Source organism: Triticum aestivum, chromosome 1B, assembly GCF_018294505.1.
Source record: "Triticum aestivum cultivar Chinese Spring chromosome 1B, IWGSC CS RefSeq v2.1, whole genome shotgun sequence".
In the NCBI taxonomy this organism is placed as follows: domain Eukaryota; kingdom Viridiplantae; phylum Streptophyta; class Magnoliopsida; order Poales; family Poaceae; genus Triticum; species Triticum aestivum.
Window position 1 is genome coordinate 22,149,017 of NC_057795.1, and position 72,089 is coordinate 22,221,105.

The 72,089-nt window shown below is 45.5% G+C and overlaps 2 protein-coding genes, 1 long non-coding RNA gene and 2 pseudogenes across 3 annotated transcripts; all 5 read right to left on the reverse strand.

Moving 5' to 3' along the window:
* Window positions 1–11,952: 11,952 nt before the first annotated feature.
* On the reverse strand, window positions 11,953–13,134 carry LOC123085104 (uncharacterized). The gene is made up of 3 exons (XR_006439585.1): window positions 12,688–13,134; window positions 12,464–12,572; window positions 11,953–12,335 (listed from the first exon to the last, which is right to left on the reverse strand). It is a non-coding gene; the product is annotated as an uncharacterized lncRNA (long non-coding RNA).
* A 14,555-nt stretch (window positions 13,135–27,689) lies between these two features.
* On the reverse strand, window positions 27,690–38,525 carry LOC123076105 (flowering-promoting factor 1-like protein 1; annotated as a pseudogene).
* Window positions 38,526–41,115: 2,590 nt separating this feature from the next.
* Window positions 41,116–41,916, reverse strand: LOC123085106 (flowering-promoting factor 1-like protein 1). Its single transcript, XM_044506697.1, has one exon. It carries the CDS (start codon window positions 41,795–41,797, stop codon window positions 41,447–41,449), a length of 351 nt encoding a protein of 116 aa, XP_044362632.1. The 5' UTR covers window positions 41,798–41,916; the 3' UTR covers window positions 41,116–41,446.
* A 9,630-nt stretch (window positions 41,917–51,546) lies between these two features.
* Window positions 51,547–56,312, reverse strand: LOC123076114 (flowering-promoting factor 1-like protein 1; annotated as a pseudogene).
* Window positions 56,313–58,900: 2,588 nt separating this feature from the next.
* Window positions 58,901–59,636, reverse strand: LOC123085114 (flowering-promoting factor 1-like protein 1). The gene has a single exon (XM_044506709.1). It carries the CDS (start codon window positions 59,580–59,582, stop codon window positions 59,232–59,234), a length of 351 nt encoding a protein of 116 aa, XP_044362644.1. The 5' UTR covers window positions 59,583–59,636; the 3' UTR covers window positions 58,901–59,231.
* Between the last annotated feature and the right edge of the window lie 12,453 nt (window positions 59,637–72,089).

Genomic DNA, 72,089 nt, shown 5'->3' on the forward strand with positions numbered 1-72,089 from the left:
ACGGCGGCGGAAGGCATGTGCGCGGGAGGGGCGAATCTGGAAGCGCGAGATGCTTTTTCGCCTGACAGTGCTGGCCCAGGCTCGGTTTTCCCTTCCGCCATAGCCCCCAAGCGCCCCTCAGTGCTCTGGGTTCGGCCTGGGATCATACGGACAAAATATGGGCCGAGCCGGTGGATTTCGGCATCCTGGGCGCGCGACTGGTTTTTTTTTGGCGCCTACGCGAAAAAAATCACGTTGGGGGGCCTGTTGGGGCGCGAGTGGAGATGCTCTAAACATGAGGAACCGAGAGGAAACTTTCAAAAAATTATTGAATTTCAGGGCACCAATTCCCTGTGAATACGGTGCAAAAGGCGGACACCTGCCGTTGATACTGCTGGTTGCATCCTAGGCCCGAAAGCCGGCAATCCCACGACCGTGGCTGACGCCTCAATCAGAACCCAAGGGCCCCATGGGTGGTATCAGTGTTGTTAAGCCGATCTGCTAGAGCAAGACGACGTATTGTATATCAGCAGGCAAATGCCTGATGCAAAGCTCTGGTCCTCCATATGTAGACGTAATAAAACATCTCAGAGGATATAATAACCAATTAACACTCAGAAGCATACAACTACCATATCGCAATATGAAATCAGGCCAATCAGAAAGCAAAATGAGGGAGATGCAGAATAAGAAGAGATGCTTACTCTCTTGTTCTGGTCGGGCTTGCCGGTGTTGATGGCGGCAGCGAGGAGGTGGTCGGACTCGGCGCTCCTCAGGGCCCTTCCAAAGATCCCCCCATCGGAAGCCGAACTTCCTGTCCGGATCGAGTCCGCGTCCGGCGTGTCCGAAGCCGCCGACTCGGGGAGGGCTCGAAGGAGAGAAACACCGTGCGCATAGGCTAATAACTTCTGCTTGGTTAGTCCCCCGTAAACACATTAACGGTTGAGATTATAATGTGCTTAACTGGGCTGGCCCATCAGGCGCGAGGGCGCTTGCTATTTGAGCGTGCGCCAGGTAAAAAAATCCTGGGAAAATCATAACCTCGTACTCTGAACAAGCGGAGCTAGCCACTCGACTAAGCCACCACTACTGACAATATAAATCACGAATTTGCTATTAGTTGTTCCCTGTAGATCTGTAATTTGTACTTTGTATTGTACTATTGAAGTTTTTATTTTTGTTGAGAAACTTTGTGCTACTCAAGTTCTTCAACGGTTCTGTGTGTGTATATTTGTTTTGTGTGAAGGAACGTAGTAAGTACCCATGTTGATGCATGTGCAAATCTTAAATCGATTTGTGCAAGCTATGCTTGTACCACTACTAGGAAAAGGCTTACTAACGGCGCACCGGTTTTGCCTACTAATGACGCACTACCGGTGCGCCATTAGTATCATGTCACTAGCATTTTTACTAATGACGCATCACTGGTGCGCCATTAGTATCTGGTGTACTAATGGCGCACCACGCAGTGCGCCATTAGTTTCGCCCATAGTGCGTCACTAGTGTCTGCTATACTAAGGGCGCACCACACGGTAGTGCGCCATTAGTAACAATTTTTTTAATTTTTCTTCTTCTTAATGTCAGGTCACTATTTCACATATGAGAAATCTAACACATATATATACATCAAGCATCCATATAACAATCATAGCCAACACTCAAGTTCCATCATATATACATACATAGCCAACACATAGTTCCATCGTTACATATTACAAAAGTTACACATTGTTCATCCAACACCGTTATCCATCAATTCACAAAAGTTTCACATTGATACAAAATAAAAACACAAATGGAAAAGAAGCACTCCATCCATGCAAGCTTCCGTGAATTAAATCAAATCTGCAAAATGATAAACAACTTAGAAGAAGAAGAAAAAGAAGACTAGAAGAATACTAGAAGAAGAAGAACACTAGAAGAAGAATAAGAAGAATTTTGGAAAAGAAGAAGAATAAGAAGAAGACTATAAGCTTATTATGTAAACTTGATCATTTTGTGCTAACATAAGTTATTTTGGAGCTAACCTATAGGAAACTAAGCATATAATTAAGCTCTAAGTTAGCATATTAGAGCCAACTTAGATGAAGCTAACCTATAGGAAACTAAGCATATTAGAGATAACATAGGTAACTAAGTATATATATATCATTTTGGAGATCTGACATACCTGACAAAGTTCAGTTCTCATGCATTGTTCTTCTCCTTCTCCTTCTCCTTCCTCATCCTGAAGCGCCAAGAGCGGCGAGGCGGTGGAGGCAGTGAAGGCAGTGGGATGTAGTCTTCTACCACAATTGGCGTGGTCATGTGCCCAGCTGTGGGATCGCCGGCGCCACCACCGGTGCGTGGTCATTGTCAGGCACCACCACCATCGCGAGGCCACCTTCAGGCACGACCATTGCTAGGTCATCCTCAGCCACCTCCATCTCTTGCCCATGGTCAGTCACCACCATCTCTTGCCCATGGTCAGCCACCACCATCTCTTGCCCTTGGTCAGCCACCACCAGCGCTAGGTCATCCTCAGCCTGATGCCCATCATCATCCTGCAGCTCCTCATCCCCACTCTGCTCCTCTTCTCCCGCACTCCAGTCCGGATCATCCTTCTTGTTGTCTATGCTGCTGCCAGAATCGCTGCTGCTTTCGCTACAGCCAGAATCGCTGCTGCTTTCGCTACAGCCAGAATCGCTGCTGCCAGAATAGCTGCTGCCAGAATCGCTGCTGCCAGTGTCGCTGCTGCTGCTCCCATTACCTGTCCAGAATGCAACAATGACCGTTAACAATCGATGTGAGACAAAGCCAAATGTAGAGGAATAAGAAGAGGCAGAACGTACCGGCATCATCATCGTCAGCGTAGCGCATGCGACACATAGTCGTGTTGAACACCTTCACGATGAGCATGGTGGCATCGTCGTCGTACCTAAAGAGAAGGAAGTACCCCAGCCGCAGGTCGTAGGCACGGTATAACTTCTCCCACCCATGATACAAGTACATGTGGCCCTCCTTGATCACCAACTCCACATCCCACTGCCTGTGAAACCTGCTGCCGGCCTGTCGCAGCTTCACATTATTTGGCGGATCTTCACCCATCAGCATGTTCATAAAACTGTCAGGCAGCCTCTGCAATTTGGGACAATGAGTGATGTAGCAAACAACAGATATCATAATGAGATGGGTGTAGCCTGCGTCATGGATGATACCTGGTATGACGCAAACAACAGATACATGATGTAGCAAACAACAGATTAACTCCTCGCTTCGGAAGTTATCCGGGGATCCGAAGACCACTTCCAGTGTAACTGAGCCTGTACAATTGGCTTCTACACCTGGTATGACGCCTTTAAAGGTTGTCTTGGTTGGTTTAATCCTTAAGGGGTCTATGCCCATTTTGCACACTGTATCCTGATACAGCAGGTTCAGGCTACTGCCGCCGTCCAGCAGGACTCTGGTGAGGTGAAATCCATCGACGATTGGGTCTAAAACCAATGCGGCGAATCCGCCGTGGCGGATGCTGGTGGGGTGGTCCCTTCGGTCAAAGGTGATCGGGCAGGAGGACCATGGATTGAACTTCGGGGCAACTGGCTCCATCGCGTATACATCCCTGAGTGCACGCTTCCGCTCCCTTTTGGGTATGTGTGTTGCGTATATCATGTTCACCGTCCGCACTTGTGGGGGGAAACCCTTCTGTCCTCTATTGTTTGGCGGTCGGGTCTCTTCCTCGTCATCGCTATGCAGCCCCTTGTCATTGTTTTCGACAATTAACTTGCCTGCCTGCTTGAATACCCAACAGTCCCTGTTGGTGTGGTTGACTGGCTTTTCGGGGGTGCCGTGTATCTGGCACGAGCGGTCGAGTATTCGGTCCAAATTGGACGGACCCGGAGTAGTTCTTTTGAATGACTTTTTCCGCTGACCGGGTTTAGAGCCTCTGAATCCGGCATTGACTGTCGTATCTTCACTATTATCGTCGTTAATGCGGCGTTTGTTTTTGTTGCGACGCGACTTGCCATTACGGTCCTTGATATCCGGACTGCCAGAATTTTTCCTGAGGTTGTTGCTGCGTGCTAGCCAGTTGTCCTCACCCGCGCAGAAGTGGGTCATGAGTGATGTGAGGGCTGCCATGGATTTCGGCTTTTCCTGCCCCAGGTGCCGGGCAAGCCACTCGTCGCGGATGTTATGCTTGAAGGCCGCGAGGGCCTCCGCATCCGGACAGTCGACGATTTGATTTTTCTTGGTTAAGAACCGTGTCCAGAATTGTCTGGCCGATTCGTCTGGCTGCTGAATTATGTGGCTTAGGTCATCAGCGTCTGGTGGTCGCACATACGTGCCTTGGAAGTTATCGAGGAATGCGGCTTCCAGGTCTTCCCAACTCCCAATTGACTCTGCTGGCAAGCTGTTAAGCCAATGCCGGGCTGGTCCTTTAAGCTTGAGTGGGAGATATTTGATGGCGTGAAGATCATCACCGCGGGCCATGTGGATGTGAAGGAGATAGTCTTCGATCCAAACCGCGGGGTCTGTTGTGCCATCGTAAGATTCAATATTCACGGGTTTAAACCCTTCGGGGATTAGATGATCCATTACTTCATCTGTGAAGCATAGTGGGTGTGCGGCGCCTCTGTACTGGGCGATATCACGACGGAGCTCAAAAGAGCTTTGTCTATTTTGTTCGGCCCGGCCGGACTTACTGTGTCCGGCGCGACGGTTGTCGTCACGTATCATGGGGCGCCCACGCGATCCATAGATCGATCTTGATCGTCTTGCCTTATCCTCCAATATATCTCGCAAGTCCGGAGCGTTCCCCTGTGGCCTTGTGCTTTTCGAGCTATGCCGGGGTACGGTTCTAGTGAAGGGCCTAGAGGCCTCTCTGTCGCGACCACGGGGTGGTCGGTCAGCCGTATTGTCTGCTGGTGATGCAGGTTCATATGCCTCCTCCTCTAATCGGGGGAGCAGCTTGCGTTTAGGGTAGCTTTCGGAGGGGCGTTCGAGCTCATGCTCTTCGGCCTTGAGGACTTCAGTCCATCTGTCGGCTAGCAGATCTTGATCAACTCTAAGCTGTTGCTGCTTTTTCTTGAGGCTGTTTGCCATGGCCATAAGCCTGCGTTTAAAACGCTCTTGTTCGACGGGATCCTCAGGCACGACGAATTCGTCGTCGTCGAGGCTTGCCTCGTCTCCGGAGGGAGGCATATAATCCTCTACCTCTTCTTCTGCCGCTCTCTCATGAGGGTTGGAGTCTCAGTCCTCCTGTGTTGAATCTTGCTGGAGTGGGTTATCTTCGGCACTGTCTGGGGTATTATTATCTCTGGTGCCGGAATCTTCATTCTTGCTGTGGCGGGATTTAGAGCGGCGCCGCTGACGCCGGCGCTTGGGCTGTTTCTTGGAGGGGTCTTCCTCCGCTGTTTCTTCGCCATATCCACCATGTATATGTCATATGATGAGGTGGCTTTCTAGTGCCCCGTAGGCGCTGGTTCTTGGTTGTCTCCGGCATCGTCGTCCATACCGTCGATGTCTTCGGAGTCGTAGTCTAGTATGTCGGTTAGATCGTCGACAGTGGCTACTAAGTGGGTGATGGGTGGACTTTGAATTTCTTCGTCGTCCGCATCCCAACCATCCTGACCGCAGTCCGGCCAAGGCTCTCCTGATAACGAGAGATACTTTAGCGAACTCAAGATGTCGCCAAAAGGTGAGTGCTGAAAGATGTCCGCCGCGGTGAACTCCATGATCGGTGCCCAATCGGATTCGATCGGAGGAGGCGCGGGAGATTCGGAGTCCGGCGTGGAGTCCGGTACCTCGGAGTCACGAGCTTCATGAGGGACAAGGTCAGTGTTCGGCTCTATCGTCATAGAGGTTGCAGCCCCCGAGGCGGTGTCTAGCCATCCGTCCTCGATCTGCGCAGCCGGCTCCGAATTGAAGATCGGAGCGGACTCGAGTGCGGCCTCCAGGATACTGTCCGGCTGCAGAGCTAAATCATGCTCGTCGTGACAGTGCGGCACGCTCGAATGTGGCTCGAATCCATCGAGGATCAAGTTCCCGCGGATGTCAGCCGTGAAATTCAAACTTCCAAATCTGACCTGACGGCAAGGGGCGTAGTTTTCAATCTGCTCCAGATGGCCAAGCGAATTGGCCCGCAGTGCAAAGCCGCCGAATACGAAGATCTGTCTGGGAGGAAGGTCTCACCCTGGACTGCGTCGTTGTTCACGATCGAAGAAGCCATCGAGCCTATCGGTGACGACACAGAGGAACTCTCAATGAAAGCACCAATGTCGGTGTCAAAACGAGCGGATCTCGGGTAGGGGGTCCCGAACTGTGCGTCTAGGCGGCTGGTAACAGGAGACAAGGGACACGATGTTTTACCCAGGTTCGGGCCCTCTTGATGGAGGTAAAACCCTACGTCCTGCTTGATTAATATTGATGATGTGTGTTACAAGAGTAGATCTACCACGAGGTCAAGGAGGCTAAACCCTAGAAGCTAGCCTATGGTATGATTGTCGTTCGTCCTACGGACTAAAGCCATCCGGTTTATATAGACACCGGAGAGGGCTAGGGTTACACAGAGTCGGTTACAATGGTAGGAGATCTACATATCCGTATCGCCAAGCTTGCCTTCCACGCCAAGGAAAGTCCCATCCGGACACGGGACGAAGTCTTCAATCTTGTATCTTCATAGTCTTGGAGTCCGGCCGATGATGATAGTTCGGCTATCCGGACACCCCCTTACAATTTGATTTCAGTTTCTCGTTTAGATGATGATATGTATGAGTGCCGTTTTGGCAACAAACAATTTGCGTTGAACAAATGTAATAAGAATGTAGGTCTCGGTGTTAGACGAGGCAAACTATACATGTTATCTCTTAATAATTATTCAATTAGTCATGTGAGTGATGAAATTGATGTTGAGAAGAAATGGGAAGGAGTTAGTAATTCTTCGAAATTGTGGCATTATCGTTTGGGCCATATTTCGAGGGGGGGTGGGGAGGGGATGGAAAAATTAGTTAAAAATTAAATACTCCTCCCATTATACTTACCAGATGCGGTCGAATGTTTCGTCTGCATTAAAGGAAAATACACAAAAACAATTAAGAGCTCCACAAGGGTTTTAGAATTAATTCACACTGACATATGTGGACCCTTTAATGTTATGTCTGTAGATTACAATCAGCTACCCTGTTTTGATTACAATCAGCTATTCATTCCCTTGGATTTCTAACACCTTATTAGCACGCTCTTGCAAAGAAAGAGCAATGGCTATCCACCGACCCACTGCATCAACGGAGAGGACAAGAAATGGACGGCAAACAGGAAAAGGCTATGTGATGGGATCATTTCGATTCTCACCGCTACCTTTTCCGCCATGCGGGACCCCGTCCCCTCGGCTCCTGACGGCGATGCAGCTGTGGCGATCCACCGACCCTCGGTGGCGCGCAGAGGCCGTCCAGCGTGACTGTCGTCTTCGGACGGCGGTAGATGTGGAGTTCACGAAAGATAATCTCGATCTGAAACCGTGAGAGCTGAGCTAAGGAACATATTTGCGGCTACGTGGGCTGGCAGCCCAGCCCAGAGGTTTAGCCTCGTAGGTACAGAAATAAGCGAAAAGGTCCTGTAGCTTGTATTTCAAATGATGTAAAATTATTATGAACCGCTCAATACAATTGTAAAGTTATTACGAGGCGTTCGGGTCTTCACATATTTCATAAGTACACATACTTTTGAATTATGGGTACTTTTTTTTAGAGTACGCAAATTGCATATACCATAGCTTTATGGAAGAGAGAATTTGCAGGATCAACTCCCCGAGCTGAGGAATAGATAAATCCAGGCATGCTCAGGTTGCAAGTTCGACTCTAAATGCCTCAAATACTAGATAACAAGCCGTTTTAGAAAATGCATGTACAATTAGGCCTCCAATAAACCAACGTGTTATAGCGCATGTTTCAATATTTGCTTTCTCTTTAATCTTTATTCTCCTCTGTGTACTGACGGCTCGACCCGAGTGGCCTATGCATCAATATCACATGTGTTGGGGGTGTCTCTGATCTCTACTGCTAGCTAGGTGGTCGCGTATGATCATAGTTTTAAATAGACGGCTATAGTCCCGCTATAGCCCTCTATAGCTTTTTCAGCAGGGTGCCGCTAAATGGTCTCATATACAAATAGGCCGCTATAGCAGATTTGGAAGTCCGCCGCTATTTAACATAGCCCGCTATTTAGAACACTGCGTATGATTGGCTACGGGTTTTTTTTCACACGAGCATCGGGTTTATCGACCTCCAGTACTACTGCGCTTTGTTGTGTCACATCAATCGGGCCGGCATCATCTACAATATTCGGTTTGCAACTCTGACGGTGTCGCCCTCCGTGAGGCAACTGTCTAGCACTGAATCCCTAGTACACTAGGTTCTAAGAAGGTCTAAGGCATTAGATACCAAAACACATACATGCAACCAAAAAAAGGGGAAAAAATGGGGAGGCGTGCTCACCTTGTAGTGGTTAGTCGGAGAGGACAGCCATGGTTAGGTTGCAAGTTCCATTTCCCGCACGGAAGAATAGATAAGTCCAGTCATGTTCAGGTTCAAAGTTGGACTAATAAGAATGCCTTAAATGCTGCAATGTTTTAGGGCAATTCACAAGAACACCTCCATAACAACAGATAACAAGACGTTTTAGAAAACACCTGTACAATTACCCCCAAATTAACCAACGTGTTATAGCGCGCATTGCAATTATTACACTTTGTTTAGTCATTTTTTTCATCTGTGTACTGAGCTGGACCCGAGCTACCTATGCATCAATGTCACACATGTCAGGGGTGCCTCTGCAAAATCAGCAGTGCCATGTGGCTGCATATGATTGGCATCGGCTTTTCTTTTTGCCATGCGAGCTGCAAGTTTATCGATGTCCGGTGCTACGACCTCAAATCTTGGAGGGAGTACTTAGCGCAGCGCATTGTCGTGTCACATCAATCATTGGGGCATCATCTACAATGTCCGGTCTGCGGTTTTGATGAAACCGCCCTTCGTGAGGCAATTGCTAGCACGGCATCCCTAGTACACTAGGTACTCAAAAAGTCTAGTGCACTAGTACCAAAATACATATATGGAACAAAGAAAGGAAAAAAGAAAAGGGAGGCGGGCTCAGGTTGTAGCGGTTAGTCGGAGAGGACAACAATGCTCAAAATGTAAGTTTGACTCCCTGCGTGGAAGAATAGATAACTCCAGGCATGCTCAGGTTGCAAGTTCGACTCCAAATGCCTAAAATACTCCAGTGTTTTAAGGTAGTTCACATGAACGCCTCCAAACAAGAGATAACAAGGCATTTTAGAAAAATGCATCTTTAATCTTTATTCTCCTCTGTGTACCGACAGTTGGACCCGAGCGGCCTATGCATCAATATTAGACATGTCGGGGGTGTCTCTGTAAAATCTCCAGTGCTAGGTGATCGCGTATGATTTGCTACGGGTTCTTTTTTTCACGCGAGCCGGAAGTTTATCGATCTACGGTGCCAATACCTCAAATCTTGTTGGGGCATCATCCGGGGTGTTCGATCTACTACTCCGATAGCACTGCCCTCCCGAGGCAACTACCTAGCATTACATCCCTACCTAGTACACTAGGTACTGAAAAAGTCTAATGCACTCAGATAGTACCCCCCCCCCCCCCCCCCCCCCCCCCCCCCCGAATTGCAAATGAAGCGTGTACCGATGGTCTGGATAAGGTGTGCGGGTGAGCTAGAGGGTTGCGGCACCATCCCGTACCAATTTGATGTCTTCTCACTCTAGTGATATGTAATACGACACCTTCATGGCAGGTACCTAGGCGCAATTATATGAAATGGCTCCTCCAGAAGTCTTTCTGATTCAGTCAGTATATGAACGCTAAAACTCCATCCAAATGGTGCTAGAGATAACCATTCCTGATGTATCCCATGCCTATTAGAAGATGGAATTTTTTGGAAGAACGAGGTACTGAGATTAGCATTTCCTCTGACTACACGATGTAGACATATATTGGCAACATTTATTTGTAGTAGTTGATCTCTCCACATGCTAGTCACCTTTATGCTATAAGCTGGGAAGCGGACATATGCGAGATGAACTCGTGGATCATGCCATAAGCTGGGCGTGTCTTCACCTTGTCATTGCTGCCTACTACATCCATGGGCTCGCTCGATGAATGCTCTGATTGTACGAATCCCTCGGCCTCATCAGTCTCTTTCTCCTAACAGGACGATCACTTGGAAACACACCAAAATACAGCAAGCAATCCTTGGGAGCATGGCCTGTCAGACTCGCATAGCTATGGGTAAGCACCTGTCGCATTCTATCAAAGACGTCGGTTGTCCTTCTCGAGACGATAGCCTAGCTTCCTGCACATATCATGGCAGCCGGATCTTGTGAGCCATGCTAACAAGAACAAGTGGTTGGCATCATATTTCTTCAAAATCTCTGCTGCAGCTGGCTACATGCCAACTGAAGCTTTCTTGAAGAACAATTGTTTTGAGTGCTTCTCAATTACCATGTCTTCTTACTTTCTGCACATACCCCTTCTCAGAGCTGCAAGCGTTAACTACTGACTGTACTCTGCTACTTGCACCCTTATCTGTTGGGAAGGGAGGCACATACCATGGTACTCCAGTGATCTCTTTGCATATGGTTGTCAATTCCAATGAAATACCTGAATCACATATCGGAAAATGATTATTTAAGCTGAGATCATGAGTTCAACGAGCAGTCAAAATTCAGCATGTTGTATGTAGCAGAATTAGTGAGCAGATGAGCATGAATATAGTTAGGCTGGTGAGCACAGAGTTGAAAAGGACCAAATGTCCTCCATAGGACATAACTTTTGATTTTCCAAAAACTGAGCTATTTTTCAAACCTGTCCTACTTTTTACTAGCAGGGCAAAAGCGCGGCGCGACGCCGCGCCCGTGCAAGTGCCTGTTGTTGGTATTATTTCAACCACTTAATACTGGTACATGTCATGAATCACAACCACATAAGTTTTTATGGATCTGGAGATGAAGTCAAACCCATGACCAAAATATCTGGTAAGAAAAGGGAACACCAAAAGCCTAAAAAAGCAAGATCTTTGTCAAAAACCATTATGAAAGCTCGTCGGTGCTTTGGGTTCTTCCAGATTCTGCATGCAAATCTTGAACAGTTTGATATTGGATTATCTATTTGACAGTACAAACTATTAACCAGATGGAGCAAACAACTTAATCTCTAGGAATTATTTATGACAAAAATATAAAAGGTCCACTGATTTATAGTGCTTTAGTAATATCAACAAAGCAACCGCATAAGGAGAGTTACATTCTCAACCACCATACCTGTACAGAATACCAAAATTACACGGTGAAAGAACGTGCATGTGGCACCCCCTACAACCTTCATACCCAATGTTGGCCACAACAGTGCATAATTGACCCCCAAATCAGAACTACCTCATGAATGTTTGCTATGCCCAGCTGAGTCTGAATTACACAAATCAAATGCTAATTCTTCAGAAAACAAAGGATGCCCACAGACCAAAGATCTGATCTTCTAATACGTAATTTAAATACCGCCAAAGTTATAACTTAAGTTTGTAACCCATTGATATGACCTGACCCAAGTGATGGAATTTAAAATAACCATAAAACTCTTAGCTTTTATTCCAAATACATCTTGGGATTTACTAAAGCACTATAAATCAATGGTTAAGTCATATGCTATAGCAAACAAAAAAACGGATTCTTCTTCTCTTTACATGAGGGGTGACAGGGATAAAGAGTTTAGCCGATACTTTCCAGCATTTCAAGCTTCTATGGATTTGACACGAAGAAAATTGGGCGGCGCACCTATGTGCATGAGAAGCTCTTAGAATTTCTTCATTTACTTGCTTTGGTGTAATTCCTGGATTCCTGACTAGGGTTATCCAGTCAGATTGTAATCTCTTATCAGTTTAATAAAGCGAGGGATTAATGTAAAAAAACTAACAAGGTTCAGGGTAATGTGGCAGGGTTTAAAATTCAAATGCAACAGAAATACAACACAAACATGATACAAACCCATCTAGGGTCCAAGGCTCAAGAGCCGACGCACGTGCGCGCGCACAAACACAAACACGATGCAAACCCATTAGGGTCCAGGTGGGCTCAAGAGCCGACACACACACACGCGCGATACAAACCCGAAGGGGGTCCTTGGCTAACAAGCCGAAACACACACATAAACACTAAGCTGAGGAAGACCACGATAGTGACGGACATCAGCCACCATCAGCCTCCCTGTGTCACAGCATGAAGGCGAAGTTGTGGAATGAAAGCATCAAGGATCTGACGATGAAGATCCCTGGGTCGGAGGCCTTGTGTTCGATGAAGATCCCTACAATAAGAGCTTTGTTACAAATTTCCAAATAATCCGACCCAAGCGAGAGCCTAAAGTTTGGCAAGTTCGGTCCTCAGAATTATGGTCGCGGAGTGCATCTATTAGAGCTACTTATCAGTACATACCTTGATGTGCGCCCGCCGGGTCTGGAACCAGTATACGATCTGCTGGGGCTCCATGCCGGTTTCGCGGCTGAGATTAGCGACGTCGGGGTGGGCCCATTTCTTGAACGCCCTGCGATGGAAACACACAAACGACGCCGTTATTTTCCTATCGATCACCGGCGGTAAGCAGAAAATTACGGCAGGAGGAAATGGAGTGTATGATTAGATTAGAGGTGCATGCGTACGCCTCGAGCGCCAGAATCTTGCGCGGCCCGTGGCGGTGGCCGTCCATGGCTACCTGCAGGTACCAACCTCTCTCAAGCTCGCTCGCTCGCGCTGGCCGGAGAGGGGGATTGGAGGAGGAGGAGGAGGAAGGAAGAGAGATCTTGGTGCTCGGCTGTGTGACCTCCGGCTCGCCGTCGCTCCTACTTATACGGGCCGGACTGGTAACGCCAACGCCACTCAGTCGTACGCCAGCCCTTCCAATCTTGTCTCCATATGCAGCTTTTCGCACCCCGCTCCTCCGCCGCTCTCTCTCCTCCTCGCGGCTGTCTTCTGTTCGTCCCTATGCTTCCTTGCTCGCGCAAACAGCTGGAGCCATTTAAGGCCAAAGCTCCTCCTCTCTGTCTTCCTGCTGTAGCGCAGACTACCCCAAAGCTCGACTGTACATACATGCCACTCGTTTGGCATTTGGACTTGATGTTTTATGGGATATGTAAATTGAGAAACAATCATGCATGATACTATACTCATAACCTGGTAGTGTATGATATATGTTGATCTAATGACCGTGTTTCTGTTGAGTCAACCATGGTCCTCGGTGAAATGCACGCTGCACCAGCAGCAGTAGCTTCCTTGGCTTGTAAGGAAGCAGCAGGTTCCTAGTAATTACCTAGTAGTTTACTTAGCTAGCTAGTAGTTTCCAGGAATGTGATGTGCATGTACGTAGTAGTTTGCTAGCAGTTTTTTCTAGGGTTTACTTGACTTGACCCGGGCTGACCTGTGGCCTATAAAAGGAGATGAATCCCATCGGTTGTAAGTAGGCCATTTCACTCCAATACAAGGCATTTCCTCCTTCTAGTACCACCGTGTGTGCTCCAAGCTTCAAGTGCTGTGTACTAGTACTACTACTCATGGTTTTCACTTTCAGTGAGATTTCACTGTAATTCACTGAATTTCATTAATTTCAGTAGACACTGAAATATTACGTTTCGGTCAAAATATTTCAGCAAATTCAGTAATACACAGGAAATCAAATATTTTTCAAAATACTTTTTAAAAATTTCAAATATCTAATTAAATTCAAATGAATATTTCGGCCTTTTGGCTGAAATGCAAACTGAAATAACTGAATTTCACTGAATTTCAGTGATTTCAGTTGGTGCTGAAATTTTGTTGAAACTGAAATTGAAAACCATGCTACTAATACTACGTGTGTGTGTGTGATACACTAGTGAGTGTGTGAGTAGTACGTGTGTGTGCTTCCCGGTCGTCGTTGCCGGCACCTCGTCCGGCTCCACCCTGGGTGCGGCCGCCGCCTCTGCCGGTGCCGCCTCCACCACTCGGGGCACCGGCACCACGTCCTGGACGCTTCCTCGCCTCCCAGTTCTTCGAGAATAGGAGTTGTCCACCGCCGAAGCTCTCGCGAACGTCGTCAAGGCGGTCCTCAACCACCCGCAACCGGCCCGTGAGCTACAGCAACCTGGATGGCTGACGAGGATGCCGCAGCCGCGGAAAATCTCGTGCAGGCTCAAGAGGACGGTGGGCCAGCAATGATGATGGCTTGCATCGAGACCATGCAGGAGGGCGCAGCGCCTCCGGCAACCATGGTCCCGACAAGCATCAAAGCCGTGCAGGAGGGTGCACCACCTCTGGCGACCACGGTGCCGGCAACTGTCAAGTCCGTGCGGGAGGCACGAAGCTCTTCAACTGATCCCCTCCCAACATCGGTAGTGCTTTCCCTGACAACAGCGTTCTCGGGGGCCTATGACTGGGAGGAGATGAAGACCCAGGTGTGGGGGAGCCACACCCCGGTAACCACGTCCCCTGCGATGTTGGTCAAGCCCGTGCAAGTTGGCACGGCAATCGCGGCCCCGACATCCTCGGGACCCGATAAGACCGTGCAAGTTGGCACGGCAATCGCGGCCCAGACATCCTCGGGACCCGACAAGCCCGTGCAAGTTGGCATGGCAAAGGCGTCGCCGACATCCTCGGTACCCAACAAGCCCGTGTCAGGAGGCACGGCAACGACGCATATGGTGTGCCACGTCCCAACCATGATGCTGGCGACCAGTGAGCCCATGCAAGAGGCACGGTACTCTCAGGTCGGCCACACCCCGACAACCAGGTTCTTGGGGTTCTGCAAGCCCGTGTGGGCGACACGGCACTCTTCTACATGCCTCAACTGGGGGGCGATGAAGAGACGGTCATGGGGCGGCCAGGCCTCGACCGAGACTCTGGCGACCATCGAGGCCGTGCAAGAGGCGCGGAGCTCTCTGGTCGGCCACGCCACAACCCCGACACATTTGGGGTCCACTGAGTTCGCGCGGGAGGCACGAAACTCTCTGGCCGGGCATGCCTCGACCACGCTGGTGGCGACTGTCGAGACCGTGCAGGGGGCACAGTGCTCTATGGTCGGCCATGCCGAAGCCCCGACGCGCTCGGGGTCCATCGAGTCCGTGCGGGAGGCATGACTCACAACTGTCGGGGGAGACCCGACAAGCAAGATTGTTGGGAAGAGCGACAAGGCTACCTTGGGAGAAGCAACTCCGGGTAGTGCGGTGTCCGACAAGTCATCCCCGGGAAGGGAGTTCCCGGGTAGCATGACGTCTGACACGACGACCCCGGGAAGGGAGTTCCCGGGCAGTGTGACGTCGGGAACTACGACCCCAGCAACTCTGACGCTCAAGAGCGAGGTGGTTCTTGGGCAGTTTCTGTCCCCGCCTACAGCACAGTCGGACCTGTTCGACACCAACAACATTGGCGATCCACACAAGTTGCGACGCCTAGGGGGAACTTCTCGGCGAGCCTACTGGACAGCCGCAGCACCCCGAGATCAAGAAGGACGAGCACGGCACCATCATCAAGCACAAGGCACGGCTCGTCGCGAAATGTTACGTACAACGCATTGGGGAGGGCATGCAGGAGGTCCTCACTCTGGTGGCAAAGCACGAGCAGGGCGTACGGGCTACGCAAAGCCCCAGAAGACGGATATCCCGACGAAGGCAGCATCCGGTTTCACGAGCTGCACGATAAGGTCGGGATCGTCAACATCAAACTCCTTCGACAAGGTTGAGGGGGAGATTGTTGAGTCAACCATGGTCTTCGGTGAAATGCATGCTGCACTAGCAGCAGTAGCTTCCTTGGCTTGTAAGGAAGCAGTAGGTTCCTAGTAATTACCTAGTAGTTTACTTAGCTAGCTAGTAGTTTCCAGGAATGTGATGTGCATGTACGTAGTAGTTTGCTAGCAGTTTTTTCTAGGGTTTACTTGACTTGACCCGGGCTGACCTGTGGCCTATAAAAGAAGATGAATCCCATCGGTTGTAAGTAGGCCATTTCACTTCAATACAAGGCATTTCCTCCTTCTAGTACCACCGTGTGTGCTCCAAGCTTCAAGTGTTGTGTAGTAGTAGTCTAGTACTACTACTACGTGTGTGTGTGTGATACACTAGTGAGTGTGTGAGTAGTACGTGTGTGTGCTCATCCACCGGTCGTTCATCAGTGTACTCGAGTGCTAGCAAGTAGTTCCGGGCTAACAGTTTCTTGGTGGATAGTATTAACTTTGGAAACTTTCCAACAATTGGTAATATATATATGGTGCGCGGGTTAATAGATACTCCTATATATAAACGGCGGCGTTTCCCAGTAATATTATTATTGGAAGCATATTTCAGAAATTACAATCCTTATAAATTGGTTTACAGAGTATTAAGACTACGTTGTTATATTTATTTAATTTCCTTTGCCTACCTACTTACTCCCATGCCTGCGGGTTAGTAAGCTCAATACATATTGGTTTACACTCGTGTTTTGTATAGCCTAATTGACATGATGATTCTTACATGTTCATAGAGCCATGCTAAGATGCATAACCGGTAAATATTTGCATGGGTCATTATACTTTTGTGTTCCCTTTATGTCGCCGTACGTACTTTCTCTCATGCTGTCATGCATGATGACCGTTTCTTGTAACGCAATGCGTCTATTTACAGACATTCTATCATGCATGGTGACCGTTTCATGCAACGTAATGCAAGGTCGTACGTCTCTCTAGGTACTTTCTTTCACGTAGGATGGCCATCTCTTGTAACGTAATGCAATGTTATGTGAATCATGCTTACTCTAGTTTATGTTAATACCTGATACATAAGAATAAGTTTTTGTGCTTTCAGTTAGTTGGGTGACACTAATTAATATTTATTTGGTTTATTTTGCACGACTAATAATTTTACACAGGAGCCACCCTCGACCCCTGCATCGCCTCCCTGGCAGCTCGGGGGTGAAAACCCTAAAGGTCGCAACTCCTCCCCTTCCCCATCCTAGTCTCGACGTTTGGAGGGGAGGGTGCTCCTTGGCATAGTTTGGGTTGGCCCTATGGAATGTCGTAGCGGGGCCCTTGTTTCGTCAGTCGTGATGTGACGAATGGTGGCCCTTGCACTACACTAGTGCAGAACCGGGCTATAGCCCCGGTTTGTAAGGGGCTTTAGTGCCGGTTCTGCAACCGTCAGTAAAGGGTGCGGACTAAAGGTCCCCCCTAGTACCGGTTTTGCACGAACCGCCACGAAAGTGCCACCGCGTGGCACGAGCCGGGGCCGGTGGCTGGAGACCTTTAGTACCGGTTGGTAACACCAACCAGTACTAAATGTTTGGGCTATTTTGGTTTTATTTTTTATTTTTTTTTCATTTTTTCAATTTAATTTAGAGATTATTTTTACATTATAATGAGTTGTTAAATCATTAGGTGAAAGTACTGCAGATTAGTTTCAATTGGGATGCATGAATGGATCGTAGCTAAGTGATCAAATTATATATGCCATATCCATATTACTTGATCACTTATATTAGGTGAGAAAGTAATATGGTATGGCATATATACTTGATCACTTAGCTAGCTAGGATCCATCCAGTTGAAACTAATCTGCGGTTTCTTTCATAAATGATATAATAACTCATCATAGTCGTCATTAGCACTATTTAATCATCATAGTCATTACCACTATCTAATCACCACCAATATATATATACTAGCTTAAAGAAGAAACATTCACCTGTACCAGAAGGAAAGATATCATTGAGTTCAATATGGTCATGATTATAAGCGTTCATATATAAGACCACAAAAGAAAATCACTCTTTGAGATTAAGTTCAGGACGAAGAACACGAAAAGCATGCTAATCACTCCTGCTGCTCTATCTCAGGTAAAATAGCATAGAACATGTATAGCTCTCCTGATTCATCATATTGGAGCATGCTAGTGAACCTGCCTCCTAATTGTGGGCTGGGCTTCTGATTGCTTCCCCCTAGTACTTCTCTGCGATCGTGGACAATTCTACTCCAGTCTCTCACTATTAAGCATTCCTCCTAATCTTGAATGCACTAAAGTGCATTATAGGAGGTCTTGGCCGTAAGCTAACCATTCTCATGCGACCTTTAGTCTCGATCCACTGAGGCAGAACATTCATCGGGAGTCCCTGTAGAAGAACATCGTATAGTAACATACTTAGCAATGAAGTTTCGCTTAAAAAATAATGTATGCAAAAGATGCACTGAGAAAAAATAGTAAAAATCTTACCATCTTTCCTAAATAGATGTGACCGTAGCTCAATACGATCACTATTGGTCGCACGTTTTGAGTACTGAGATTTTTAAGTCCAGAAAAATAATTTGCCTTGACAGTATGAAGATCCTCAAGCCATGAAACATAATGACTTATCTCCTCGCAGTTTAGTTCTGCCCCGAGACAGTGGAAGGTCCTGTCTACCAAGCGCTCGACAAGTTTGCTTGAATGGAAATAAGTTGTCAATAGAAATTAGTTGTCAACTTTTTTTGAAAAAACAATATCAAAGACATAAATATGGTTGAGAAACTCACATAATGGTAGAACTGGAGGCGTCTGCACCTCGACCCAAATGTCTCTATTACCTTCAATATTATCTTCGGGGCGAATATCAAAGGTGATAAACATGCCATGCTCAAATGCATAAGCCTTGCATAGTGCTTGCCAAGTTTTGCATTCAAAATGGGTGTAGATTTCTTGATTGTATAATTTGACGTTGAAGGTATAACCATGCTCGGTCTTCAAGTAAACTCTCTTTACCTCCATAGTTTTGTTAGGACTGAAACCTATCTTATCCAAGACAAAAAATTTTGCATGACAGGGGATACGCTAATAGAATAGTGAAAATTTAAAATAATAAGTTGAAGCAAATCAAGCATATCTAAGTCATGCTTAATTACGAAAAAAGACTTGTCATTGTGACTTACTGTATCCACTTCGAAGGTCTCATCCAGCTTGATACTGAAGCGTCTATCATCAACTAGGAAATTTTTGTCGCACAGGCCGCGTTGGTCTTCGCAGTCTTCGCACATAATGAAATCGTTTACGTCGTCAGACGACATTTCCTATATATGTTCATAGGTGAAACATTAAACACTTATTAGTTATATTAATTCAACTAATTAGACTAGTTCTATTAATTCAACTAGCTAGTTCACTAATTAATTCAAGTAAGCACTTACTAAAAATATACCTAAATAAAGTATAGCTCATAATTCAACTAATTCAACTAACTAGTTCAAGTAATTCAATTAATTCAACTAATTAGACTAGTTCTATTAATTCAACTAATTAATTCAACTAATTAATTCAACTAAGCACTTACTAAAAATATACCTAAATAAAGTATAGCTCATAATTCAACTAATTCAACTAACTAGTTCAAGTAATTCAATTAATTCAACTAATTAGACTAGTTCTATTAATTCAACTCGCTAGTTCAACTAATTAATTCAATTAAGCACTTACTAAAGATATACCTAAATAAAGTATAGCTCCTAATTCAACTAACTAGTTCAACTAATTCAACTAATTCAACAAAACTAGTTCTATTAATTCAACTAAATTTTAATTAGATGATCAAATCTCATATACCTAAATTTAATACATATTAATTCATATAACATTAATAAAAAATCATCTATAACTAAAAGTATAAAAAACTAACTCATCTAACATTATCTAATTCTTATATAATCTAACATTTATATAATCTAATATTTTGACATTAAACATTTGTGTGTGTGCGCGCGCATTTGTGTGTACTTTTGTGTGTGTGCGTGTGTGCATATATGTGTGAACAGGATCAGGCCGCCGGCGCGAGCGGCAGGGGGCCGGCCGGGGCACGCAATCGATCTTACAGCAAGGGGGGGGGGGGCGACGACGGCGACGACGGCGGCGATGGGCCGGGGGCGGCGACGGGGGGCGGCGCAATGGGGGCAGCGCGACGGGGGCGACGACGACGGCGACGGGGGCGGTGCATGGATGGGGGCGGCGACCACGGCGACGGGTGCGGCGTGCGGGGACGGGCGCGATGAAGATGAAGATGATAACTACAAATTTTCGTAAGTGGTGAATATATAGGGGAGGCCTTTAGTACCGGGTGGGGGCACAAATCCATACTAAAGGTTAAATTTGGCCAGGCGAATCGGCGGGAAGCGACCCCCTTTAGTATCGGTTCGTGCCCCCACCCGGTACTAAAGACCCACCCTTTAGTACCGGTTTGTGCCACGAACCGGTACTAAATGGGGTGCAAGGTGCTCATTGTTTAGTCCCACCTCGCCGAGCGAATGGCAGCCGCACTGATTTATAAACCCAGCCGCGGCTGCTCCTTCGAGCTCCTATATAATGCAGGCCTTTGGGCCTAACTTTGCTGCGCTGCCCTGTGAGCCTGCTGGGCCTTATGGGCTTGCATATGCACGCCCGAGGCCGAGCAGGCCCACTGGACAGCGCAGATATAATTTTTTTCATATAGTTTCTTCTATTTATTTGTGATTACTTTTTATTGTATTTAGAATTTCTTATATTTAATATTAGTGTGTTTTATCATTATATTGATGTTTGTAGTGATTCATATTCGAAAGAGATTGTCCAGTTTGTATACGAAGTGCATCCGGTTTTTATCGTAACCCTTTCTAATTTTTTGCACATGCCATGCGGTTGAAATGATGATACCTTGCCAAGTTTCAACCTTTTCAGAGTTCATTTGTAGTGCTTTTCAATTCAGGGTCATTCAGCTCTGAAAACAAATTAGTAAATTCATCGAAAATAGCAAATTATGTCACAAAAGGTTGAAAGTTGATGACGTGGATTTGAATTGTGCATCTGAATGCAGAAAAAGTCCGGAGTTGTACTAAGTTATTAAAATATGGAATAGCCGGTGTAACAGATGAGTTTTCGTCCGAAACTCTGATACTTCCTAAGAGATTGTCCAGTTTGTACATGAAGTGCATCCAGTTTTTGCTGTAACCCTCTCTACTTTTTTGCACATGCTATGCGGTTGAAATGATGATACCTTGCCAAGTTTCAACCTTTTCGGAGTTTATTTGTAGTGCTTTTCAATTTCAGGGTCATTCAGCTCTGAAAACAAATCAGTAAATTCATCGAACATACGTAATTATGTCAGAAAGGGTTGAAATTTGATGACGTGGATTTGAATTCTGCATCTGAATGCAGAAAAAGTCCGGAGTCGTACTAAGTTATTAAAATATTGAATAGCCGGTGTAATAGATGAGTTTTCGTCCGAAACCCTGATACTTCCTAAGAGATTGTCCAGTTTGTACACGAAGTGCATCCAGTTTTTGCCAACCCTCTCTACTTTTTTGCACATGCTATGCGGTTGAAATGATGATACCTTGCTAAGTTTCAACCTTTTCGGAGTTCATTTGTAGTGCTTTTCAATTTCAGGGTCATTCAGCTCTAAAAACAAATCAGTAAATGCATCGAAAATAGCAAATTATGTCAGAAAGGGTTGAAAGGTGATGACGTGATTTGAATTGTGCATTTGAATGCAGAAAAAGTCCGGAGTTGTACTAAGTTATTAAAATATTGAATAGCCAGTGTAACAGATGAGTTTTCGTCCGAAACCCTGATACTTCCTAAGAGATTGTCCAGTTTGTACATGAAATGCATCCAGTTTTTACCGTAACCATCTCTACTTTTTTGCACATACTATGCGGTTGAAATGATGATAACTTGCCAAGTTTCAACCTTTTCGGAGTTTATTTGTAGTGCTTTTCAATTTCAGGGTCATTCAGCTCTGAAACAAATCAGTAAATTCATCGAAAATAGCAAATTATGCCAGAAAGGGTTGAAATTTGATGATGTGGATTTGAATTCTGCATCTGAATGCAGAAAAAGTCCGGAGTCGTACTAAGTTATTAAAATATTGAATAGCCGGTGTAATAGATGAGTTTTAGTCCGAAACCCTGATACTTCCTAAGAGATTGTCCAGTTTGTACACGAAGTGCATCCAGTTTTTGCCAACCCTCTCTACTTTTTGCACATGCTATGTGAGTGAAATGATGATACCTTGCCAAGTTTCAACCTTTTCAGAGTTCATTTGTACTGCTTTTCAATTTCAGGATCACTCAGCTCTGAAAACAAATCAGTAAATGCATCGAACATACGAAATTATGTCAGAAAGGGTTGAAAGTTGATGACGTGGATTTGAATTGTGCATCTGAACACAAAAAAGTCCGGAGTTTTACAAAGTTATTAAAATATTAAATAGCCGGTGTAACAGATGAGTTTTCGTCCAAAACCCTGATACTTCCTAAGAGATTGTCCAGTTTGTACATGTAGTGCATCCAGTTTTTACCGTAACCCTCTCTACTTTTTTGCACATACTATGCGGTTGAAATGATGATACCTTGCCAAGTTTCAACCTGTTCGGAGTTCATTTGTAGTGCTTTTCAATTTCAGGGTCATTCAGCTCTAAAAACAAATCAGTAAATGCATCGAAAATAGCAAATTATATCAGAAAGGGTTGAAAGTTGATGACGTGGATTTGAATTGTGCATCTAAACGCAAAAAGAGTCCGGAGTTATACTAGGTTATTAAAATATTGAATAGCCGGTATAACAGATGAGTTTTTGTCCGAAACCCTGATACTTCCTAAGAGATTGTCCAGTTTGTACACGAAGTGCATCCAGTTTTTGCCATAATCCTCTCTACTTTTTGCACATGCTATGCGGGTGAAATGATGATACCTTGCCAAGTTTCAACCTTTTCGAAGTTCATTTGTACTGCTTTTCAATTTCAGGATCATTTAGCTCTGAAAACAAATTAGTAAATGCATCGAAAATACGAAATTATGTCAGAAAGGGTTGAAAGTTGATGACGTGGATTTGAATTCTGCATCTGAACACAAAAAAAAGTCCGGAGTTGTACTAAGTTATTAAAATATTGAATAGCCAGTGTAACAGATGAGTTTTCGTCCGAAACTCTGATACTTCCTAAGAGATTGTCCAGTTCGTACACGAAGTGCATCCAGTTTTTGCCGTAACCCTCTCTACTTTTTTGCACATGCTATGCAGATGAAATGATGATACCTTACCAAGTTTCAACCTTTTCGGAGTTCTTTTGTAGTGCTTTTCAATTTCAGGGTCATTCAGCTCTGAAAACAAATCAGTAAATGCATCGAAAATAGCAAATTATGTCAGAAAGGGTTGAAAGTTGATGACGTGGATTTGAATTATGCATCTGAACGCAAAAAAAAAAGTCCGGAGTTGTACTAAGTGATTAAAATATTGAATAGCCGGTGTAAAACAGGAGTTTTCGTCCAAAACTCTAATACTTCCTAAGAGATTGTCCAGTTTGTACACGAAGTGCATCCAGTTTTTGCCAACCCTCTCTACTTTTTTGCACATGCTATGCGGTTGAAATGATGATACCTTGCCAAGTTTCAACCTTTTCGGAGTTTATTTGTAGTGCTTTTCAATTTCAGGGTCATTCAGCTCTGAAAACAAATCAGTAAATTCATCGAAAATAGCAAATTATGTCAGAAATGATTGAAATTTGATGACGTGGATTTGAATTCTGCATCTGAATGCAGAAAAAGTCCGGAGTCGTACTAAGTTATTAAAATATTGAATAGCCGGTGTAATAGATGAGTTTTCGTCCGAAACCCTGATACTTCCTAAGAGATTGTCCAGTTTGTACACGAAGTGCATCCAGTTTTTGCCAACCATCTCTACTTTTTTGCACATGCTATGCGGTTGAAATGATGATACCTTGCCAAGTTTCAACCTTTTCGGAGTTCATTTGTAGTGCTTTTCAACTTCAGGGTCATTCCGCTCTAAAAACATATCAGTAAATGCATCGAAAATAGTAAATTATGTCAGAAAGGGTTGAAAGTTGATGGTGTGGATTTGAATTGTGCATCTGAACGCAGAAAAAGTCTGGAGTTGTACTAAGTTATTAAAATATTGAATAGCCGGTGTAACAGATGAGTTTTCGTCCAAAACCCTGATACTTCCTAAGAGATTGTCCAGTTTGTACACGAAGTGCATCCAGTTTTTGCCGTAACCCTCTGTAGTTTTTGGCACATGATATGCGGGTGAAATGATGATACCTTGCCAAGTTTCAACCTGTTCGGAGTTCATTTGTAGTGCTTTTCAATTTCAGAGTCATTCAGCTCAAAACAAATCAGTAATTGCATGAAAAATAGCAAATGAAGGCACAAAATGTCCTGCACGTTGCTTATCTTCAGGCCTTGAGGAAATAGTGTAGACTGGACGGAGCTATGTGTAGTTTTCGTCCGAAACAATGATAGCTCCGTGCAGTCTACACCATTTCCTCAAGGCTTGAAGGCTAAGCAACGTGCAGGTGAACTTTTTTCGTATGTGACGAACTTTTTCTCGAATCCCATGAACTTTTTTCAAATCCGATGAATATCTTTTTAAATTTTTTGAACTTTTTTCAAATCCGATGAACTTTTTTTAATCAAAAATGAAAAAGTTCATCGATTTGAAAAGAGTTCACGAGTTTTGAAAAATTCATCATATAAGGAAGAAAAAGAGAAAACAGAAAAGAAAAATGGAAAAACGAAAAAGAAACGAAGAACCTAAAAAGTAAATTTAGTGATGCAGCCTACTGGATGTGCCGTTGTGGCCGAGTGATTAGCGTGGTGTAACTCGAGACAGGAGGTCGGTCGATCGAGTCTCCGCGCACGCGCCAGTTTTATTTTGATTTTCCTGTTGGGCCCCCTCCTTTTTTTGGGCCGGCCCGCTTCCCATCGCTTGCGAGTGCCATAAGCATCAACCGGCGCTTAAAGCGCGGATTAGGAGCTCCCTATAATTTTGCCCTCCATCGACAAACCATCAAAAACTTGTTAAACTATACAATCACACAAGTGATAATTCATTCAAGGGAATGTCCAAATATAAGAGTGATACAACCACTGACAAAACAAGCTCAACAATTATACCACATTCCGTACGTGTAAAACGGTCACACGTACAAACCAACACCAGCAAGCTGAATCATCAAGAGCCTGCCTGCCTGCATGCATGCAGAGTTGCAGACATGCCAGACAAGGACACAACTTTCGTACTGATCGCCATATGCCATGGACGGGCTAGGCATCGACCACGCGAAAGGAGCCTCTGTTTTTGATGACGATGTCGTACATGTGGACGGAGGCGAAGTGGGAGAGGTCCCGGCGGAGGGAGATGAGGTTGAGGCTGCCGCGCTTGTGGAACTGCAGCAGCGCCGGGTCTTCGTAGTAACGCTCCCACCCCAGGGCCGTGAGCTTCGACTCGAGCGCCTCGTAGGAACCTACCACCTCGTTCTTCACAGTGTACAGCAGCGCCTCGTTGGTTCTCCCCCAGCCGAGTAACTTGCTAAAAACCACTACATTTATGGATAGGTTACTTCAAAAGTTAAAATCATCATCTTTGCCAAAAATAACAATTCACCACCACTTCTGCGGCAAGTGATTAACAAATCTCACTGATTCAAAATTGGACCGCGACTAAGCACAAAACTGACAGATGTGATCCACATGTCAGGCCAACGTGGCATATATACGTGGATAGTATGCAGAGATGTCCAATGGTCCCACATGTCAGCCCCATACCTTCTTCTTCCTCCTCCTTCCAAGGAACCCACATCTCAGCGCCTCACCCGAGTCAACCTCGTCGGCGACCGTTGTCTGGCCAGCACCGGCGAGCGACCAGAGCACCAGCCACCCCTGCCCCTGCTCTCTCTCTCTCTCTCTCTCTTCTTTCTCTACTTCTTCCTTCCCCTTACTCTCCCGAGCTCTCTCTCTCTCTCTCTCTCTCTCTCTCTCTCTCTAGGTAACAGAATGGGCGCACCGCCGCTGGAACGTTGACCGGCGTCGCCACTGGAGTGGAGCCTCTCCGCCATGCTCTTGGACCGCTTGGTTCCACCCTGCCATGCCTTAATCCGCGCCGGCCAGATCTCACGCCGCCGCGCATGTCCGCCCGCTGGAGCAGCTCCTCCATCTCTCTGGTCTGGAGAGAAACTGGTGCCTGCGAGCTTCCCCGACCGGAGCAAAATAGGCGGCGGCGGGAGTAGCAGGAGCAGGGGGCGCAGGAGCAGCAGGAGCAGGCGGCCGCGGGAGCAGCAGCAAACGAGGACAGCGGGAGCGGCAAGAGTTTAAGCGGTGGCGGCCGGGGGCAAAAGCGGGCAGCGACAGGAGCAGCGGGAGCTTAAGCAGGCGGCAGAGGGAGCAGTAGCAGGCAAGCATTGACTATTGAGGAAGAAGAAAGTTGAAAAGATATGAGAGACTGACTGGTGGGCCTATCTACCACCTCAGCATATTGTCCACGTAGACATGCCAAATCAGCTTGACATGTAGATCCCACCTGTTAGTTCCAATGTTAGACGTGACTCAATTCTGAATCAGTGTCATTTTGTTACTCACTTGCCACACAGTTGATGGTTTTTTGTGATTTTCGACAAAAACGCTGGTTTTGGAGTACCCTGGACACAAATGTGGTGGTTTTTAGCAATTTACTCCCCATAGCCACACCACCCCGTTCTTGAACACCCACACCCCAGATCCTGAGAACGACATGACTGACTGTCCAATGGCTGTCAGATGAGGGAGAGAGAAAGAGAGAGAGATAATGTTGCAGGAGATGGACGGAGCAAGAGAAAGGATACATAATTCTACACTCCCTCCGTCCCAAAATAAGTGACACAACTTTGTATTTTGAAAGTTAGTACAAAGTTGAGTCACTTATTTTAGGACGGAGGAAGTATTATCGGAATTTATGTAATTAAAACTTACTTTCTGATACAAATTTATCTAGCTAATTGCATATCTCTTGTTAGTGCAAGAAACATTGAAACTAAGAGAAATTCTCTCGCATTATGCACATGGAATTATCTAGCGTGGCATTGCTCAGAACGCTGGTGCGTGCTATTACTAGTGCGATAGCGTGCTATTTTTTCTGTGGTCTAAGCACAATACAAAATCGGAAGTACACTGTGTTAAGAAAACAGAATTAACCGGATGAAAGTAGGACACGTGTCACTTCTGGAAGAGTCAACGCCGAACTCAGACTGAATCATCACAAGAGGTGATGAATTTATTCGAGGGATATAGTTTTGCCATCTATCGACAAAAGAGTAATACGAAAGCCAAAAACTTCTTCAATGACACAAGTGATGATTTATTCTTGTCGGGGTTATCTACAGATATACCGGTACGCTTCGTTTATGATCGTATCGACAACGTGTGAAGAATTGAGACCTGTTTAGAAAGTGCACCGCTTGGAGACCACGGCGAGGGATATTTTTACTCGACATGGATGGAAGCATGATTTTTTGATTGGCCCTATCCTACCTCTTAGGTGTACAATCTCCACATGATTACTTGCATTCCTCCTTTTTTGATATTTTTTGAACTTGAATTTGATTATGGCTGTGTGTATTGTAATTATGCAGAGGCAGAGTGTAAAACTTAAACTTTATAAATAATAAAGCATTCTTTATCGAAAAAGTGGAACTCCCAAACGAAATGTAAGACCCACAACCACTGACAAAACAAGCACCACAATAAACCACATTGTGTACATGTGTAACAGTCACACGTACACATAGAAGCTGAATCATGCAGAGCCTGCATGCGTGCAGACAGACACACATGGCAGCCAAGGACACAACTTATTACGCTTAAACTGATCAGATTAGAGACTACCATGAACGCCAAGGACGGGCTAGGCATCGACGACGCGGAAGGAGACTCTGTTCTTGATGATGATGTCGTACATATGTGTTCAACATGTGTAAATGTATGTATGTCTGGGTCCTGTATACAGTACCTGTAGTATCTGTCTTCCTCTGTATGTACATGTATCTTAGGAGACAAGATACCGGTCGCACCCCTTATACCTATATATATGTGCCTAGTGGACGATCAATCTATTATCGATGCACCCTATCATTTTCTACATGGTATCTATCGCAAGTCGATCTCCCAGCTTCCGCTAACCCTAGTCGCCGCCTCGGGCCACCGCCGCCGCCGCCGCGATCTCCCGCCGCCCCAAGCCGCCGCCTCCACCTCTCCTCCCCGCGCGCCCTCCCTCCACCGCACGCCTTCCTCCCCACGCCGCCTCTCCCCGCCGCGCCGCCTTCCTCCCGCCGCCGTGCCGCTCCTCTTCAGCCGCGCCGCCGCCTCCCTCCCCATGACCCCGCCGCCATGTCGTCCAACGCCTCCACCTACTCCAACCCCTTCGCCGTCGACCCTGCCGAGATCCGCGATATCAACGTCCATGCACGGGTCCCCGTCATCCTCGACGCCTCCAACTTCACGTACTTCACGTGGAAGACATACTTCACACTGCTCTTCCGCGAGAACAATCTCGTGGACCACGTGGATGGCACCGTGGACTCCCACGCCATGGTGGACGACGCCGAGTGGACCGTGATCGACGCCACGATCATCCGGTGGTTCTTCACCACCATCTCCAAGGACTTGTTCCACACGGTCGTGAGCGCCGGCGACGACGCCCGCGCCATGTGGGTCAAGCTGAACGGCCTCTTCACCGACAACAAGCTTCAGCGCCACGTTTTTTTGCAGCAGGAATTGTTTGACTGTCACGAGGATGAACAGTCCATTGATGACTACTGCCGCCGCCTGAAGACATTGGCGGACGAGCTCCGTGACATTGGAGCCAAGGTGGACGACGACCTCCTCCTCAGCACGCTCACCGCCGGCCTCAACGAGGACTTCGGCAACGCCGCCTCCAACCTCACCTTGATGCCGAAGCCCTCCTTCCCCAAGTTTGTGGCGTAGTTCAGGTTGGAGGAGCGCCGGATGAAGGGGGTCAAGAAGCGCGTGCAGCACCACGCCCTAGCCGCCGGCCGCCACACCCGCGCCGCGCCAGCAGCCGCCACCCCTCATGCCTTCGGGGTACTTTCCCCTCCCGCCCGCGCCTCCCGCCCCTCCCGCTGCCCCCTAGCAGTACGGTGGCGGGCGCCGCGGCAACCGCCGCGGGGGCGGCCGCAAGCAGCAATAGGCACCTGGGGGACCCTCGTCAGCAGTAGCAGCAAGTGACTCCCTCATGGACGTATGGCACCAACCCGTGGACATGCTTCGTCCACGCGTACTCCATGCCGGTGCCTCGGGCTCCGTCTCCGGGCATCCTTGGGCCACGCCCGGCGGGTCACCAGGCCCTCTTCGTCGCGCAGAACGCCGCTCCTTACAGCGGCTATGGTGCCCCCCCCCCCCCGCCAGCACCCGCCTACCGGTCCGCGCCGGCCTATGACGCCGCCGCCGCGCCGGCTTATGGGGCCGCGCCCTCCTATGGCGCCGCCGCTCTGGCCTTCGGGGCTGCTCCCGCGCCGGCCTACGGAGGGTTCTACCCTCCTCAGGTGCCGCCGCCGTGGGACTCGGCCTTGCTCGCCGCACTGCACTCCGCCCCGTCACCGAGCTCCTATGGTGGTGGTGGTGACTGGTACATGGACTCAGGCGCCACTGCTCACATGACTTCTCATCCCGGTAACCTCACGTCTGCCACTCCCCTTCATACTTCCACTCGTATCACCGTTGGTAACGGTTTCTCCCTACCCATTACGCACGTTGGTCATATGTCTTTTCCTTCTACTTCCACTCCTGTGCATATGTCTAATGTTCTTGTGTCTCCTGACTTAGTCACTAATCTCGTTTCCGTTTGTCGCCTTGCTCGTGAGAATCCTATAACTTTTGAATTTGACGATATCGGTTTTTCTGTGAAGGACGCCCGTACATGGATGGTGCTCCACCGATGTGATAGCACGGATGAGATTTACCCAGTGCATCCCTCCGGCGCCACCACCACCTGTCGCCCCGCCGCCTTCGCCGCCAGTGTCGATCTTTGGCATGCCCGTCTTGGTCATCCCAACTCCACCGTTATGCGTCAAATTCTTCAGAGTGTTTCCTTCTCATGTAATAAGGTCGACGATCACACTTGTGAGGCTTGCCGTCTTGGCAAGCACGTTCGTCTTCCCTTTAGCGAGTCTACAAACATTTCCACCTTTCCGTTTCAGTTATTCCATAGTGATGTTTGGACGTCCCCGGTAGCTAGCAACACAGGCTATTTATACTATCTGGTGATATTGGATGATTTTATTCATTATGTGTGGACCTGCCCTCTCCGTCGCAAGTCCGACGCTCTTGCCACACTCATCGCTTTTTATTCATATGTCACCACACAGTTCGGTCGTCCTATTCTCGCCTTGCAATTTACTTGCGTCTCACGGCACCATCTTTCGCCTCACGTGCCCCTACACGTCTCAGCAGAACGGTCGTGTCGAGCGCGTCCTTCACACGCTGAATGATTGTATCCTCACATTGCTCTTCCACTCCTACGTGCCTCCTCGGTTCTGGCCGGACGTGCTCGCGACCGCCAGCCAACTAATTAACATTTGCCACTGTCGTTTCCGCTGGAACTACACCCCTCACGAGCTCCTCTTCGGTGTGGTTCCATCTTATGATGGTCTTCACATTTTCGGGTGTCTCTGTTATCCTAGCACCGCGTCCACTGCTCCTCATAAACTCGCGCCCCGGTCCCATACTTGCATCTTTCTTGGCTATCCTCCCAACACCAAAGGTTACCGGTGCTATGATCCAGTCTCCCACTGCGTTTTCACTTCACAGCATGTGTACTTTGATGAGCTCGTGTTCCCGTTTCAGCAGGTACCGTCATCTTCGGAGTCTTCTGTGGTGCGGTTTGTCCCTGCCACCACCTCTGGCGGACCGCCCAGCCGCGCCTCGGGTCCGGCCCTACCCGCGCTCCCCACGCCGGTGGCCCCTGGCGCTGCGGCTCCTGCCGTTGCCCCTGACGCAGCGCCCGCCACTGTCCCCGTCGTCGCGGCCCCCGTCGTGGCCCCTGTCGCGGCCCCCTTGGCCGGCCCCGCTGCGTCTCCCGCGGCTACCCCGACGCGGCTCCTGCCTTGTCCCCCGCCGTGGCCCCCGTCGCCGCAAACCCCGCCATGGCCCCCGCCACCGTGGCCGCACCCCTCACCGGTGTGGTCACTCGGGCTCGGACTGGGACGCTGTGTCCCAGCACGCGCTACCCGTCGGACGAGTATGCGTGCACGACTTTTACCTCGACACCATCCCCGCTCCCCACCTCCGCTCGCGCAGCCCTTCGGGATCCAAACTGGCTAGTTGCGATGCGTGAGGAGTTTGACGCCCTGCAGCACAACCATATGTGGCAGCTTGTCCCGCGGCCACCACGTGCCAATGTCATCACTGGCAAGTGGGTCTTCCGCCCCAAGACTCGCCCCGGCGGTTCTCTCAAGCGCTACAAGGCGCGTTGGGTGGTGCGTGTCTTTCGCCAGCGCGACGGCGTGGACTTCACCGACACCTTCGCCCCGGTTGTCAAACCGGGTACGATTCGCGTTGTTCTCTAGCTTGTTGTTTCTCGCGTTTGGCTTGTCCACCAGCTCGATGTGTCTAATGCTTTCTTGCATGGCCATCTCGACGAGCAGGTGTTCTGTCAGCAGCCGACTGGTTTCGTCGACACCGCCTATCCGGACCACATGTGCTTGGTCTCCCGTTCCTTATACGGGTTGAACCAGGCACCTCGGGCCTGGTACCAGCGGATCGCGGCCTTTCTCCAGCAGCAGGGGTTCCGGTCCACACGGTCCGATGCTTCCCTGTTTGTCTACCACCAGGGCCCCGCCACCGCGTACCTCCTACTGTACGTCGACGGCGCCATCCTGACTGCGTCCTCGCCAGCACTTCTTCAGCAGATCACAGCTCGCCTCGGCACCGAGTTCGCCCTCAAGGACTTGGGGGCTCTCCACTACTTCCTCGGCATCGAGGTCGTGCGACGGGCTACTGGCTTCTTCCTGCACCGGCAGAAGTACGACTACGAGCTTCGGGAGCGATAGGGCATGCTTAACTGCAAGCCTGCTTCTACGCCTGTCGATACGAAGGCTAAGGTGTCCGCCATCGAGGGCTCTCCGGCGTCCGACGCTCCCTTCTACCGCTCCATCGTCGGTGCGCTTTAGTACCTCACACTGACGCGTCCGGACATTCAGTATGTTGTCCAGCAGGTGTGTCTTCACATGCACGCTCCTCGTGACACCCATTGGGCTCTCATGAAACGTATACTTCGATACATACGTGGCACCACAGCCATGGGTCTCACCCTGACGGCCTCGCCGGACACCAGCCTTGTCGCCTACTCCGACGCCGACTGGGCTGGGTGTCCCGACACTCGACGCTCCACTTCCGGCTACTGTGTCTACCTCGGGCCCTCTTTGATTTCGTAGTCGTCTAAACGACAACCCACGGTATCACGATCGAGCGCCGAGGCCGAGTATCGGGCCGTGGCCAACGCCGTCGTGGAGTGTTCATGGCTATGACAGCTACTTCAGGAGTTGCTCTGTGAGGTCACCAAGGCGACGCTTGTCTACTACGATAACGTCTCCGCGATGTACCTCGCTGCCAACCATGTTCATCACCGACGGACGAAGCACATCAAGCTCGACATCCACTTCGTCCGGGAGCACGTCGCACTTGGTTGTGTTCGTGTTCTACATGTGCCCACCGATCAGCAGTTCACCGATGTGACGACGAAGGGACTACCCACCTTGACTTTCGAGGGTTTTCGGTCCAGTCTTTGCGTCACAGGCAATGCTTCGACTGGGGGGTGTGTTGAACATGTGTATATGTACGTAGGTCTGCGTCCAGTATGCAGTATCTGTCTCCCTTTCTATGTACGTGTATCTTAGGAGACAAGATACCGGTCGCACCCCTTGTACCTATATATATGTGCCTAGTGCACGATCAATCTATTATCGATGCACCAAATCATTCTCTACAATATTATGGATGCACTTCTTCAGCAGATCACAGCTCGCCTCGGCACCGAGTTCGCCCTCAAGGACTTGGGGCTCTCCACTACTTCCTCGGCATCGAGGTCGTGCGACGGGCTACTGGCTTCTTCCTGCACTGGCAGAAGTACGACTACGAGCTTCGGGAGCGATAGGGCATGCTTAACTGCAAGCCTGCTTCTACGCCTGTCGATACGAAGGCTAAGGTGTCCGCCATCGAGGGCTCTCCGGCATCCGACGCTCCCTTCTACTGCTCCATCGTCGGTGCACTTCAGTACCTCACACTGACGCGTCCGGACATTCAGTATGTTGTCCAGTAGGTGTGTCTTCACATGCACGCTCCTCGTGACACCCATTGGGCTCTCATGAAACGTATACTTCGATACATACGTGGCACCACAGCCATGGGTCTCACCCTGACGGCCTCGCCGGACACCAGCCTTGTCGCCTACTCCGACGCCGACTGGGCTGGGTGTCCCGACACTCGACGCTCCACTTCCGGCTACTGTGTCTACCTCGGGCCCTCTTTGATTTCGTAGTCGTCTAAACGACAACCCACGGTATCACGATCGAGCACCGAGGCCGAGTATCGGGCCGTGGCCAACGCCGTCGTGGAGTGTTCATGGCTATGACAGCTACTTCAGGAGTTGCTCTGTGAGGTCACCAAGGCGACGCTTGTCTACTACGATAACGTCTCCGCGATGTACCTCGCTGCCAACCCTGTCCATCACCGACGGACGAAGCACATCAAGCTCGACATCCACTTCGTCCGGGAGCACGTCGCACTTGGTTGTGTTCGTGTTCTACATGTGCCCACCGATCAGCAGTTCACCGATGTGACGACGAAGGGACTACCCACCTTGACTTTCGAGAGTTTTCGGTCCAGTCTTTGCGTCCCAGGCAACGCTTCGACTGGGGGGGGGGGGGGTGTTGAACATGTGTATATGTACGTAGGTCTGCGTCCAGTATGCAGTATCTGTCTCCCTTTCTATGTACGTGTATCTTAGGAGACAAGATACCGGTCGCACCCCTTGTACCTATATATATGTGCGTAGTGCACGATCAATCTATTATCGATGCACCAAATCATTCTCTACAATATGTACGGAGGAGAAGTGGGAGAACTCCCGGGGGAGGGAGATGAGGTCGACACTGCCACGCTTGTGGTACTGCAGCAACGCCGGGTCCCCGTAGTAGCGCTCCACCCGAGCGCCATCAGCTTCGACTCTCGAGCGCTGAGTAGGAACTCACCACCTCGTTGCTCGCCGTGTGCAGCAGCACCTTGCGCCGCACCGTCGACGTTAGGACGCTCCCGGGGTTCTCCACCAGCCGGACCACCCCGTTCTTGAACACCCACACCCCCGACCCCGGGGTCTTGGGCTCCGAGTCCGGATAGAGAAAGATGGCCAACAAACAAGACGAGAGAGAGAGAGAGAGAGAGATTAGGACGCTGGAGATGGATGGAACAAGCGAGAGGATACATATATTAGTGTATATATAGAAGGATGGATGAAGAGTGGAGCAGGTCACATGTAAATGGGCATGAACATGTTTTCCTGTTTATGCGTGTACAGCTGGCCGTAGCAAAATATAATAGTAATATTATTTAGACACATAAAATATGCGTGCATGAGAAAGGCATGCATTTTAACTTTAGGTTTGGTCAGCGCTGGAAGATGCCTCACATGATTGAGATAAGATAAAATGTGCCATCTAACACTTATATATTTGGTGCATGCGCAGCACAAGATGGAGTTTTTTTTAAGAGAAAAACACATGATGGAGTTTATCTTTGTTAAGCTTCTCCAAATTTCTAGTTAGCTAATGCATACGTGATGGCATGTCTATCACTTCAGCTATCTATCAAGTCTTTTATTCCCTAGGATAATGGAATACATTTCCGCTCTCTAATATCTATCAGAATCTGACAAAAAATTATCTAATTGCACATCTCTAGTTATTAAATCAGGAAACTAATAGAAATTCGCTTGCATTGCTTCGGAAAATCAAGGCCGGCTGCATGTAAGAAATCCAAATTAGTTAACACCTTATAAAGCAAAAGGTCCATTCTTCGGTTAATCTATGCATTTGATCAGTGGCTTTCGTGGATACCATAACCTCTACTATATGCGCTTCTAGTACTAGTTAATTAGAACATGGATTTGTACCGATCCCCAATCGGCCGGGACACATGGCTAATTGGTTATCCTTCCCAAAAATTGTGCCAACGAGTGGAATCTCCAACCTCTCCATAAGATCCACGTGGTGGAGCTTTCTTTTTACTAACATATGCCAGTTTTTATCCAATCGGCTAAGAGGAAAGAATGAACTTAGTTTTGCCATGGATCCAGCGCCAACCTCCATTCTGGTTGCAGAGCCAAAGAGCATTTCTGAACAATGGAGAAGGAAGGTGACAACATGCGTCTTTCGTATTTCGTCGATGGAAGCAGACAATCGAAGGTCCGATCGAAATCTAACACAAACTATTTTTCACCACGACGCCCATCGACGATATCTGAACCGGCTTACCCTTACCATCCATATCATCGCACACTGGAAGTTACGGCCGCAAGGTGATGAGCGAGAAATAGGCAAAAGATGGCCCACATTTAGAACCCGACATGCATGTCAACCAAATTCTTAAAACCACGACAATTTTTTAGTCGAGGGTTTTTCTACCTTTTTCGACCCAACCAAAGAAAAAGTATAACTGACTCCTTAGTGTACTTGGGAACATGTGCTCCAGTCATTCAATAAATACAATGAAAATCAGGTTTTTCTAGACTATAAGTTTCATGAAAAATCATAATTCATTTTCAAGTACTTATACAAAAGGAAGATGGAAACTGCTTTCGTGTGGTTTGGTGAGTTGAGCAATCACCTCCTCTTTGCAAGAATCAGCGTCCTCGGACTCTTGATGAGCGAGTGCAAATGAATGATGTTCCATATGCCTCGGCAGTTGGTTCTATTATGTATGCCATGCTATGTACAAGACCGGATGTTTCCTATGCGCTAAGTCGAGCGAGCCACATCAGCTGCTCATCGTTCCACACCGCCACCGCCACCTACCGTCCACGCACAAGTGTTTCTTGGTCCACGTGAAGGAGGACGCACCCTACTCGAGGACCGCTAACACCCATGCTTCCTTGCCTACTACGTACCTCGAACGATGCGGCGGTCACTCATCCTCAACAATGACGAAGACCTCCGAGGTGGTGCAACATGGTGTGCCGCGCGCGACGTTCGCAAGGTCAGACATCTCACTCACTTTCGGGACATCCCACTGGCTTTGGGGTCATCCATGACCCTGCGCTCGTTAAGGCTTGTGCCATTGATCACTCTATATTACCTAGTGGTGTCACCTATAAGTGATAAAAAACGTTTCACACAAGGGAATCCCTGTCTGGGTCGGCCCATGTTGTAGGAACATTCCATACTGCGCTCTGCACGCTGGGTGCAACGCGCCTGTTTGGGATGACCCTTGTCTGGGACGCCTGTTTTCTATTCTTCGTTTTTGTTTTTCTACTTTAAATAATTGGGACTTCAAACATGTTTCAAAAATTAACAAAATGAGAATTTGAAATAAAATATTTAATAATTCATAAATGTTTGTGGATTGAGAAAATGTTCGCAATTTTTATAAAGTACATTCGTCTATTACAATGTTAATGAAATTGAACAAAACGTCATCAATTCAAAAAATGTTCATGAATTAAAAAATATCCAAAAAAATAAAACCGTTCCTGACTTACAAACTAGTTTATTGATTCATAAAATATTCACTTATTCAAAAAATGATCATGCATTTCAAAAAATATTAGTTAAATCAAAAAAGTGCTCGTGAATTTCAAAAATTGTTCCACAAATTTCCAAAAAAATGTTCGTTGATTCTAAAAATGTTCGCCTATTCAAGAAAAATGTTTCACAAAATGTTAACAATTTTTTGGAATTTTTTGCAAATAGTATTAAATGTTCATGAATTCAAAAATGTTCAAAAGTCTGGAAAAGTATTCACAAATTTGTACAACTTTCATGATTTCAGGTATGTTCACAAGTTAATTTTTTTCATGATTTAGAAAAAATGTGCATGATTTCACTAAAATGAGAGTGATAATATATCTCAGTAACGCAGCAAAATATGGTCATGGCCATTGAAGATTATGATTTTTTTTTCTCCCGTTGCAACGGATGGACCGTTTTGCTAGTTAGTAAATAATAGATATAGATATCTCTAATTACTACAAGAAACTATTTTGCCCCTGCCCCCACCAAAGATAAACATTATAGTAGCCCTTTTTTTCTTGCGGTGCTTTCCATTTGCGATCAAATGAAAGTACTAGTATTGCTGTCATCCTCTCTCCTTCCCCTACTTGATGGCCTTCTCGTACGGATGCAGGTCATGTCGGTCCTCAATGCAAATAGAGCTGGAGGTGGGGATTCAAATTGGGAGAAATCCCTAGCCGACACTGGTCGGCCGCGGCAACAGCGACGCCATTTTTCCCAACGCCATTTTTTTCATTGAGACGTTGGTCGAATGGGACCCTCAAATGGGCTATGAAAACGTTGAGTTATAGTACTAGCAAAAGGACATGTACTTGCAATGGAAAAAAATATCACACACACTTATGGTGGTTCAAGTCTTCTATTTGAACACAACTAATCATTTCGCCGCCGCCCTGTGCTCTTCCTCGCTTCCCTCAATCAATCTAGCCCTTTTCTAATGGACCACTTGGCCTGCTGTATATAAATCACATATCAACACAATGAGTAACACTATGTGTGTGGAATAATTTATTCATATACTCACATTGACTAGTACTACTATTCATACATAGTAACAGATGCAGCGTTAAATCCTTCTTCAAGGCATCTTCAACACCGACCCCAAACCAGATACCGTATTTGTCCGCGGACAGGTGGGATCAGTCCGTGGACACGGATGCAGGAAGCGGCCATCCAAAGCTGTCCGATTACATTTTGGAAGGATTTTAATGAAAATGAACTTGATTAATTTTTACACAAAACCGGATGGGTTTCATCTAAACCGGAGCAAATTTATTATATTTAGACATCTTTCAACTAGACCGGACTATAAACCTAGCCTAAAATGACCGTCCGCGCAAAAATGAGTCCCAAAAAATGATGCCCCGCCTTCTCTGCAGGCATAAGGCACGGGAAGTGAAGCTATCTGCCTCCACGTCGCGCGCAAGCGTCTAACTGGCTGACGATGTTGAGGCCACCAAGCTTGGCATCAACACTCTGTGTGTGTGCGTGGGGGGGGGGGTCGGAGTGGTGGCCTTCATGGGATACAAGCACCGGCGACCTCCCATGCGCTACTTTTCATCGTTGTCGGCGGAGCTCACGGACGTGCCGGCTTCACGGCCGAGATGGTGACCTTGTCTTCCTCCTCGCTCCTGCCTAACTCCTCATTCACCACATCGTCCATCTCCTTGTAGGTGGCCTCTAAATCCACCTGATATTGGTTGTAGCTCCAACGCTTGCGACGGATGCGGCGAGAGTAGCGGTAGGACTCGAGCAGCGCCTCCTACTCGATCGGGCACATCCATGTACGGCGTGACGGTCGTGCCGGCGGGGAGTAGCTCGTCCATGCGTTCGTGCTTGTTGAGAAGGTAGAGGTTGTAAGCTTGGTTGGCATGCTTCTCCCGGAGTGAGGCCTCCAGCGCCTCCAGCACCACGTCCATGTAGTGAGCACGGGCCTCACCCATGGTGATTCTGGCATTGGCTAGTGCGGACAATGGCACTTTTTCCATTAGCGCGTCCCCCGCGCCAGCCTCCGATGAACCCGTCGGTCTAGCGTCCTACCAGCTGGCTGCAATGGCAGTGATCTCTTCCTTCTGTTGGGAAAGAGGCCATTCCACAAGGCATTGGAGCTCGAGGAGGCCATGACGAGTGTGGTGTGGAAAGGGATAGAGAGCGGAGGAGGATGGGTGGATGCGGCTGTGTTGCCGGTCTGTGGGGGGTTAAATACCAGGCGGAGAGTAGGCGAGGCGACAAGGTCCTTAATGGTGGGCGGCAGACGAGTGGACGGGTGGCCTTGAATTAGGTTCCGCACCAACCGCATACGTTTAATGGAGGGAGGAGGACAAAGTGTTGCCGCTTGAATGCAGAGAGACGAGGCGTGCACTACGAAGCGGCGCAGTGGCACTCTCAGCCGGTGCGCCGCTTCAATATTGGCTCTAGTGATAGGTTGAGTCCGCTCTGGGTCAAAATGAATGTGGTGCTGACAAAAGTCGGGGTGGCAATGCACACACGGGATGAAGAGCGTTTTTGGGTGGGCCAGGTAAGTCGAATGCGGGCGTGGCAGTGGTCCAGACGCCCGCAACACCCCCCCCCCCTCCCCCGAGTTTGTATCTGGTTCGCAAGAAAAAGTGTGTCCGAACGGACCAATGCAGGACCGTGTTGGATGGCAAAACACACCCGGACCACGCGGCCCGGATGGTTGTAGGCGTTTTGAGGGTCGACATTGGAGATGTCTTTACCGGGTCTGTTTCTTATTGCCACGTTATAGCCACACAACTCAACCCTATGAGGAACTTTCATTCCTTCTTTACCGAATCTGTCATTTGTCATGTTATACACGCACCTCACCCTCTGTTTTGTGAAATATATAAATTGGTGGGATCATGTGTAACATTAGCCAGGTGGTACTATTAATTAATAAGAAAATCTTTTGGGGGGAGAACCAAAAGCTGGCCCAGTGACCCGATAGGTAGAATTGTAGGACGTGGCATAGGACAAAGCGGGACAAAACAAAAAATCACCCCTTCATCTATAACTAATAATAGAGGGTATGATATTGCTTCTGGCGGTACGTCATCGAAATTCCTTCCAAGGTTGCAAAATATTACCCAGTGATGCCACCTATAAGTGATAAAAAAACGCTTCACGCAAGGGAATCCCCGCCTGGGTCGGCCCATGCTGTAGGAACCTTCTATACTGCGCTCCGCACGCTAGGCATAACGCGCCCATTTGGAATGTCCCTTGTCTGGGACGCCTATTTTCTATTCTTCGTTTTTCTTTTTCTACTTTAAATAATGGAGACTTAAAAATGTTTCAAAATTTAACAAAATGAGAATTTTGAAATAAAATATTTAATAATTCATAAATGTTTGTGGATTCAGAAAATGGTCGCCATTTTTACAAAAGTAAGTTCGTCTATTACAATGTTAATGAAATTGAACAAAATGTCATCAATTAAAAAAATGTTCATGAATCAAAAAATATCCAAAAAATTTAAACTGTTCCGGAGTTACAAACTAGTTTATTGATTCATAAAATATTCGCTTGTTCAAAAAATGATCATGCATTTCAAAAAATATTAGTTAAATCAAAAAAATGTTCGTGAATTTAAAAAATTGTTCCATCAATTTCCAAAAAAAATGTTCGTTGATTCTGAAAATGTTCGCCTATTCAAGAAAATGTTTCAGAAATTGTTCACCATTTTTTGGAAAATGTTTGCAAATAGTATAAAATGTTCATGAATTCAAAAATGTTCATTATTTTGGAAAATTTTCAAAAGTCTAGAAAAGTATTCACGAATTTGTAAAGCTTTCATGATTTTAGGTATGTTCACAAGTTAAAAAAAGTTCATGATTTAGAAAAAATATGCATGATTTAGAAAATGTTCGCGAAAATCATGATCATGATTTTTTTTCTAAATTACGAAAATCATGAACTGACAAAAAAAATCATGATTTAGAAAAAATCATGATCATGAACATTTTTTGTCAGTTCACTTGTCTTACAGTAAATTCCGAAAATGTAAGACAACAATGTAAGATTATGATTTTTTTTCTAAATGTGCATGATTACTCAGTAACGCAGCAAAATATGGTCATGGCCATTGAAGATTATGAATTTTTTTTTCTTCCGTTGCAACGGATGGACCGTTTTGCTAGTTAGTAAATAATAGATATATATATCTCTAATTACTACAAGCAACTATTTTGCCCCTGCCCCCACCAAAGATAAACATTATAGTAGCCTTTTTTTCTTGTGGTGCTTTCCATTTGCGATCAAATGAAAGTACTAGTATTGATGTCACCCTCCCAAAGGTACCCGACTTTGGTACGTTGTGCTCATTTGATCTCTTCCACACGTATTAGATTAGCAAGTTTACCTTTGGCCTCCCGTTTAGCAACGCATTGTGTATATTGCTCTCTGTTTTATTAATCTATCAGACTGAATCATCGACAGTCAGGAGGTGATAAATTTATGGGTAAATTTATTCGAGGGATATACTTTTGCCCTCCATCGACCGAACAGTAAGAGGAAAGTAAAAAACTTGTTAAACGATACAAGTGAAATGATGGTTCATTCAAGTAAATTCCGAAATGTAAGACAGAACACAACCATTGACAAACCAAGCACCACAATCATACCACATTGTGTACGTGTGTAACAGTCACACGTACGTACTCCCTCCGTTTCAAATTACTCGTCGTGGTTTTAGTTCAAACTTAAACTAAAACCACGACGAGTAATTTGGAACGGTGGGAGTACAAAACAAACACGAGCAAACTGAATCATCCAGAGCCTGCCTGCATGCATGCAGGGAGACTTGCCAGATAAGCACACGACTTACGCACCGATCAGATGAGAGGTCGCCATGAATTCCATGAACGGGCTAGAAATCGACCACGCGAAAGGAGTCTCGGTTCTTGATGACGATGTCGTACATGTGGACGGAGGCGAAGTGGGAGAAGTCACTGGGGAGGGAGATGAGGTCGAGGCTGCCGCGCTTGTGGAACTGCAGCAGCGCCGGGTCCTCGTAGTAGCGCTCCCACCCCAGCGCCCTCAGCTCCGACTCCAGCGCCGAGTAGGAACTCACCACCTTGCCGCTTGGCGTGTGCATCAGCGCCTTCCGACGCACCGTCGACGTCTGCTCGCTCCTGGGGTTCTCCACCAGCCGCATCACCCCGTTCTTGAACACCCACACCCCCGGTTCCGAGGTCTTGGGCTCCGACTCAGACGACATGAGTGACCTGCGGATAGAGAAAGATGGCCAACAAACTAGACGAGAGAGAGAGAGAGAGATTAGGACACTGGAGATGGATGGAGCAAGCGAGAGGATACACGAGTGTATGTATAGAAGGATGGAGGAAGAGTGGAGCAGGTGACATGTAAATGGGTATGAACATGCGTTCCTGTTATGCGTGTACACAGCTGTCCGGAGCAAAAGATAATTGTAATACTATTATTTAGACAAATATAATATGCGTGCATGAGAAGGGCATGCATTTAAGTTTAGGTCTGGTCAGCGCTGGAAGATGCCTCACGTGATTGAGATAAGATAAAAATGTGCCATCTAGCACTTTTATATTTTGTGCATGCGCAGCACAAAATGTTGTTTATCATCGTTAAGCTTTTTCCAATTTTGTAGTTAGCTAATGCATAGAGTACGTGATGGCATGTCTATCACTTGAGCTATCTTTCAAGTCTTTTATTCCCTAGGATAGCACGGAAAAGAGTTACATTTCCCCTCTCTAATATCTATCATAGAATTTGGCACGAAATTATCCAATTGCACATCTCTAGTTAGTTCATCAAACAAAGAGAAATTCTCTTGCATTGTTTCGGAAAATCAACGCTGGCTCAGTGTAAGAAATCCAAATTAGTTAACACCATATAAAGCAAAAGGTCCATTCTTCGGTTAATCTATGCATTTGATCAGTGGCTTTCATGGATACCATAACCTCTACTATACGCGCTTCTAGTACTAGTTAATTAGAACATGGATTCGTACCGATCCCCAATCGGACGGGACACATGGCTAATTGGTTATCCTTCCCAGAAATTGTGCCAACGAGTGGAATCTCCAACCTCTCGATAAGATCCACGTGGTGGAGCTTTCTTTTTACTAACATATGCCAGTTTTTATCCAATCGGGAAAGAGGAAAGAATGAACTTAGTTTTGCTATGGATCCAGCGCCAACCTCCATTCTGGTTGCAGAGCCAAAGAGCATTTCTGAACAATGGAGAAGGAAGGTGACAACATGCGTCTTTCGTATTTTGTCGATGGATGCAGACAATTGAAGATCCAATCAAAATTGAATACAAACTATTTTTCACCACGACGCCCATCGACGATATATGAACCGGCTTACCCTTACCATCCATATCATCGCACGCTGGAAGTTGAGGCCGCAAGGTGATGGAGCGAGAAACAGGCAAAAGATGGCCCACATTTAGAACCCGACAGCCATGTCAACCAAATTCTTGAAGCCGCGACAATTTTTTAGTCGCGAGGGGTTTTCTACCTTTTTTCAACCCAACCTAAGAAAAAGGATAACTGACTCTTTGGTGTACTTGGGAACATGTGCTCCAGTCATTCAATAAACTAGATGACACTCCGCGCGTTGCTGCGGAATTTTGTTGCAGCCAAGATGTTAACAATTGAAATCTGTTATTTAATAAATTTCATTTACATGCGATGAATTTTGTATTTGTTTATAATATGCAACAGTACTGGCATGAGGATTTTTTTAAACAATTGAAATAAAAGATATTGGAAAGCCTAAGAGGTGGCTCCTGGCTTCTTGCGTTGTTCTTCATGGTCTGCTTCTGAACATTGTCAAATGACCATATAAAATGAATAATGTCAAGATCTAAATCACTCCATGTAGTAACACTTGGTAAAAAGTTAAAAATAATTCACAACAGCGACCATTACATTATTATAGTTTACTGTTGTGCAAACTGCACAAAAATATCTAGAGAATCTTAGGTGTCTTAATCACACCATATACGTCATGGTTTTCTATTTACTTTTTATTAGTACCAAGTTATCACTGGACCCTAGTACAACATCTCCTGTGTTTTGTGTTTCGGCAAAAATAAAAAATACATCTCTTGGGAATCCACATATCCTGGCATACGTATATTCCAATCAATCAAACTAGATCAGAAGCGCGCCTTGGCGCGCGTTGCCCGGCTCAGCATATTGAGCCACCCTCTAAAACTTCAATATAACAAAGCGTTTTAGAACATCCAAGTAGAGTAACCGCTTAGAATAAATTTTACGCCAAAAAAAAACCGCTCAGAAAAAATTTGTTCAGTATATATCACAAACACTATAGAGATATATCAAGAGCAAGGTATAGCTGCCGCCCAGGATAGCCGAGTTTAAGATAGGGCATACAAATCAAATATATGCCAAAAGCAAAGTGTAGTTGTTGCCCAAGATAACAGCAATTTCACTACAGATCATAAAGGCAAAATTTGTACCAAAAAGCAAGGCACAATGTTTGCCGAGGACAACTGATTTGCATCAAGTAGTACAAAACATAAAGACATAAATTCTATAAATATAGCCAAGTAGTTCATATCAGCAAGTTTAAAAATAAGTGTTACAGGAGATGTTGTATCTGCTCATAAACACAATGTGACAGCAGACAATTGGAAACGATGCTCATGAACTTTGGCACTATGCAAGCTATACAAAATTCGGATAGATGGCATACTGATTGTTCTTCTATTAGATTAAATAAAAGGCTGAAGATTGTTCTTGTAAGCTTATCAAAGAGGAAATACGGTGGTCTGAATACTATCCTAAGAAGGAACGATCAACTCTTATGGTACTCCCTCTGTCCCAAAACTGATTCTATGGAGCTTAGTATCATTGAAGAGAAGGAGTTCGATAGTTTGGGCGTGTTCAGAATCTCTCCCATCTGCTAACTCCGCTCCGCGCGAGGAGCGCAGTCTGAGCCGCTCCCAGCAATATTGCTGGCGCTCCGTCCGCTCCGGGAGCTGCTGAGGCGGAGCGATAGTATCCGAACAGGGCCTTTATATCAACAAAAATGTGAATTCCATTTACAGTTGAACACCCTGGATGCATTTATGTGAGTGTGGCAGATGACCTGAATCGCTAATGCCGGCTGCTGGTTGCTGGTTCAACTGGCGATCAGTCCATGTCCAAGTAGGCTGATACTGTTCTAGTTGGAGATATATAGCATCTTCATCGTTGTATGGGCAGCAGTCTTCAGGTGTTAAATTTCATTAACTGTTGCAAAATAAAAAACCTACTCTGTCATTTCCAAAGGGAAACAAAAACCCACAAAACAAAAAAGAAAGTACTTTCAGCAAGAGAGTTGACATAGCCAGACACACGCGTACTCCCCATCAATTAAATATGAAAAGAACATTTAATGTGAATAAGCTGGTGTGGTATATGAGGATATGTTCACTGTTCATATCTATCTATACTTGAAAGTAGGTTCCGTGGATAGCATGGTACACTTTTCAGACTGAAATAAAATAGCCATCAACTTTTTGCCAAATGCAGAAATCATTCCCTGAAACTACCTTCTCATGTAGGAAATAAAAATAGGGATAAGTTGAGTATTGATTTATAACTAATGGTGAATTTAAAACAAATAAATACCTAGACAAAGTGGTGCTCCATCTGGAAAAGGTGCATAGACTATAAACTAAAAAGTAAGAAAATATTTCCGACGTTAAGGAGCATGAAGATATAAGAGTAACAGCAAAGGTCAGGAAACACCACTGATAAAATTAGAAAAACTATCAGAAGCCACCAAATTTCCCAAGCTCAACTATAGAACACGTGAAGAAATACAGCCGGAGCACCAATTTATTTATGACTTAATCGCCAGCTATAACTCAATCTAATTAGACAAAGAAATACCTGACAATTACAAATACATATTGCCCTTGTATTACTGGTTCATTCTCAATCTAATTACTGGTTGGTTCATGTTTCCCCTTTTACTCGTGTTCATTTTGGCGACAATTGATCATCCTATGTAATCTGTACATGAATCATTGCTGCCATATAAAATAAAACCTAGAGCAGCAAAAAATGATAACGACTAAAATTAAATATATATCAAAGTATACCTAACACTAAACCTCACATAAACAAGTGCTACTTTCGAGTATTTCCATCATATCTGTATGCATCACTACTAAAGAATTGAATAAACCAACTTCAAATCAGATCAACGTCCGGTACACACGGACAAAGATGACATGTTGGTACCTGTCAATAGATGTCTAATGTCTTAACCTTCCAGATTCAGTTTCTTTGATAACGTATTCTTGTAGATGCAAGCTGCTGCACCAACAGATAAAGTGACCCATAATTTCAAATAAATTCCAAGTAAAATAGGATTTGAACAGATAAAAAAGGTGAGGGTAGAAACACATACTGTTTAGTTATTTTCTTTGAAAGAATAAAGTTGTATACAACAGAAGACATATTCTATACATAATTTCCAAAAAGAAAAACCGAAGCAAGCAAAAACTAACAATAGCAGAAATTGTAGGACATGAGCAGCCAGGGCCGGCCACAAGCAAGACATGCGCAACAGCTGGCAATCAACAGCAGTAGCAACACGAGACACAGCAAAAATAGCAGCAAGAGCCGGCCACGATAAGGACGCACGCACATCCACGAGCACGACACACGTGGGGCCGCTGACGGCAAGAGAAAGCAGAGTTAAACATGATTGTTTGCCGTGATTTGCCCCTTGGGCCTTGCCATGAATATATACTGGACGATACTTGATCATCAAGATTACATCCAGATGTACAGGATCCCATTAGGATCAATCTATGATTACAATAGCAAAGGCTATCCTTCATTACATGATTCTCTAGGATTTACATTGATTAACAAGCAGCACTGCCAGAAAAATGCTACTACTTCCATCAAAGATAGGAGGATACCTTAGAGAACAACAAAGCATTACATATAACTAAGGCGCATATATGTGAAATATTTGTACTAAAGCCAAATTGCAGTTACTTTTTCTAATGATTGTTTGACTGCAGATATATGTTGATTTTATATACAAGCAGTATGGTATGCAGAAATAGATATACACAGCAATATACCAGATGTAGAGTACTTGAATTCTATAATAATCAGGTATTATACCCCAGAACTAAAATTTCCAAAAAACTAATTTGGTTTGGATTTGTGAATAAATCATGGTGCCCTGGCTCCATGGAGCACCAACTCAATGTCCAATATAAATTGTATCAGTAGCTTTCTCCCTTACTGTTTGAAAACAACAGATTGACGTAGTTGTGCAATGAGCAGCAGGGAGAGGATCCAAGAATCAAATGGGGCATCTGAATTACCTGGGTGGTCATTGAAACAAATTGTTCATGTGGATGCCGAGCATGGTTATCCTGCCATCAAAACCAAATGGTTACTACAGGAATATTACAATATAGAACTCTTAAATGACAAAAAATGGGCAGTGCCAAACTTCTAGAGTATACTACTTATATACTTGGTAAATCTATAATGCATTTCTTTGGATTGAACAATAATATCATAATTGAACCAATTTTTTTGCTGGTTAGCCTATTTCAGATTGTAAACACATAATTGGTAAATCTATAATGCATTTCTTTGGATGAAAACAACCTATACTTGATCCTAAGGAGAAAGTATCAGTAGTTAGTGATATTTATACACACGGTCTGCTTATTCCCGTTCTTTTTCATTCATACATAATGAAATTTCAGCTACAAAGTACAACGGATCTAGAGAAGAAAAATAAAAATGCCACGAAACTCCATGAACCATCTAAACTAATATAATCCAAAAACTAATAGGTGTGCTAACAATGTCTAAATTAGCAGGTCACACAGTATTCGAAATGATAAATATATAGCAATAAATAAGGCAAAGCACCACTGAAAAAACACCATTACAGTATAGCAACTAAAAACAAGAGGAAAATGAAATGCTCGGGAAAGGAAAAGTTCATTACCACACACATTGTTGGGGAACGTAGCAGAAATTCAAAATTTTCCTACGTGTCACCAAGATCTATCTAAGGAGAAACCAGCAACGAGGGGAAGGAGAGTGCATCTACATACCCTTGTAGATCGCTAAGCGGAAGCGTTCAAGAGAACGGGGTTGAAGGAGTCGTACTCGTCGTGATCCAAATCACCGGAGATCCTAGTGCCGAATGGACGGCACCTCCGCGTTTAACACACGTACAGCCCGGTGATGTCTCCCATGCCTTGATCCAGCAAGAAGAGAGGGAGAGGTTGAGGAAGACTCCATCCAGCAGCAGCACAACGGCATGGTGGTGGTGGAGGAGCGTGGCAATCCTGCAGGGCTTCGCCAAGCACCTGCGAGAGAGGAGGAGGAGTCACGGGAGGGAGGGAGGCGCCAGGGCTTCAGGTGCGGCTACCCTCCCTCCCCTCCACTATATATAGGGTCAAGGGAGAGGGGGGAGGCGCAGCCTTGCCCCTTCCTCCAAGGAAGGGGTGCGGCCAAGGGAGGGGAGGAGTCCATCCTCCCCAAGGCACCTCGGAGGTGCCTTCCCCCTTGAGGACTCTCCCCTTTTTCTTATATCTTGGCGCATGGGCCTCTTGGGGCTGGTGCCCTTGGCCCATATAGGCCAAGGCGCACCCCCTACAGCCCATGTGGCCCCCCGAGGCAGGTGGACCCCCTCGGTGGACCCCCGGGGCAGGTGGAACCCCCCCCCCCCCCGGTGGACCCCCGAACCCCTTTCGGCACTCCCGGTACAATACCGATAAAGTGCGAAACTTTTCCGGCGACCAAAATAAGACTTCCCATATATAAATCTTTACCTCCGGACCATTCCGGAACTCCTCGTGATGTCCGGGATCTCATCCGGGACTCCGAACAACATTCGGTAACCACATACTAACTTCCTGCATAACCCTAGCGTCATCGAACCTTAAGTGTGTAGACCCTACGGGTTCGGGAACCATGCAGACATGACCGAGACGTTCTCCGGTCAATAACCAACAGCGGGATCTGGATACCCATGTTGGCTCCCACATGTTCCACGATGATCTCATCGGATGAACCACGATGTCAAGGACTCAATCAATCCCGTATACAATTCCCTTGGTCTAGCGGTATTGTACTTGCCCGAGATTCGATCGTCGGTATACCGATACCTTGTTCAATCTCGTTACCGGCAAGTCTCTTTACTCGTTCCGTAACACATCATCCCGTGATCAACCCCTTGGTCACATTGTGCATATTATGATGATGTCCTACCGAGTGGGCCCAGAGATACCTCTCCGGTTACACGGAGTGACAAATCCCAGTCTCGATTCGTGCCAACCCAACAGACACTTTCGGAGATACCTGTAGTGCACCTTTATAGCCACCCAGTTACGTTGTGACGTTTGGTACACCCAAAGCATTCCTACGGTATCCGGGAGTTGCACAATCTCATGGTCTAAGGAAATGATACTTGACATTAGAAAAGCTTTAGCATACGAACTACGATCTTTGTGCTAGGCTTAGGATTGGGTCTTGTCCATCACATCATTCTCCTAATGATGTGATCCCGTTATCAACGACATCCAATGTCCATGGTCAGGAAACCGTAACCATCTATTGATCAACGAGCTAGTCAACTAGAGGCTTACTAGGGACATGGTGTTGTCTATGTATCCACACATGTATCTGAGTTTCCTATCAATACAATTATAGCATGGATAATAAACGATTATCATGAACAAGGAAATATGATAATAACTTATTTATTATTGCCTCTAGGGCATATTTCCAACAGTCTCCCACTTGCACTAGAGTCAATAATCTAGTTCACATCGTTATGTGATTAACGCTGTCAGGTCACATCGCCATGTGACCAACATCCAAAGAGTTTACTAGTGTCTAAACTAGTTCACATCATCATGTGATTAAGACTCAATGAGTTCTGGGGTTTGATCATGTTTTGCTTGTAAGAGAGGTTTTAGTCAACGGGTCTGCAACATTCAGATCCATATGTACTTCGCAATTCTCTATGTCATATTGTAAATGCTGCTTCCACGCTCCACTTGGAGCTATTCCAAATGGTTGCTCCACTATACGTATCCGGTTTGCTACTTAGAGTCATTCGGATAGGTGTTAAAGCTTGTATCGACGTAACCCTTTACGTCGAACTCTTTATCACCTCCATAATCGAGAAACCTGTCCTTATTTACTCCAGGGACAATTTTGACCGCTGTCCAATGATCCGTTCCTGGATCATTCTTGTACCCCTTGACTGACTCATGGCAAGGCACACTTCCGGTGCGGTACACAGCATAGCATACTATAGAGCCTACGTCTGAAGCGTAGGGGACGGCCTTCGTCCTTTGTCTCTCTTCTGCCGTGGTCGAGCTTTAACTCTTAACTTCATACCTTACAACTCAGGCAAGAACTCCTTCTTTGACTGATCCATCTTGAACACCTTCAAGATCATGTCAAGGTATGTGCTCATTTGAAAGTATTATTAAGCATTTTGATCTATCTTATAGATCTTGATGCTTATTGTTCAAGTAGCATAATCCAGGTTTTCCATTGAAAAACACTTTTCAAATAACCCTATGTGCTTTCTAGAAATTCTACATCATGTCTGATCAACAATATGTCAACAACATATACTCATCAGAAATTCCATAGTGCTCCCACTCACTTATTTGGAAATACAAGTTTCTCATAAACTTTGTATAAACCCAAAATCTTTGATCATTTTATCAAAGTGTATATTCCAACTCCGAGATGCTTACTCCAGTCCATGGAAGGATCGCTGGAGCTAGCATTCCTTTTAGCATCCTTAGGATCGACAAAACCTTTCTGATTGTATCACATACAATCTTTCCTTACGAAAACTAGTAAGAAAACTCGTTTTGACATCCATCTGCCAGATTTCATAAATGCAGCTAATGCTAACATGATTCCGACGGACTTAAGCATCGCTACGGATGAGAAAATCTCATCGTAGTCAACTCCTTGAACTTGTGAAAAACTCTTCACCGCAAGTCGAGCTTCATAGACGGTGACATTACCGTCCACGTCGGTCTTCTTCTTAAAGATCCATTTATCTCAATGGCTTGCCGATCATTGGGCAAGTCCACCAAAGTCCATGCTTTGTTCTGATACATGGATCCTATCTCGGATTTCATGGCTCCTAACCATTTGTTGGAATTTGGGCCCATCATTGCTTCTCCATAGCTCGTAGGTTCATTGTTGTCTAGCAACATGACCTTCAAGACAGGGTCACCGTACCACTCCGAAGCAGTACGCGTCCTTGTCGTCCTACGAGGTTCGGTAGTGACATGACCTTCAATGCAGGTGTGTCTTCACATGCACGCTCCTCGTGACACCCATTGGGCTCTCATGAAACGTATACTTCGGTACATATGTGGCACCACAGCCATGGGTCTCACCCTGACGGCCTCGCCGGACACCAGCCTTGTCGCCTACTCCGACGCCGACTGGGCTGGGTGTCCCGACACTCGACGCTCCACTTCCGTCTACTGTTTCTACCTCGGGCCCTCTTTGATTTCGTAGTCGTCTAAACGACAACCCACGGTATCACGATCGAGCGCCGAGGCCGAGTATCGGGCCGTGGCCAACGCCGTCGTGGAGTGTTCATGGCTATGACAGCTACTTCAGGAGTTGCTCTGTGAGGTCACCAAGGCGACGCTTGTCTACTACGATAACGTCTCCGCGATGTACCTCGCTGCCAACCCTGTCCATCACCGACGGACGAAGCACATCAAGCTCGACATCCACTTCGTCCGGGAGCACGTAGCACTTGGTTGTGTTCGTGTTCTACATGTGCCCACCGATCAGCAGTTCACCGATGTGACGACGAAGGGACTACCCACCTTGACTTTCGAGAGTTTTCGGTCCAGTCTTTGCGTCACAGGCAACGCTTCGACTGGGGGGGGGGGGGTGTTGAACATGTGTATATGTACGTAGGTCTGCGTCCAGTATGCAGTATCTGTCTCCCTTTCTATGTACGTGTATCTTAGGAGACAAGATACCGGTCGCACCCCTTGTACCTATATATATGTGCGTAGTGCACGATCAATCTATTATCGATGCACCAAATCATTCTCTACAATATGTACGGAGGAGAAGTGGGAGAACTCCCGGGGGAGGGAGATGAGGTCGACACTGCCACGCTTGTGGTACTGCAGCAACGCCGGGTCCCCGTAGTAGCGCTCCCACCCGAGCGCCATCAGCTTCGACTCTCGAGCGCTGAGTAGGAACTCACCACCTCGTTGCTCGCCGTGTGCAGCAGCACCTTGCGCCGCACCGTCGACGTTAGGACGCTCCCGGGGTTCTCCACCAGCCGGACCACCCCGTTCTTGAACACCCACACCCCCGACCCCGGGGTCTTGGGCTCCGAGTCCGGATAGAGAAAGATGGCCAACAAACAAGACGAGAGAGAGAGAGAGATTAGGACGCTGGAGATGGATGGAACAAGCGAGAGGATACATATATTAGTGTATATATAGAAGGATGGATGAAGAGTGGAGCAGGTCACATGTAAATGGGCATGAACATGTTTTCCTGTTTATACGTGTACAGCTGGCCGTAGCAAAATATAATAGTAATATTATTTAGACACATAAAATATGCGTGCATGAGAAAGGCATGCATTTTAACTTTAGGTTTGGTCAGCGCTGGAAGATGCCTCACATGATTGAGATAAGATAAAATGTGCCATCTAACACTTATATATTTGGTGCATGCGCAGCACAAGATGGAGTTTTTTTTAAGAGAAAAACACATGATGGAGTTTATCTTTGTTAAGCTTCTCCAAATTTCTAGTTAGCTAATGCATACGTGATGGCATGTCTATCACTTCAGCTATCTATCAAGTCTTTTATTCCCTAGGATAATGGAATACATTTCCGCTCTCTAATATCTATCAGAATCTGACAAAAAATTATCTAATTGCACATCTCTAGTTATTAAATCAGGAAACTAATAGAAATTCGCTTGCATTGCTTCGGAAAATCAAGGCCGGCTGCATGTAAGAAATCCAAATTAGTTAACACCTTATAAAGCAAAAGGTCCATTCTTCGGTTAATCTATGCATTTGATCAGTGGCTTTCGTGGATACCATAACCTCTACTATATGCGCTTCTAGTACTAGTTAATTAGAACATGGATTTGTACCGATCCCCAATCGGCCGGGACACATGGCTAATTGGTTATCCTTCCCAAAAATTGTGCCAACGAGTGGAATCTCCAACCTCTCCATAAGATCCACGTGGTGGAGCTTTCTTTTTACTAACATATGCCAGTTTTTATCCAATCGGCTAAGAGGAAAGAATGAACTTAGTTTTGCCATGGATCCAGCGCCAACCTCCATTCTGGTTGCAGAGCCAAAGAGCATTTCTGAACAATGGAGAAGGAAGGTGACAACATGCGTCTTTCGTATTTCGTCGATGGAAGCAGACAATCGAAGGTCCGATCGAAATCTAACACAAACTATTTTTCACCACGACGCCCATCGACGATATCTGAACCGGCTTACCCTTACCATCCATATCATCGCACACTGGAAGTTACGGCCGCAAGGTGATGAGCGAGAAATAGGCAAAAGATGGCCCACATTTAGAACCCGACATGCATGTCAACCAAATTCTTAAAACCACGACAATTTTTTAGTCGAGGGTTTTTCTACCTTTTTCGACCCAACCAAAGAAAAAGTATAACTGACTCCTTAGTGTACTTGGGAACATGTGCTCCAGTCATTCAATAAATGCAATGAAAATCAGGTTTTTCTAGACTATAAGTTTCATGAAAAATCATAATTCATTTTCAAGTACTTATACAAAAGGAAGATGGAAACTGCTTTCGTGTGGTTTGGTGAGTTGAGCAATCACCTCCTCTTTGCTAGAATCAGCGTCCTCGGACTCTTGATGAGCGAGTGCAAATGAATGATGTTCCATATGCCTCGGCAGTTGGTTCTATTATGTATGCCATGCTATGTACAAGACCGGATGTTTCCTATGCGCTAAGTCGAGCGAGCCACATCAGCTGCTCATCGTTCCGCACCGCCACCGCCACCTACCGTCCATGCACAAGTGTTTCTTGGTCCACGTGAAGGAGGACGCACCCTACTCGAGGACCGCTAACACCCATGCTTCCTTGCCTACTACGTACCTCGAACGATGCGGCGGTCACTCATCCTCAACAATGACGAAGACCTCCGAGGTGGTGCAACATGGTGTGCCGCGCGCGACGTTCGCAAGGTCAGACATCTCACTCACTTTCGGGACATCCCACTGGCTTTGGGGTCATCCATGACCCTGCGCTCGTTAAGGCTTGTGCCATTGATCACTCTATATTACCTAGTGGTGTCACCTATAAGTGATAAAAAACGTTTCACACAAGGGAATCCCTGTCTGGGTCGGCCCATGTTGTAGGAACATTCCATACTGCGCTCTGCACGCTGGGTGCAACGCGCCTGTTTGGGATGACCCTTGTCTGGGACGCCTGTTTTCTATTCTTCGTTTTTGTTTTTCTACTTTAAATAATTGGGACTTCAAACATGTTTCAAAAATTAACAAAATGAGAATTTGAAATAAAATATTTAATAATTCATAAATGTTTGTGGATTGAGAAAATGTTCGCAATTTTTATAAAGTACATTCGTCTATTACAATGTTAATGAAATTGAACAAAACGTCATCAATTCAAAAAATGTTCATGAATTAAAAAATATCCAAAAAAATAAAACCGTTCCTGACTTACAAACTAGTTTATTGATTCATAAAATATTCACTTATTCAAAAAATGATCATGCATTTCAAAAAATATTAGTTAAATCAAAAAAGTGCTCGTGAATTTCAAAAATTGTTCCACAAATTTCCAAAAAAATGTTCGTTGATTCTAAAAATGTTCGCCTATTCAAGAAAAATGTTTCACAAAATGTTAACAATTTTTTGGAATTTTTTGCAAATAGTATTAAATGTTCATGAATTCAAAAATGTTCAAAAGTCTGGAAAAGTATTCACAAATTTGTACAACTTTCATGATTTCAGGTATGTTCACAAGTTAATTTTTTTTCATGATTTAGAAAAAATGTGCATGATTTCACTAAAATGAGAGTGATAATATATCTCAGTAACGCAGCAAAATATGGTCATGGCCATTGAAGATTATGATTTTTTTTTCTCCCGTTGCAACGGATGGACCGTTTTGCTAGTTAGTAAATAATAGATATAGATATCTCTAATTACTACAAGAAACTATTTTGCCCCTGCCCCCACCAAAGATAAACATTATAGTAGCCCTTTTTTTCTTGCGGTGCTTTCCATTTGCGATCAAATGAAAGTACTAGTATTGCTGTCATCCTCTCTCCTTCCCCTACTTGATGGCCTTCTCGTACGGATGCAGGTCATGTCGGTCCTCAATGCAAATAGAGCTGGAGGTGGGGATTCAAATTGGGAGAAATCCCTAGCCGACACTGGTCGGCCGCGGCAACAGCGACGCCATTTTTCCCAACGCCATTTTTTCATTGAGACGTTGGTCGAATGGGACCCTCAAATGGGCTATGAAAACGTTGAGTTATAGTACTAGCAAAAGGACATGTACTTGCAATGGAAAAAAATATCACACACACTTATGGTGGTTCAAGTCTTCTATTTGAACACAACTAATCATTTCGCCGCCGCCCTGTGCTCTTCCTCGCTTCCCTCAATCAATCTAGCCCTTTTCTAATGGACCACTTGGCCTGCTGTATATAAATCACATATCAACACAATGAGTAACACTATGTGTGTGGAATAATTTATTCATATACTCACATTGACTAGTACTACTATTCATACATAGTAACAGATGCAGCGTTAAATCCTTCTTCAAGGCATCTTCAACACCGACCCCAAACCAGATACCGTATTTGTCCGCGGACAGGTGGGATCGGTCCGTGGACACGGATGCAGGAAGCGGCCATCCAAAGCTGTCCGATTACATTTTGGAAGGATTTTAATGAAAATGAACTTGATTAATTTTTACACAAAACCGGAGGGGTTTCATCTAAACCGGAGCAAATTTATTATATTTAGACATCTTTCAACTAGACCGGACTATAAACCTAGCCTAAAATGACCGTCCGCGCAAAAATGAGTCCCAAAAAATGATGCCCCGCCTTCTCCGCAGGCATAAGGCACGGGAAGTGAAGCTATCTGCCTCCACGTCGCGCGCAAGCGTCTAACTGGCTGACGATGTTGAGGCCACCAAGCTTGGCATCAACACTCTGTGTGTGTGCGTGGGGGGGGGGGGGGGTCGGAGTGGTGGCCTTCATGGGATACAAGCACCGGCGACCTCCCATGCGCTACTTTTCATCGTTGTCGGCGGAGCTCACGGACGTGCCGGCTTCACGGCCGAGATGGTGACCTCGTCTTCCTCCTCGCTCCTGCCTAACTCCTCATTCACCACATCGTCCATCTCCTTGTAGGTGGCCTCTAAATCCACCTGATATTGGCTGTAGCTCCAACGCTTGCGACGGATGCGGCGAGAGTAGCGGTAGGACTCGAGCAGCGCCTCCTACTCGATCGGGCACATCCATGTACGGCGTGACGGTCGTGCCGGCGGGGAGTAGCTCGTCCATGCGTTCGTGCTTGTTGAGAAGGTAGAGGTTGTAAGCTTGGTTGGCATGCTTCTCCCGGAGTGAGGCCTCCAGCGCCTCCAGCACCACGTCCATGTAGTGAGCACGGGCCTCACCCATGGTGATTCTGGCATTGGCTAGTGCGGACAATGGCACTTTTTCCATTAGCGCGTCCCCCGCGCCAGCCTCCGATGAACCCGTCGGTCTAGCGTCCTACCAGCTGGCTGCAATGGCAGTGATCTCTTCCTTCTGTTGGGAAAGAGGCCATTCCACAAGGCATTGGAGCTCGAGGAGGCCATGACGAGTGTGGTGTGGAAAGGGATAGAGAGCGGAGGAGGATGGGTGGATGCGGCTGTGTTGCCGGTCTGTGGGGGGTTAAATACCAGGCGGAGAGTAGGCGAGGCGACAAGGTCCTTAATGGTGGGCGGCAGACGAGTGGACGGGTGGCCTTGAATTAGGTTCCGCACCAACCGCATACGTTTAATGGAGGGAGGAGGACAAAGTGTTGCCGCTTGAATGCAGAGAGACGAGGCGTGCACTACGAAGCGGCGCAGTGGCACTCTCAGCCGGTGCGCCGCTTCAATATTGGCTCTAGTGATAGGTTGAGTCCGCTCTGGGTCAAAATGAATGTGGTGCTGACAAAAGTCGGGGTGGCAATGCACACACGGGATGAAGAGCGTTTTTGGGTGGGCCAGGTAAGTCGAATGCGGGCGTGGCAGTGGTCCAGACGCCCGCAACACCCCCCCCCCCTCCCCCGAGTTTGTATCTGGTTCGCAAGAAAAAGTGTGTCCGAACGGACCAATGCAGGACCGTGTTGGATGGCAAAAACACACCCGGACCACGCGGCCCGGATGGTTGTAGGCGTTTTGAGGGTCGACATTGGAGATGTCTTTACCGGGTCTGTTTCTTATTGCCACGTTATAGCCACACAACTCAACCCTATGAGGAACTTTCATTCCTTCTTTACCGAATCTGTCATTTGTCATGTTATACACGCACCTCACCCTCTGTTTTGTGAAATATATAAATTGGTGGGATCATGTGTAACATTAGCCAGGTGGTACTATTAATTAATAAGAAAATCTTTTGGGGGGAGAACCAAAAGCTGGCCCAGTGACCCGATAGGTAGAATTGTAGGACGTGGCATAGGACAAAGCGGGACAAAACAAAAAATCACCCCTTCATCTATACTAATAATAGAGGGTATGATATTGCTTCTGGCGGTACGTCATCGAAATTCCTTCCAAGGTTGCAAAATATTACCCAGTGATGCCACCTATAAGTGATAAAAAAACGCTTCACGCAAGGGAATCCCCGCCTGGGTCGGCCCATGCTGTAGGAACCTTCTATACTGCGCTCCGCACGCTAGGCATAACGCGCCCATTTGGAATGTCCCTTGTCTGGGACGCCTATTTTCTATTCTTCGTTTTTCTTTTTCTACTTTAAATAATGGAGACTTAAAAATGTTTCAAAATTTAACAAAATGAGAATTTTGAAATAAAATATTTAATAATTCATAAATGTTTGTGGATTCAGAAAATGGTCGCCATTTTTACAAAAGTAAGTTCGTCTATTACAATGTTAATGAAATTGAACAAAATGTCATCAATTAAAAAAATGTTCATGAATCAAAAAATATCCAAAAAATTTAAAACTGTTCCGGAGTTACAAACTAGTTTATTGATTCATAAAATATTCGCTTGTTCAAAAAATGATCATGCATTTCAAAAAATATTAGTTAAATCAAAAAAATGTTCGTGAATTTAAAAAATTGTTCCATCAATTTCCAAAAAAAATGTTCGTTGATTCTGAAAATGTTCGCCTATTCAAGAAAATGTTTCAGAAATTGTTCACCATTTTTTTGGAAAATGTTTGCAAATAGTATAAAATGTTCATGAATTCAAAAATGTTCATTATTTTGGAAAATTTTCAAAAGTCTAGAAAAGTATTCACGAATTTGTAAAGCTTTCATGATTTTAGGTATGTTCACAAGTTAAAAAAGTTCATGATTTAGAAAAAATATGCATGATTTAGAAAATGTTCGCGAAAATCATGATCATGATTTTTTTCTAAATTACGAAAATCATGAACTGACAAAAAAAATCATGATTTAGAAAAAATCATGATCATGAACATTTTTTGTCAGTTCACTTGTCTTACAGTAAATTCCGAAAATGTAAGACAACAATGTAAGATTATGATTTTTTTTCTAAATGTGCATGATTACTCAGTAACGCAGCAAAATATGGTCATGGCCATTGAAGATTATGAATTTTTTTCCTCCGTTGCAACGGATGGACCGTTTTGCTAGTTAGTAAATAATAGATATATATATCTCTAATTACTACAAGCAACTATTTTGCCCCTGCCCCCACCAAAGATAAACATTATAGTAGCCTTTTTTTCTTGTGGTGCTTTCCATTTGCGATCAAATGAAAGTACTAGTATTGATGTCACCCTCCCAAAGGTACCCGACTTTGGTACGTTGTGCTCATTTGATCTCTTCCACACGTATTAGATTAGCAAGTTTACCTTTGGCCTCCCGTTTAGCAACGCATTGTGTATATTGCTCTCTGTTTTATTAATCTATCAGACTGAATCATCGACAGTCAGGAGGTGATAAATTTATGGGTAAATTTATTCGAGGGATATACTTTTGCCCTCCATCGACCGAACAGTAAGAGGAAAGTAAAAAACTTGTTAAACGATACAAGTGAAATGATGGTTCATTCAAGTAAATTCCGAAATGTAAGACAGAACACAACCATTGACAAACCAAGCACCACAATCATACCACATTGTGTACGTGTGTAACAGTCACACGTACGTACTCCCTCCGTTTCAAATTACTCGTCGTGGTTTTAGTTCAAACTTAAACTAAAACCACGACGAGTAATTTGGAACGGTGGGAGTACAAAACAAACACGAGCAAACTGAATCATCCAGAGCCTGCCTGCATGCATGCAGGGAGACTTGCCAGATAAGCACACGACTTACGCACCGATCAGATGAGAGGTCGCCATGAATTCCATGAACGGGCTAGAAATCGACCACGCGAAAGGAGTCTCGGTTCTTGATGACGATGTCGTACATGTGGACGGAGGCGAAGTGGGAGAAGTCACTGGGGAGGGAGATGAGGTCGAGGCTGCCGCGCTTGTGGAACTGCAGCAGCGCCGGGTCCTCGTAGTAGCGCTCCCACCCCAGCGCCCTCAGCTCCGACTCCAGCGCCGAGTAGGAACTCACCACCTTGCCGCTTGGCGTGTGCATCAGCGCCTTCCGACGCACCGTCGACGTCTGCTCGCTCCTGGGGTTCTCCACCAGCCGCATCACCCCGTTCTTGAACACCCACACCCCCGGTTCCGAGGTCTTGGGCTCCGACTCAGACGACATGAGTGACCTGCGGATAGAGAAAGATGGCCAACAAACTAGACGAGAGAGAGAGAGAGATTAGGACACTGGAGATGGATGGAGCAAGCGAGAGGATACACGAGTGTATGTATAGAAGGATGGAGGAAGAGTGGAGCAGGTGACATGTAAATGGGTATGAACATGCGTTCCTGTTATGCGTGTACACAGCTGTCCGGAGCAAAAGATAATTGTAATACTATTATTTAGACAAATATAATATGCGTGCATGAGAAGGGCATGCATTTAAGTTTAGGTCTGGTCAGCGCTGGAAGATGCCTCACGTGATTGAGATAAGATAAAAATGTGCCATCTAGCACTTTTATATTTTGTGCATGCGCAGCACAAAATGTTGTTTATCATCGTTAAGCTTTTTCCAATTTTGTAGTTAGCTAATGCATAGAGTACGTGATGGCATGTCTATCACTTGAGCTATCTTTCAAGTCTTTTATTCCCTAGGATAGCACGGAAAAGAGTTACATTTCCCCTCTCTAATATCTATCATAGAATTTGGCACGAAATTATCCAATTGCACATCTCTAGTTAGTTCATCAAACAAAGAGAAATTCTCTTGCATTGTTTCGGAAAATCAACGCTGGCTCAGTGTAAGAAATCCAAATTAGTTAACACCATATAAAGCAAAAGGTCCATTCTTCGGTTAATCTATGCATTTGATCAGTGGCTTTCATGGATACCATAACCTCTACTATACGCGCTTCTAGTACTAGTTAATTAGAACATGGATTCGTACCGATCCCCAATCGGACGGGACACATGGCTAATTGGTTATCCTTCCCAGAAATTGTGCCAACGAGTGGAATCTCCAACCTCTCGATAAGATCCACGTGGTGGAGCTTTCTTTTTACTAACATATGCCAGTTTTATCCAATCGGGAAAGAGGAAAGAATGAACTTAGTTTTGCTATGGATCCAGCGCCAACCTCCATTCTGGTTGCAGAGCCAAAGAGCATTTCTGAACAATGGAGAAGGAAGGTGACAACATGCGTCTTTCGTATTTTGTCGATGGATGCAGACAATTGAAGATCCAATCAAAATTGAATACAAACTATTTTTCACCACGACGCCCATCGACGATATATGAACCGGCTTACCCTTACCATCCATATCATCGCACGCTGGAAGTTGAGGCCGCAAGGTGATGGAGCGAGAAACAGGCAAAAGATGGCCCACATTTAGAACCCGACAGCCATGTCAACCAAATTCTTGAAGCCGCGACAATTTTTTAGTCGCGAGGGGTTTTCTACCTTTTTTCAACCCAACCTAAGAAAAAGGATAACTGACTCTTTGGTGTACTTGGGAACATGTGCTCCAGTCATTCAATAAACTAGATGACACTCCGCGCGTTGCTGCGGAATTTTGTTGCAGCCAAGATGTTAACAATTGAAATCTGTTATTTAATAAATTTCATTTACATGCGATGAATTTTGTATTTGTTTATAATATGCAACAGTACTGGCATGAGGATTTTTTTAAACAATTGAAATAAAAGATATTGGAAAGCCTAAGAGGTGGCTCCTGGCTTCTTGCGTTGTTCTTCATGGTCTGCTTCTGAACATTGTCAAATGACCATATAAAATGAATAATGTCAAGATCTAAATCACTCCATGTAGTAACACTTGGTAAAAGTTAAAAATAATTCACAACAGCGACCATTACATTATTATAGTTTACTGTTGTGCAAACTGCACAAAAATATCTAGAGAATCTTAGGTGTCTTAATCACACCATATACGTCATGGTTTTCTATTTACTTTTTATTAGTACCAAGTTATCACTGGACCCTAGTACAACATCTCCTGTGTTTTGTGTTTCGGCAAAAATAAAAAATACATCTCTTGGGAATCCACATATCCTGGCATACGTATATTCCAATCAATCAAACTAGATCAGAAGCGCGCCTTGGCGCGCGTTGCCCGGCTCAGCATATTGAGCCACCCTCTAAAACTTCAATATAACAAAGCGTTTTAGAACATCCAAGTAGAGTAACCGCTTAGAATAAATTTTACGCCAAAAAAAAACCGCTCAGAAAAAATTTGTTCAGTATATATCACAAACACTATAGAGATATATCAAGAGCAAGGTATAGCTGCCGCCCAGGATAGCCGAGTTTAAGATAGGGCATACAAATCAAATATATGCCAAAAGCAAAGTGTAGTTGTTGCCCAAGATAACAGCAATTTCACTACAGATCATAAAGGCAAAATTTGTACCAAAAAGCAAGGCACAATGTTTGCCGAGGACAACTGATTTGCATCAAGTAGTACAAAACATAAAGACATAAATTCTATAAATATAGCCAAGTAGTTCATATCAGCAAGTTTAAAAATAAGTGTTACAGGAGATGTTGTATCTGCTCATAAACACAATGTGACAGCAGACAATTGGAAACGATGCTCATGAACTTTGGCACTATGCAAGCTATACAAAATTCGGATAGATGGCATACTGATTGTTCTTCTATTAGATTAAATAAAAGGCTGAAGATTGTTCTTGTAAGCTTATCAAAGAGGAAATACGGTGGTCTGAATACTATCCTAAGAAGGAACGATCAACTCTTATGGTACTCCCTCTGTCCCAAAACTGATTCTATGGAGCTTAGTATCATTGAAGAGAAGGAGTTCGATAGTTTGGGCGTGTTCAGAATCTCTCCCATCTGCTAACTCCGCTCCGCGCGAGGAGCGCAGTCTGAGCCGCTCCCAGCAATATTGCTGGCGCTCCGTCCGCTCCGGGAGCTGCTGAGGCGGAGCGATAGTATCCGAACAGGGCCTTTATATCAACAAAAATGTGAATTCCATTTACAGTTGAACACCCTGGATGCATTTATGTGAGTGTGGCAGATGACCTGAATCGCTAATGCCGGCTGCTGGTTGCTGGTTCAACTGGCGATCAGTCCATGTCCAAGTAGGCTGATACTGTTCTAGTTGGAGATATATAGCATCTTCATCGTTGTATGGGCAGCAGTCTTCAGGTGTTAAATTTCATTAACTGTTGCAAAATAAAAAACCTACTCTGTCATTTCCAAAGGGAAACAAAAACCCACAAAACAAAAAGAAAGTACTTTCAGCAAGAGAGTTGACATAGCCAGACACACGCGTACTCCCCATCAATTAAATATGAAAAGAACATTTAATGTGAATAAGCTGGTGTGGTATATGAGGATATGTTCACTGTTCATATCTATCTATACTTGAAAGTAGGTTCCGTGGATAGCATGGTACACTTTTCAGACTGAAATAAAATAGCCATCAACTTTTTGCCAAATGCAGAAATCATTCCCTGAAACTACCTTCTCATGTAGGAAATAAAAATAGGGATAAGTTGAGTATTGATTTATAACTAATGGTGAATTTAAAACAAATAAATACCTAGACAAAGTGGTGCTCCATCTGGAAAAGGTGCATAGACTATAAACTAAAAAGTAAGAAAATATTTCCGACGTTAAGGAGCATGAAGATATAAGAGTAACAGCAAAGGTCAGGAAACACCACTGATAAAATTAGAAAAACTATCAGAAGCCACCAAATTTCCCAAGCTCAACTATAGAACACGTGAAGAAATACAGCCGGAGCACCAATTTATTTATGACTTAATCGCCAGCTATAACTCAATCTAATTAGACAAAGAAATACCTGACAATTACAAATACATATTGCCCTTGTATTACTGGTTCATTCTCAATCTAATTACTGGTTGGTTCATGTTTCCCCTTTTACTCGTGTTCATTTTGGCGACAATTGATCATCCTATGTAATCTGTACATGAATCATTGCTGCCATATAAAATAAAACCTAGAGCAGCAAAAAATGATAACGACTAAAATTAAATATATATCAAAGTATACCTAACACTAAACCTCACATAAACAAGTGCTACTTTCGAGTATTTCCATCATATCTGTATGCATCACTACTAAAGAATTGAATAAACCAACTTCAAATCAGATCAACGTCCGGTACACACGGACAAAGATGACATGTTGGTACCTGTCAATAGATGTCTAATGTCTTAACCTTCCAGATTCAGTTTCTTTGATAACGTATTCTTGTAGATGCAAGCTGCTGCACCAACAGATAAAGTGACCCATAATTTCAAATAAATTCCAAGTAAAATAGGATTTGAACAGATAAAAAGGTGAGGGTAGAAACACATACTGTTTAGTTATTTTCTTTGAAAGAATAAAGTTGTATACAACAGAAGACATATTCTATACATAATTTCCAAAAAGAAAAACCGAAGCAAGCAAAAACTAACAATAGCAGAAATTGTAGGACATGAGCAGCCAGGGCCGGCCACAAGCAAGACATGCGCAACAGCTGGCAATCAACAGCAGTAGCAACACGAGACACAGCAAAAATAGCAGCAAGAGCCGGCCACGATAAGGACGCACGCACATCCACGAGCACGACACACGTGGGGCCGCTGACGGCAAGAGAAAGCAGAGTTAAACATGATTGTTTGCCGTGATTTGCCCCTTGGGCCTTGCCATGAATATATACTGGACGATACTTGATCATCAAGATTACATCCAGATGTACAGGATCCCATTAGGATCAATCTATGATTACAATAGCAAAGGCTATCCTTCATTACATGATTCTCTAGGATTTACATTGATTAACAAGCAGCACTGCCAGAAAAATGCTACTACTTCCATCAAAGATAGGAGGATACCTTAGAGAACAACAAAGCATTACATATAACTAAGGCGCATATATGTGAAATATTTGTACTAAAGCCAAATTGCAGTTACTTTTTCTAATGATTGTTTGACTGCAGATATATGTTGATTTTATATACAAGCAGTATGGTATGCAGAAATAGATATACACAGCAATATACCAGATGTAGAGTACTTGAATTCTATAATAATCAGGTATTATACCCCAGAACTAAAATTTCCAAAAAACTAATTTGGTTTGGATTTGTGAATAAATCATGGTGCCCTGGCTCCATGGAGCACCAACTCAATGTCCAATATAAATTGTATCAGTAGCTTTCTCCCTTACTGTTTGAAAACAACAGATTGACGTAGTTGTGCAATGAGCAGCAGGGAGAGGATCCAAGAATCAAATGGGGCATCTGAATTACCTGGGTGGTCATTGAAACAAATTGTTCATGTGGATGCCGAGCATGGTTATCCTGCCATCAAAACCAAATGGTTACTACAGGAATATTACAATATAGAACTCTTAAATGACAAAAAATGGGCAGTGCCAAACTTCTAGAGTATACTACTTATATACTTGGTAAATCTATAATGCATTTCTTTGGATTGAACAATAATATCATAATTGAACCAATTTTTTTGCTGGTTAGCCTATTTCAGATTGTAAACACATAATTGGTAAATCTATAATGCATTTCTTTGGATGAAAACAACCTATACTTGATCCTAAGGAGAAAGTATCAGTAGTTAGTGATATTTATACACACGGTCTGCTTATTCCCGTTCTTTTTCATTCATACATAATGAAATTTCAGCTACAAAGTACAACGGATCTAGAGAAGAAAAATAAAAATGCCACGAAACTCCATGAACCATCTAAACTAATATAATCCAAAAACTAATAGGTGTGCTAACAATGTCTAAATTAGCAGGTCACACAGTATTCGAAATGATAAATATATAGCAATAAATAAGGCAAAGCACCACTGAAAAAACACCATTACAGTATAGCAACTAAAAACAAGAGGAAAATGAAATGCTCGGGAAAGGAAAAGTTCATTACCACACACATTGTTGGGGAACGTAGCAGAAATTCAAAATTTTCCTACGTGTCACCAAGATCTATCTAAGGAGAAACCAGCAACGAGGGGAAGGAGAGTGCATCTACATACCCTTGTAGATCGCTAAGCGGAAGCGTTCAAGAGAACGGGGTTGAAGGAGTCGTACTCGTCGTGATCCAAATCACCGGAGATCCTAGTGCCGAATGGACGGCACCTCCGCGTTTAACACACGTACAGCCCGGTGATGTCTCCCATGCCTTGATCCAGCAAGAAGAGAGGGAGAGGTTGAGGAAGACTCCATCCAGCAGCAGCACAACGGCATGGTGGTGGTGGAGGAGCGTGGCAATCCTGCAGGGCTTCGCCAAGCACCTGCGAGAGAGGAGGAGGAGTCACGGGAGGGAGGGAGGCGCCAGGGCTTCAGGTGCGGCTACCCTCCCTCCCCTCCACTATATATAGGGTCAAGGGAGAGGGGGGAGGCGCAGCCTTGCCCCTTCCTCCAAGGAAGGGGTGCGGCCAAGGGAGGGGAGGAGTCCATCCTCCCCAAGGCACCTCGGAGGTGCCTTCCCCCTTGAGGACTCTCCCCTTTTTCTTATATCTTGGCGCATGGGCCTCTTGGGGCTGGTGCCCTTGGCCCATATAGGCCAAGGCGCACCCCCTACAGCCCATGTGGCCCCCCGAGGCAGGTGGACCCCCTCGGTGGACCCCCGGGGCAGGTGGAACCCCCCCCCCCCCCGGTGGACCCCCGAACCCCTTTCGGCACTCCCGGTACAATACCGATAAAGTGCGAAACTTTTCCGGCGACCAAAATAAGACTTCCCATATATAAATCTTTACCTCCGGACCATTCCGGAACTCCTCGTGATGTCCGGGATCTCATCCGGGACTCCGAACAACATTCGGTAACCACATACTAACTTCCTGCATAACCCTAGCGTCATCGAACCTTAAGTGTGTAGACCCTACGGGTTCGGGAACCATGCAGACATGACCGAGACGTTCTCCGGTCAATAACCAACAGCGGGATCTGGATACCCATGTTGGCTCCCACATGTTCCACGATGATCTCATCGGATGAACCACGATGTCAAGGACTCAATCAATCCCGTATACAATTCCCTTGGTCTAGCGGTATTGTACTTGCCCGAGATTCGATCGTCGGTATACCGATACCTTGTTCAATCTCGTTACCGGCAAGTCTCTTTACTCGTTCCGTAACACATCATCCCGTGATCAACCCCTTGGTCACATTGTGCATATTATGATGATGTCCTACCGAGTGGGCCCAGAGATACCTCTCCGGTTACACGGAGTGACAAATCCCAGTCTCGATTCGTGCCAACCCAACAGACACTTTCGGAGATACCTGTAGTGCACCTTTATAGCCACCCAGTTACGTTGTGACGTTTGGTACACCCAAAGCATTCCTACGGTATCCGGGAGTTGCACAATCTCATGGTCTAAGGAAATGATACTTGACATTAGAAAAGCTTTAGCATACGAACTACGATCTTTGTGCTAGGCTTAGGATTGGGTCTTGTCCATCACATCATTCTCCTAATGATGTGATCCCGTTATCAACGACATCCAATGTCCATGGTCAGGAAACCGTAACCATCTATTGATCAACGAGCTAGTCAACTAGAGGCTTACTAGGGACATGGTGTTGTCTATGTATCCACACATGTATCTGAGTTTCCTATCAATACAATTATAGCATGGATAATAAACGATTATCATGAACAAGGAAATATGATAATAACTTATTTATTATTGCCTCTAGGGCATATTTCCAACAGTCTCCCACTTGCACTAGAGTCAATAATCTAGTTCACATCGTTATGTGATTAATGCTGTCAGGTCACATCGCCATGTGACCAACATCCAAAGAGTTTACTAGTGTCTAAACTAGTTCACATCATCATGTGATTAAGACTCAATGAGTTCTGGGGTTTGATCATGTTTTGCTTGTAAGAGAGGTTTTAGTCAACGGGTCTGCAACATTCAGATCCATATGTACTTCGCAATTCTCTATGTCATATTGTAAATGCTGCTTCCACGCTCCACTTGGAGCTATTCCAAATGGTTGCTCCACTATACGTATCCGGTTTGCTACTTAGAGTCATTCGGATAGGTGTTAAAGCTTGTATCGACGTAACCCTTTACGTCGAACTCTTTATCACCTCCATAATCGAGAAACCTGTCCTTATTTACTCCAGGGACAATTTTGACCGCTGTCCAATGATCCGTTCCTGGATCATTCTTGTACCCCTTGACTGACTCATGGCAAGGCACACTTCCGGTGCGGTACACAGCATAGCATACTATAGAGCCTACGTCTGAAGCGTAGGGGACGGCCTTCGTCCTTTGTCTCTCTTCTGCCGTGGTCGAGCTTTAACTCTTAACTTCATACCTTACAACTCAGGCAAGAACTCCTTCTTTGACTGATCCATCTTGAACACCTTCAAGATCATGTCAAGGTATGTGCTCATTTGAAAGTATTATTAAGCATTTTGATCTATCTTATAGATCTTGATGCTTATTGTTCAAGTAGCATAATCCAGGTTTTCCATTGAAAAACACTTTTCAAATAACCCTATGTGCTTTCTAGAAATTCTACATCATGTCTGATCAACAATATGTCAACAACATATACTCATCAGAAATTCCATAGTGCTCCCACTCACTTATTTGGAAATACAAGTTTCTCATAAACTTTGTATAAACCCAAAATCTTTGATCATTTTATCAAAGTGTATATTCCAACTCCGAGATGCTTACTCCAGTCCATGGAAGGATCGCTGGAGCTAGCATTCCTTTTAGCATCCTTAGGATCGACAAAACCTTTCTGATTGTATCACATACAATCTTTCCTTACGAAAACTAGTAAGAAAACTCGTTTTGACATCCATCTGCCAGATTTCATAAATGCAGCTAATGCTAACATGATTCCGACGGACTTAAGCATCGCTACGGATGAGAAAATCTCATCGTAGTCAACTCCTTGAACTTGTGAAAAACTCTTCACCGCAAGTCGAGCTTCATAGACGGTGACATTACCGTCCACGTCGGTCTTCTTCTTAAAGATCCATTTATCTCAATGGCTTGCCGATCATTGGGCAAGTCCACCAAAGTCCATGCTTTGTTCTGATACATGGATCCTATCTCGGATTTCATGGCTCCTAACCATTTGTTGGAATTTGGGCCCATCATTGCTTCTCCATAGCTCGTAGGTTCATTGTTGTCTAGCAACATGACCTTCAAGACAGGGTCACCGTACCACTCCGAAGCAGTACGCGTCCTTGTCGTCCTACGAGGTTCGGTAGTGACATGACCTTCAATGCAGGTGTGTCTTCACATGCACGCTCCTCGTGACACCCATTGGGCTCTCATGAAACGTATACTTCGGTACATATGTGGCACCACAGCCATGGGTCTCACCCTGACGGCCTCGCCGGACACCAGCCTTGTCGCCTACTCCGACGCCGACTGGGCTGGGTGTCCCGACACTCGACGCTCCACTTCCGTCTACTGTTTCTACCTCGGGCCCTCTTTGATTTCGTAGTCGTCTAAACGACAACCCACGGTATCACGATCGAGCGCCGAGGCCGAGTATCGGGCCGTGGCCAACGCCGTCGTGGAGTGTTCATGGCTATGACAGCTACTTCAGGAGTTGCTCTGTGAGGTCACCAAGGCGACGCTTGTCTACTACGATAACGTCTCCGCGATGTACCTCGCTGCCAACCCTGTCCATCACCGACGGACGAAGCACATCAAGCTCGACATCCACTTCGTCCGGGAGCACGTAGCACTTGGTTGTGTTCGTGTTCTACATGTGCCCACCGATCAGCAGTTCACCGATGTGACGACGAAGGGACTACCCACCTTGACTTTCGAGAGTTTTCGGTCCAGTCTTTGCGTCACAGGCAACGCTTCGACTGGGGGGGGGGGGTGTTGAACATGTGTATATGTACGTAGGTCTGCGTCCAGTATGCAGTATCTGTCTCCCTTTCTATGTACGTGTATCTTAGGAGACAAGATACCGGTCGCACCCCTTGTACCTATATATATGTGCGTAGTGCACGATCAATCTATTATCGATGCACCAAATCATTCTCTACAATATGTACGGAGGAGAAGTGGGAGAACTCCCGGGGGAGGGAGATGAGGTCGACACTGCCACGCTTGTGGTACTGCAGCAACGCCGGGTCCCCGTAGTAGCGCTCCCACCCGAGCGCCATCAGCTTCGACTCTCGAGCGCTGAGTAGGAACTCACCACCTCGTTGCTCGCCGTGTGCAGCAGCACCTTGCGCCGCACCGTCGACGTTAGGACGCTCCCGGGGTTCTCCACCAGCCGGACCACCCCGTTCTTGAACACCCACACCCCCGACCCCGGGGTCTTGGGCTCCGAGTCCGGATAGAGAAAGATGGCCAACAAACAAGACGAGAGAGAGAGAGAGATTAGGACGCTGGAGATGGATGGAACAAGCGAGAGGATACATATATTAGTGTATATATAGAAGGATGGATGAAGAGTGGAGCAGGTCACATGTAAATGGGCATGAACATGTTTTCCTGTTTATACGTGTACAGCTGGCCGTAGCAAAATATAATAGTAATATTATTTAGACACATAAAATATGCGTGCATGAGAAAGGCATGCATTTTAACTTTAGGTTTGGTCAGCGCTGGAAGATGCCTCACATGATTGAGATAAGATAAAATGTGCCATCTAACACTTATATATTTGGTGCATGCGCAGCACAAGATGGAGTTTTTTTTAAGAGAAAAACACATGATGGAGTTTATCTTTGTTAAGCTTCTCCAAATTTCTAGTTAGCTAATGCATACGTGATGGCATGTCTATCACTTCAGCTATCTATCAAGTCTTTTATTCCCTAGGATAATGGAATACATTTCCGCTCTCTAATATCTATCAGAATCTGACAAAAAATTATCTAATTGCACATCTCTAGTTATTAAATCAGGAAACTAATAGAAATTCGCTTGCATTGCTTCGGAAAATCAAGGCCGGCTGCATGTAAGAAATCCAAATTAGTTAACACCTTATAAAGCAAAAGGTCCATTCTTCGGTTAATCTATGCATTTGATCAGTGGCTTTCGTGGATACCATAACCTCTACTATATGCGCTTCTAGTACTAGTTAATTAGAACATGGATTTGTACCGATCCCCAATCGGCCGGGACACATGGCTAATTGGTTATCCTTCCCAAAAATTGTGCCAACGAGTGGAATCTCCAACCTCTCGATAAGATCCACGTGGTGGAGCTTTCTTTTTACTAACATATGCCAGTTTTTATCCAATCGGCTAAGAGGAAAGAATGAACTTAGTTTTGCCATGGATCCAGCGCCAACCTCCATTCTGGTTGCAGAGCCAAAGAGCATTTCTGAACAATGGAGAAGGAAGGTGACAACATGCGTCTTTCGTATTTCGTCGATGGAAGCAGACAATCGAAGGTCCGATCGAAATCTAACACAAACTATTTTTCACCACGACGCCCATCGACGATATCTGAACCGGCTTACCCTTACCATCCATATCATCGCACACTGGAAGTTACGGCCGCAAGGTGATGAGCGAGAAATAGGCAAAAGATGGCCCACATTTAGAACCCGACATCCATGTCAACCAAATTCTTAAAACCACGACAATTTTTTAGTCGAGGGTTTTTCTACCTTTTTCGACCCAACCAAAGAAAAAGTATAACTGACTCCTTAGTGTACTTGGGAACATGTGCTCCAGTCATTCAATAAATGCAATGAAAATCAGGTTTTTCTAGACTATAAGTTTCATGAAAAATCATAATTCATTTTCAAGTACTTATACAAAAGGAAGATGGAAACTGCTTTCGTGTGGTTTGGTGAGTTGAGCAATCACCTCCTCTTTGCTAGAATCAGCGTCCTCGGACTCTTGATGAGCGAGTGCAAATGAATGATGTTCCATATGCCTCGGCAGTTGGTTCTATTATGTATGCCATGCTATGTACAAGACCGGATGTTTCCTATGCGCTAAGTCGAGCGAGCCACATCAGCTGCTCATCGTTCCGCACCGCCACCGCCACCTACCGTCCATGCACAAGTGTTTCTTGGTCCACGTGAAGGAGGACGCACCCTACTCGAGGACCGCTAACACCCATGCTTCCTTGCCTACTACGTACCTCGAACGATGCGGCGGTCACTCATCCTCAACAATGACGAAGACCTCCGAGGTGGTGCAACATGGTGTGCCGCGCGCGACGTTCGCAAGATCAGACATCTCACTCACTTTCGGGACATCCCACTGGCTTTGGGGTCATCCATGACCCTGCGCTCGTTAAGGCTTGTGCCATTGATCACTCTATATTACCTAGTGGTGTCACCTATAAGTGATAAAAAACGTTTCACACAAGGGAATCCCTGTCTGGGTCGGCCCATGTTGTAGGAACATTCCATACTGCGCTCTGCACGCTGGGTGCAACGCGCCTGTTTGGGATGACCCTTGTCTGGGACGCCTGTTTTCTATTCTTCGTTTTTGTTTTTCTACTTTAAATAATTGGGACTTCAAACATGTTTCAAAAATTAACAAAATGAGAATTTGAAATAAAATATTTAATAATTCATAAATGTTTGTGGATTGAGAAAATGTTCGCAATTTTTATAAAGTACATTCGTCTATTACAATGTTAATGAAATTGAACAAAACGTCATCAATTCAAAAAATGTTCATGAATTAAAAAATATCCAAAA

Excerpts from the sequence above, each read along its gene's own strand:
- LOC123085114 (XM_044506709.1), bottom strand. The coding sequence starts at position 59,582 with ATGTCGTCTGAGTCGGAGCCCAAGACCTCGGAACCGGGGGTGTGGGTG.
- LOC123085106 (XM_044506697.1), bottom strand. The coding sequence starts at position 41,797 with ATGTCGTCTGAGTCGGAGCCCAAGACCTCGGAACCGGGGGTGTGGGTG.